The sequence below is a fragment of the Microcebus murinus genome, chromosome 18 (genome assembly GCF_040939455.1).
Source record: "Microcebus murinus isolate Inina chromosome 18, M.murinus_Inina_mat1.0, whole genome shotgun sequence".
Classification (NCBI taxonomy): domain Eukaryota; kingdom Metazoa; phylum Chordata; class Mammalia; order Primates; family Cheirogaleidae; genus Microcebus; species Microcebus murinus.
The window spans coordinates 3,075,936-3,148,024 of NC_134121.1; the positions used below are offsets into that span (position 1 = coordinate 3,075,936).

The 72,089-nt window shown below is 43.9% G+C and overlaps 1 protein-coding gene and 1 pseudogene across 2 annotated transcripts; one reads left to right on the forward strand and one right to left on the reverse strand.

Annotated features, from left to right (window-relative positions):
* Positions 1 to 1,330: 1,330 nt before the first annotated feature.
* Positions 1,331 to 59,923, reverse strand: USP22 (ubiquitin specific peptidase 22). Of its 2 annotated transcripts, XM_075994017.1 has the most exons (13): positions 59,557 to 59,923; positions 38,525 to 38,657; positions 25,254 to 25,367; positions 20,544 to 20,645; positions 19,701 to 19,870; positions 16,276 to 16,423; positions 13,715 to 13,820; positions 11,679 to 11,837; positions 8,424 to 8,550; positions 7,477 to 7,568; positions 5,816 to 5,878; positions 5,061 to 5,210; positions 1,331 to 4,495 (listed from the first exon to the last, which is right to left on the reverse strand). In XM_075994017.1, exons 1-13 carry the CDS (start codon positions 59,692 to 59,694, stop codon positions 4,453 to 4,455), a joined length of 1,545 nt encoding a protein of 514 aa, XP_075850132.1. In that variant the 5' UTR covers positions 59,695 to 59,923; the 3' UTR covers positions 1,331 to 4,452. The 2 variants fall into 2 exon arrangements, with proteins under 2 accessions (XP_075850132.1, XP_020136841.1); XM_020281252.2 differs by lacking the exon at positions 38,525 to 38,657 and having other exon boundaries at positions 59,557 to 59,655.
* LOC142861847 (serine/arginine-rich splicing factor 4-like) lies at positions 20,887 to 22,974 on the forward strand (annotated as a pseudogene).
* Positions 59,924 to 72,089: the final 12,166 nt, after the last annotated feature.

A 72,089-nucleotide genomic window follows, 5' to 3' on the forward strand; every position in this document is an offset into this window, starting at 1 on the left:
GTAAAGTATCACTCTGGCCCAGCCACTTTTGTGGACAAGGGTTTGCCAGCCCTGCCTGTCAGCACCGCCCTGCACCCTCAGGCCGGCCACGTAGCACTGCTTCTCAGCATGGCACATGATGCTCAGCAAAACTTGTAATGGTGGGCCTGTGTCCCTGGATCAAAGCGAGCTTACAGAAGACTCAGTTATGGGAAGTGGTGAAGCTGCCTTACGAGATGAATTTTAGGCTTTTGAATAGAAGCCACTAAATGGTGCTGACTCCCCCACAGCCAGAAGGTATGGGTCTGAGAATCAGGTGTGAAATTTTCTTATTACTGTCCTGGAAAATTTGAACTTTGCTGGTTAGAAGTGTTTGGCCCCAAACGGGGGGAATCTTCTCCCAGGGACACACAACACAGCCTCGGAGGGTTCTACTGAATTTGAAAAGACTGCTGCACAATGTAGACAAGGACTAAGTCTGGACCCCAGGTTGTCTCTGGTGCCTCCTGGTGTTTCCACATGAAGGAAAAAGCTTGCCACAAATGTTTCCAACAAAGGCATCCAAAAAAGGGAGAGGCGGCTCACACCTGTAATCCCAGCACTTTGGGAGGCCAAGGAGTGCTTGGGATCAGGAGTTCAAGACCAGCTTGGGCAACATAGTGCCCTACAAAAAAAAATAGAAAAATTAGCCAGGTGTGGTGCCGCTCACTTGTAGTCCCAGCTACTCAAGAGGCTGAGGCAGGAGGCTCACTTGAGGCCAGGAGTTCAAGTGAGCTATGATGATGCCACAGCCCTCTAAGCCTGGGCGATAGAGTGAGATGCGTCTTTTAAAACTCCAATGCTTCAGAAGAAGGTCTAGGCCAATAAGTCAAGGAATCCTGACCAGCTGAGGGCAAGGGAAGTGTGTAGGCGCAGGGGTGGGGCGGACAGCTATAGCCTCATGACCAGTCGCAGAACCATGGACTCCAATAGCTGTGTGTTTTCTGCTTCCTGTATGTATTTCTGTACATTTACTCATTTCTCATCATACAGGGAGCTTGCTACAAACACACAGTCCTATGTCATAGCCCAGGCCTTCTAATCTATATGCATTTAAAGCCCCTGAGATGACTTCTGTCCTGAATCCTGGATGTCACCCTCCCACCCACAGGAGGAGGGAAGGTCCACCACCACCACCAATTATAGAAAAGGAGGATGCGAGAGTCCACGGACTTCCAAAGACCCAAAGAACTCTCTGGGACCTGACTTGGTGAGGCTAGGCCCCCATCAAGGCAAGCTCTGCCCTGGCTGGTGTTCCCCGCCAACGACCCTCTCTTTGGCTGCGTGTGTTAGTAAGGGGAGAACCAGTCAGTTTTCCGAATAAAATGTACCTTTATTATGACGTAGGAAAGACTACAAGCCATTGGGGGAAGAGGAGAACGAGTCAAACAGCTCCCCAAATGAGGGGCAAAAGGAAGGTGTAAACATCTTGGGAATAAAATCTCCAACCACAGCACAATCATTGGAATTTTTTTCTTACAATTTTTTGTTTTCAAAGTCATAGTAAACGCAAACAGTCACTTGAATTGTCAAAAGGACAGCAATTTTACACAATTAAAAGCAAACACACCAAGCTGAAATACAACACACTCGGGTATACACACTGCAGGGTGCTACCGCAAGAAGGGGTCCAGGGTCTGTCTGTTCCAGTGACCGGGGGGAGCCCAGGCCGCAGAGGGCCCAGGCGGAGAGGCCGCCCAGCTCCCGGCACGCCGCAGGGCTCACAGCTCTCGCTGCAGGAGTGTCTGAAGGGGGAAGCCTATCTATCTTACTGAGAGGCACTCAGATGACAGCTAGCATCTCCAAAGTACTGCTTGTTTTTAACACACTCACGCAGCAAGCCCCTAAGTGGTAAGATGCACTTTCTGACAATCAACACCTACACAGGGTGGTCACTGAGACCGGAAAAACCGTTTTCCTGAATTTTATAGCTGGGTTGGGGAGCTAAAGATGATTCCGGAACCCATCATGTAAATATCTTGTTCCTAACAAAGTAAATTCACATGAGAATATCAAACGCAGGACCTAATGCCGAGGGTGAGGCAGCGGGCAGTGTGGGAGGCCACTGCTGCCCCAGGGTGAGATTTTTGGCAGCACTGGAGAATCCTCAGCAGCAGGTGCTGAGGGTCATGCTTGCAACACCAGTGCTGCAGTGCATAGGGGAGTTTGGATACGAACGTTTAAAATAATGCCTTTTAAAAAACGAAGTGAAAAAAAAAAAAAAAAGAAAAAAAAATAAATAAAAAAATAAAATAAAATAAAATAAAAAACGAAGTGGCTCCATCTCCCTTCCCAGTTCTAACATTCTTGGAGTAGTCAGCACCCTGAACACAGCAAGAGGAAGGGGGTTAACGGGGCACGTGTGGAAGCGTGGCCAGAGGAACCACAGGTCACCTGCCAGAAAGGCCTGAAGCCCACGTGCCAGCATAGCCGGGGCGCTCAAGGGGCTGTAGGACAGGCAGCGTCCTGTAGGACCACCTGTCAACTCTCCTTCCCATGACATTTGTTCCTGATAAAAACACACCCCTCTCCCCAGAGGAGACCTGCACAGCAGTCACACACAGAGCATGGTCACGTAGGGCCACTTCCAAAACTCTGGGCCCACCCACATTTCTTTCATAATGCTTATTTTAAAACATGCTTCAACTTGTATTCTCTAAGTGCAGAAATAGAACAAAACGGATTGGGCAAGTGCTTAAAAACCATATCCCCGAGGCTTTTGCTACATGATGGTTCCGCAGTGTGTGGCGGCCGTTTCATGCTGAGCACTGAGGAACCACTCTGCTCCCGCTGTCTCTGCCCCTCCCAGCCCCACTAGCTAATGAGCTAGAGCTGGTCCCCACCTGCTTTTGTGTGGCCTGTGAGCTAAGAATAATTTTCATTAAAAATGGCTTAAAAAATCAAAATTTCTTGACACATGGAAATTGTATGTAACTCAGATTTCCATGCCCATAAATAAAGCTTTATTAGAACAAGCCACACTTATTTGTTTAGGTGTTATCTATGACAGAGACCATATGGCCCCCAGGGCCTACAATGCTTACCACCTGGCTCTTTATGAAAAACACCTGCTAACCCCTAGGACAGATGACCCCGCTCTCTCTGGGACTGAAGATCCCATAGTTCAGATGCAGACAGGGATCCCAGGACAAGCAAGCTTGAGAGATGGCTGCTTCACAAACTATTAAAAAAAATTTCCTTCCCCACGTTCCTAGGCTGTAATTTCTCAGAAATGGACAATCTAAGTTTGAGTTTGGATAGATACATGCAAAATATCGTACGAGGAACAATGCATATTGTTCTACTTCCTCAGCTCTGCCGAAAAGCTCGATCACAAAGTCATTTTTTTCGTGCCACACCTGAAACTGCACCAAAGGCAAAGCGAGGCACAGCAGCAACACGGCACATCCCCACCGGAGCCACGGCAGCTCTGTGTCCGTGTGCTCACCGCCGAGCAGCAACAGGTGGATGGGACAGAAGATCACAAAGGAAAAGACCAGGGTTGGAAGCAGTAACACCACTGGTCGATGCTGCATTTACCCACAGACTCAGATGACAGAGCTGTCAGCCACGGCCTGATTCTCCCACTGCGACTCTGCTGCTGACCAAACACACAGAAGCTGGGGCGTGGGGTGGGGGCAACAAACACCACCAGTTAAAAGCAAGAGCCACTCTTGAGAACAAAGGGGGAACTATCTAAATTTCAGTCTAAACTCAATTAATTCATTCAGTTTACTATTATTACATTTATGAAATTCACCATTGTGGAAAAAGGGAGAAAAGGGGTGGGGATAAGAAAATGCCTATTTCTAAAAAACTTAGAGATGCTTCCACATGCAGTTTGATGCTAAGTTATCTGCAAAACAGATGCGCCTGGAAACCCAACTTAGCGTCTTCTACAAGCGCTGGGGGCTGCTTCACAGTTGCTGAGAAAACGGAGGCTAAGAGTACCGTGCTTGACATCCTTGATGCTAAACTCACGGAGAGAAAGGTGTCTGCAAAGCTTTGCCCTGCACACTAGCCTAGTCTCTTCGACTTACTGTTTAATGGACCCATAATTTTAAGACAAGCAGATGCCTTTCCAAACTGCGAGCTGGGGAATGACTGGAGGCATCAGGAAGCGCCAGGTAGAGGGTGCTCGGCGCCAAGGCTCCCGACTCCCCCAACATCATGAGGGGCACGGGAGATTCCTGGTGACAGGGCTACTCTGCTGCTTCCTGCCCAGAGCACACCCTCATCTGGTCTCTGTGCAGTTCCTGGAGCCCCACCACCACCCATGCTTGTTGGTCCCGACCCTGAGAGGGTCCCAGGGCAGAGGGGCCCACAGGGCATGTCTGTGTGGGAGGTGGTGTCTCAAAGTCGGAGAGGCTGGGGTCACATCGTTAGGCTTGTCAACTCGTCACCTTCACTTTTTCCAATGAGCTGCGGATAAGGCTACTCATACTCCAGGAACTGTTTGTGATAGAACAGCAAGTACCTGCCAGGCAGAGAGAGGAAAATGCTCACACTCTTGATTCAAGAGATGTCAAAACCAAAGCCACTGCCCTAAACCACCCTCTGCACATGTGCCAGAGCCTGATTTCTTGGTTGATGGTTTTGGTTTTTCAATCCCCAAGGGGGAAAGAGCACTTCATTAACTGGTGGCACTGCTCCCGCCACGAGGCCACCGACCTCCCACAGCACAACAGAGCTAAGACTGTCAGGACCACCGCAACAGGGTGCAGCCCAAATCCACCTGCTGCCCTCAAGGCTGCCTTTTAACACACACATTCTTCTATGTAAAACCTCTCAAGGGGGCTTTCCTGTTGCTCAGAATATAAAGCCCAAACCCCTCAAAGAGCCCATGGCAGCAGGTCCCCTTGGTCCCTGGAGGGCACATTCTCTCCCCTCTCACGACCCACTGAGGCCGACATTCTACCTAGAACAAGCCCTTGTTACTTGGGCAACAAACGGAAGGCGGACACCCCTGAATGGCTCAGATATATAGACAGGAAGCAGAGCTGTCTAAGCAGGGTTCTTCTCCCACCCGCCCCCAGACACACCCTTCGCTGTCCAGCACATCCTTAATGCTGGCCTTGGTGATAATGGCATCATCACACTTGAACCACTGGTCTTTGTGCTGCCGGATGAAGCTGGTGTAATGGCCACTCTCCAATGTCCCTTGATGGTTAACGACGGCAAACAAGGAATATCTAGCATGGGAGGGAAGGAACAGGAGAGAGAGCAGCTGACCGTCAGAAACCAGGTAGTCCAGGCAGGGAAGGGGAGGCCCGGCCTGAGCATCGCACCCTAGCAGCTATGGCTGACGCACAGAAGGATACAGAGGGGAAAGAGAACCTGGCCGCCCCTGCTTGCTCTCGCCCACTCCAGCTGCTACCTGAGACCACACCTAGTGGAAGCAGGCAGAGGTAGACACACCAGGATGCACCAGCCTTTGTTCTTCCCGTAACACCAACAGAAGGAAGAACAGTGAAAGGAAAAGAGGTCCCACTGTGTGCAGTGAAGGCAGACATTGAACTCTCCAAATGGAACTTCCCTCCAGCCAGAGCCCAGGGGAGGGGATAGGGCTCCTCCAACAGTGGGGAACGTTTGTAACAATGAGGTGTACAAAGTCCCTCCCCAACAGAGGACAGAAGGCCAGATACTAAGTAGGTCAGCGGCCACAGGAACACGAGCCCTGCCAGTACCACTCCTAAGCATGTGATTCCCAAGAGCCGCTGGTGCCCTACGAGGCAGGGATGCCTGCTCACCTGGTGCGTGACCAGAGGTGCCAGGACACACACCACGGGACACTTACTTGTTGTCGTTACTGAGACTGTCCGTGGGCTGCTGGTACTGTCCGTTCATCCTGCTCTCTTTGCTGTAACGAACAAGGGCGGATGCAGCATCACTGATTAAGTAACATCGTCAGGCAGAGACACAGGGCTCCGGAGACACCAACCACACCAGATGCTGTGCTAAGGTGCATTTCATGTGCTTTCTTGTTCTCCCAACAACTCCATTTGGGGCAGAAGTGATCCCCGTGTTACCTGAGAACACCGGGGCTGGTCTGTGAGGTGAACTGCCTAAGGCACACCTGGGCCCCAAGGCCACCTGACACTACTATGCCCCCTCTGGGGGTGAGGGGGTGGGGAACAGACCCCCAGGCCATCCACTGCCCGAGAATGGGCTTCGTGGTGGAAGCTGGATCTGGGACAAAGACGAGTTTAGTCTGTAACACACCAGATGGGAAGGTGCGCTCTTGTTAAATCCACTCAACAGCCTAGACAGCTGCTTCCTTGAAGGATAAGACTGCTGCTTGTCACTTCACAACTAGCATGTCTCCTGGTGAGACAGGGAAGAGGCAGCACTGGAAACAGGAAAATCCACACTTTATTTATCTCATTTATGTAAGGGTGGCTACCGACAGCAGAAAACACCAAGATCTCTTAAGACCCTGACATTAGCAATCGTACCACCACCTGCATGGACACGTGAAATCATGATCAGACCAGCTCACTTCCCTGGCCACAAGGTTACAGGCTGTCAGCACAGAGCCATAACCCTGGTGGTCTTGTTTTATCTGAGATGGTCACTTGTGTGCCCCAGGGGCAGGACCACAAGGAAAGACACCAGGAAGATGCCAATAATAAAGGCAATTTGCTTTAGATGATGCTGTGTGTTGAGCTGTGTCTTCTAAAAAATAACACCCACGTCTCAGCTCTTGGAGCCTAAGATAGGACCTTACATTGTGGGAAGGTCTTTGCAGATGTGGGAAGCTAAGGATGTCTAGAAGAGATCATCCTGATGACCTGAGTGGGCCGTAAGTCCAGCAACCAGGGTTTCTAGGCGGGAGCAGCAGTGGGAGATAGGACACAGACTGGCAGGAGGAGCCCAAGAGCCCGGAGGCAGCCAGGAACCGAACCTTCCCCGGACGCTTCAGAAGAGGCCCTGTCTGCACCTCAGTTTCAGATTTCTGGCCTCTAACACAGAGAGAAAATTCATTTCTGTCGTTTCAAGCTGCTGACTTTGTGGCTTTTTGTTACAGCAGCCATAGCACGCTAACATGTATTTCATGCATCTATAATAAGCATCATGGTTTTTTTGGAGGATTACATTTTAAGTGGTCTATGATATAAGGATTTGAAACCAAGGAAAATGAAATCTACAACTGCAAAATGAACATTTATTTGTATTTCAAAATCTGTTCTGTCAAATAAAGTGCTGCCTTCTCACTGGGATCCCACCTTGACCAATTCCCAAGTTTGAAAGTTGATAGAGAATTATTAGAGAAATATTCAAAGCAAAACATGTATCTGAGGAAAACCACTTCATTAAAATATGTTTTGTATTTATCAGGATAAATTATTAAGCTTGTGGTAGATAAGGTCTGTATCAACGTCAGCAATCACCCTGTCACGGCCCCGACAGGACCACAGCAATCCCTGCCCAGATGCAGCTAGACAAACCCTCTCCTACCTGGAGGCCATGAAGGGGGTCATGTCCAGTTCCAGGGGAAAGGACACGTACGTGGTGATCTTCCGCCTCAGCTTGGCTGAGTGTTCAAATCGCTACAAAAACAGGAGTTGGGGAAAGAGGAGGAAAGGAGACAAGTGTCAGTCAGCTCCCAGGCTTTAGTGGCTTCCTCCAATGACACTTCTCTGTGCCTTGCACTGTATGTTTTTTAATGTCTTTTGGCTGCATACAGAGCTCACAGATTCAATAACACAACGTTGATCCATACAAACTCCAACATATAGGGTTCAGGTCAAGCCCTGAAATGATGGGATCATTCAGGGGTGACACCAGGGGTCCTACAAAGTCATCTCTCTCAGCAAACATAGCGAAGTGCAGAAAGCAAACGTCCATAACCAGTGGCAGCAAAAATGAACATGTCCTTCCTTTCACCAGACAAAACACACTCCTTTGACTAGATCACGGGCACCAAGTCCAGCCAGTGAGCTTAGAATTGTTGTTTTACATTTTTAAAAGGTTGTAAAATAAAACGAAGAAGAATATGTGGCCTAGGAGGCCTAAAATATTTACTATCTACTATCTGGTCCTTTATGGAAGAAGCCTGCTGACTCGTTAACTAGATCTTAGTGCTAAGTGTCTCTGTAATAAAGAAAGAGTTTTAAACTTGGGCCAGGCGGAGATAGAAAATCTGGGTAGAAGTAATAAAGTCTTAACTACGCGCCCCCCATAGAGTAACTCACATCCTACGTTTTCACTGTGAGGCAACTGAGTTCTGTTTGCCGCAGCACAGGCAAGAAAGTCATCACACTTACAGCCCCGTCTCTCCTCAGCGTTCTTTGCTCACTTGCTGCAATTACAAAACGTATTCTGTCTACCAAACCTACAGGCTGTATATCGTACTGTGGAGTGAATCCAGTCTGCCACCAGCGCTGGCTTGCTGGAAAACTTACTTTGAGATGGAAACAAGCCACAATGGGCAGTTTCTTCATGGTGAGTTGCTTGGTGGACTCTTGGTAGCTGTGGCAGCCGCTGCACTTGATCTTGGCACTGCTTCCCAAGTGCTCTGGTCTGGTGAATCTATGAGGCACATTTAAGAAAGATGGGAAGGGCCAGGCACGGTGGCTCACGCCTGTAATCCTAGCACTCTGGGAGGCCGAGGCGGGCGGATTGCTCGAGGTCAGGAGTTCGAAACCAGCCTGAGCAAGAGCAAGACCCTGTCTCTACTATAAATAGAAAGAAATTAATTGGCCAACTAATATATATAGAAAAAAATTAGCCGGGCATGGTGGCTCATGCCTGTAGTCCCAGCTACTTGGGAGGCTGAGGCAGGAGGATCGCTTGAGCCAGGAGTTTGAGGTTGCTGTGAGCTAGGCTGACGCCATGGCACTCACTCTAGCCTGGGCAACAAAGTGAGACTCTGTCTCAAAAAAAAAAAAAAAAAAAGAAAGATGGGAGATGCAAGAGACAGGAATGAGAGAAGAGAGGTATTTTATCACTTTCAATGGATCGATTTCTCTACTAAAACATATGCATACAGTTAAGGATGTTTATAATTTCACAAGGCAAGAAAGAAATTATTTTTTCCAAAACATTTATTTTAAATATTTTGTTTAGGGCCGGGCGTGGTGGCTCACGCCTGTAATCCTAGCATTCTGGGAGGCCGAGGCAGGCAGATCGCTTGAGGTCAGGAGTTCAAAACCTGCAAGAGTAAGACCTGTCTCTACTAAAAAAAAATAGAAAGAAATTAATTGGCTAACTAAAACATATATAGAGAAAATTAGCTGGGCATGGTGGCGCATGCCTGTAGTCCCAGCTGCTCGGGAGGCTGAGGCAGGAGAATCGCTATAACCCAGAAGTTTGAGGTTGCTGTGAGCGAGGCTGACGCCAGAAAAGTGGAAATTTATATTCACACAAAAACTATAAACAAATGTTTATATAGCGGCTTTATCAGTTAACAGCCAAAGACCTGGAAACAACCCAGATGTCCTCCAGCGGTGAAGGGTTAAACTGTGGTGCAGCCACAAATACTGGTCAGCAACAAAAAGGCACAAACTAGTGACCTGCACAACAGCCTGGGTGAATCTCCAGAGAATATCATGCGTGAAAAAAGCTGACCCCAAAAGGCTACACACCGTACAATGCCACGTACATAACCTTGAAAGGTCAGATTTGTAGAAATGGTGCAGGAGGGGATGGCGGGAGGGCAGGAGGTGCAGCTGTATGGGACGCTGTGGCGATGGAGAGGCCGGGCACTTCCTGCACGGACATCAGCATCCTGGCTGTGGTGCCCACCAGTGCTGAGGGCTATCATCAGGGACACTGGGTAAAGGGTGCACGGGATCTGTGTGATTTCTTACAACTGCAGGGGAACTACAATTATCCCAACATAAAAAGCTTAACTTGATTTCATTCTTCTGGTGACCTGAAGCCAGCCAAGCAGATACACACCTTGGAAGCCCTGGGAGCCACGCCCCTGCCTCCAGGAGCACGCGCCAAGGCCCTGGCTGCGCTGGCCTGAGCCCAAGGAGTTCAAATCCTTGGCCATCCCCTTACTAACCAAAGCTGGGTCCTGCTCCTGGGGCCCCAATGATGTTCACTGGGAACTACCTTCCAGTCCCTTCAGGCCACTAGGGCAGCCTGGGCCACCCTAACATGGTCAGCATATCTCCTTGGCCCAGGCGCAGAGCCTCTGGACCCTGACCGGACCCAACCCAACACCCCACAGAGCCACAGGCACCCCTAGGAGAGGCAAGGTCAACACCGCCTAGATGAGCCCTGCCTAAACCCGCCCCACAGCCTCCCTTCCCTACCGCCGCCGGCATCCCTCGCCACAAGTCTGATGGAAGAGGCAGTCCCAGCTACTGCACCAGCCATTCCCGGCCCAAGGTCCCAAGTCATCCTGGCCACAGATGTGAGGCTTTATATAAGCTCACGAACGCCATGACTTGTGTGCCAACCACCCTTGGTTCCCAGAAGGCACAAGCTTTGCACCCCTTCTTCCCATGATACTGTTTTCCCGACACTCTGCCTTTATTCAGTTGTAACCTGCGAGGCTCTCGCCAAGGAGGCATTTTCCTCTTTTGTTGGCCCTCCCAATAAAATGGTACACAAAGGTGGGGGGAAAGTCTTCCTTAAAGAACTGAGATGTCTGGGGAAATTAATTTTCTAACGGTGAGGAGAAAGGCTCCCCTCCTTATGTGACAGAAGGGCTGTGTTAAAAGCATTTCTGGCCTAGGCATGGTAGCTCACACCTGTAATCCCAGCACTCTGGGAGGCTGAGGTAGGAGGATTGCTTGAGATCAGGAGTTGGAGACCAGCCTGAGCAAGAGGGAGACCCCATCTCTACTAAAAATAGAAAGAAATTAGCCGGATAACTAAAAATATATAGAAAAAAATTAGCCGGGCGTGGTGGCGCATGCCCGTAGTCCCAGCTACTCGGGAGGCTGAGGCAGCAGGATTGCTTGAGCCCAGGAGTTGGAGGTTGCTGTGAGCTAGGCTGACGCCACAGCACTCTAGCCTGGGCAACAGAGTTAGAATCTTGTCTCAAAAAGAGAAAGAGAAAGAGGGGGAGGAAGAGGGAGGGGGGAGGGAGAGGGAGGGAGGGGGAAGGGGAGGAGAGAAGAGAGAGGAGAGAGAGAGGAGAAGAGAAGAGCTATAGAATACCAGATTCAATTAAAGTTTAGAATGTCTTCCTGATCTCTTCACAATTACATGCTACAGCTATTCGAATGTATTTTCCAACAAACACTCCCTATATATTATCACCTATCTGAACTAATGAAATGGTAAATGGACAAATTAAAAAATGACTGCAAGTACAGAAGACCACATGTATGTTTCTAATCACTTGCAGAAAAGGCCATGTACCATGGGGTGGGGCAGCTCCTCTTAGTTCACACTTTGGTGTAGGTTATTAACCACAAAAGGTGCAGGAGCTCCAAGTCTTGCTCTTTGGCTCTCAGTTCATGTACACTGGAATGTGGAACAGTAGCTGGTGATTCAAATATCTATACCATGCAAAGCTGGTATCTACTCTTCTTGGAGAGGGAAAAAACCCGGCAAAGTAGCCCGAGCAACTGCAGGCTAATGTCCTGTCTGTTTTCAAGGCTCTGTCGTGGGCATGTGAAAAAAAATCCCCATTTGGTCCTGATCACCCCTGCTTCTGAACAGCCTTCCCATGAGGAAGACTCTGGTGGGCTTCTCACCTTCGCAGGCAATCCGTGAGCGTGGTGGTTCCTGACACGTGGCTCTCTCCATTCACCACGCTGCCCTCACTCCCAGGGCTCAGGGGCCAGAACGGGGTGGAAGAGCCAGGCAGATCTAAACTGATGTCCCAGAAGGGGTCTATTGTGGTGGAGACTCCACTAGAAGCAAAGGGAAACAGAAGCACATGAGGACTGCTGTCCACTGCGGCTCCTGGGGCAGCGCCATGTGGAGGATGCCCCATCCCCTTCCTCACTTCACCCTTTTACATGAGCATCAGCTCAGGTTGGACACAGAGTAGAGTGCTCACATCTAGTGTGTTCTGAACTCCCAAGGTGTCCCCAGGAAGGGATGTATGAACCCCTAAGGTCAGGGCTGATCCTAAAGCAATGATTTTCCAAACCCAGAAGACCATCACAATCATTTAGGGATATCCTTAAGATTAAAAATTCACAGGCCCCAGTCCAAAGGCTCGGAATCCACGGATCTCTCTCAGCTGCACCTGGGAACCTCCTACCCTGGGTGGTAAGGGAGACCTCCAAGCACACTTCCTGGAGAGTGTGCACTAGAGCCAGGCCTGGCAGCCCCAGCTGGGGCACTTGATGCTGCATTTAACAAGACCAATTCCTTCCTACAGAATTATTTCACAACATAAAAAAAGAAAACTCAGATTGGAAAAAGTAGTATAGATATTTAAACAGGATTTAAAACTGAGACAATCTCCTGCTAATAGAATTCAGTAGTTAAGGGTTTGTGAGGAGATCGGAACTGCTCAGAGCAAACTCTGAGCCCAACCAAACTGATTAGAACCAAGGCACCACGTAATCTATTATCCGTACAGAAAGCTTCGCCTTGACACAGGCAGCTCTGCCCTTTCCAATAACCAATTGGCCTTACGTAGACTACAAATGGCAATCTATTATGGGTTCTGAAGTAATTTTAGTGGATTGTGACCACATTTAAAAAAAATCGATCTATACTTACCCTTGCCACTGATCAGAAAAAGAAAAAATTTAAGTTAAATATAAGTTAATTAAAGAAAAAAGAAATAAAAAATATTTAAAAAGAAAAAAAAAAATCGATCTGCAATAAAAAATAGAGCCAGGTCCAACAGCCTGTAGTCCCAGCTACTCAGAAGGCAGAAGCAGGAGATCACTTGAGCCCAGGAGTTCAAGGTTACAGTGAGCTCTGACGATGCCACTGCACGCCAGCCTGGGTGACATAGTGAGACCCCTTTTCTTTTTTGTTTCTCCCACCTCAGACCCCGTGAGACCCCATTTCTAAAAGTAACCAGCAGCGTGCACTGAGTTTGAGTAAGAGGGTTCCTCTAACCTAACAAGGGATTCTCTTTCTGGCTCTAGAAGCTTGGAGCACTATGCAGAGGCCACACCTGGAAAAAATTAGGGCCACTGCATTAGACAAAATGGAAAAAGAAACCATAAATTATTTAAAACTAATACACTTAGGAACGCACGTCAAAAATCTGCCATTTGTGATCTAGCCCTTCATGAAATGGGCCTGTTGTATTTGGTTCCTGGCGTCAAGGTCTATAAGGGAAGCAGAGAAATGGGGGTGGGGGGCAGCTCCCAAAAACACATTGCATGGTGTGGACAACAAGGACCTCAACACTGAGGGTGCACATCAGAAATGACCCACACTTGAGGGTGCCCATGGAGGCACCAGCCTCTCCAAGAGGACGAGGCCCACCTGCCAAGACCTTCACACTCAGAGCGTCTAATCATCATTTCTCTGATATCTTTTCAATTAGAGCTATTCTGTCTCAACAAATGACAGTGGTGTGGCTGTCTAACAAAACCACTTCTGCCTCTTGGCTGGCTGCTGCTGTAGACAGGCCACTGTAAGAGCCAAAGAGCCTAGTGACCTATCATCAAGATGGCCTGGTAGGGGTGGCGTCCACCATGCTCTGGGCCCAAGAATCTACTTTAAAGCCCGTTCAGAGCAGATGGCTATGCTGGTGAAAATGTGCTGTGGTGCTGGCACAGCTGGGGCCAGTGCTGATGCTGCAGAGCACACTTACTGGCAGACTTGGCACGTGACATCTGACTGCAGCCCCCCCGTGAAGATCTGGTCAATGATGCAGTTGCAGTGGTTGGGGTTGTTCGCCTTCTTCCCATTATCATCACCTGAAGACAGACCACACTCCATGATTAGCATCTGTATGCCATAAAGATGGCAAGGTCTGAAGAGAAAGATACATCTGCCCAGCAGGGGCCCAAGGAAGCCAGGAGTGCTGACACTCTGGTATTCATCATTTCAACAGACTTGGCAGAGGATCCCATCATTATTTTAATGTGATAAGAAATCGGACCTGTTGGATTTCTAACTCTTCTTTTTCTCATTCCTTAAGAACAGTGCCTTACCTTCTTTCTATCCTGACAACAAAGTACATCTAATGTCTAATAACTGGGCAGAGTTATTGATTCCCTTTTTCATATACAGAAACACTGAATAAATATGTTTCTAGTGAGACAGCCAAACTTATTGTGGGCCAAATATTCCCTTCTCCCTTCCTTGACTAGGTAAAACGGTGCCCTTAGATCAGAAAATGTCACATTATGATGCTCTCGGGCTTTTCCCCACCAGCTCATGCACTCTCACCCCAGGTAAGCAGCTTGTCATCCGGGCAGGTGTACCTAGAGAAGTGCCATTTCCACTCACTACTCAACACATGTTTTATTCATTTATGTGTATGTAGATAAATAAAAAGTGTATGCAGCAAAATACAACACATACAACTTCATTCAACTAGACAATGGGGATAGTGTGTGGCCATGTTATACGTTATACTCTATCAAACTGAATTATTACAGAAGAATAAAGAATGGCCTTTGAGTTTCTGATAGCAGAAAGTTTAACATTACAGAGAAAATGCTGCCCAGAAGGATCTCAAATTCATGGGACAGAGTGTTAGGCTACAGAAAAACATAACACACACAAGAAATATACAAAATACAAACACACAGGAAACAGTGGTGGCGGCCCCCATGCCTTAAACAACTGCACTTCCCCATGTGCACTGTGGCAGGGCTACCTCACTACAGGGTTCTGATCACCACTTTACATTTGTTTCCAGACATTTCAATGGGAATTATGTCAGAAGTAGATCACAACAGTTTCATCATTTTGTGCTTACATGAACATTTTAACAGAAATTCATTTTCAAACAACTGATTTTTAGATCAGATTTCTGCTGGTTGCAGAAGGCTCTTAATTATTCTCACCGGGTACTTGGAATAATAATTCAATAATCTTCCACAATTGTTCCTTTCTGTTGTATGTTACAAATCATATTAGGAAACCACATTTTACCTAAGCTATTGAGCAACTTTGATTCCTAGGACAATTAAAAGGATCAAACATACATTTTCAGCAGAAAAAATTTAAGTGCCAAAAACCAGAACCCAACTCCATGACAGTGCATTAAAACCAGACATCTCACCTCAAAGTGCACATTTCTGAGCTGGACCCCAGACCTCACTGGGCGACTGTGGGTGCCAAGCGGCAGCTCAGCTGAGAGACTGACATGGGGAAAGCCAGCTCTTCAACAGAGTGACCCGGGAAACAGGATTTTGTTTTTCAAAAGACACCAATTAAAGAGAAAATTAGCTGGTAGGATATTGCCTACAACTAGCTGTGCCAGCCCAGAGGCCACAAGTGACCCACGGGCAGCCAGGTCCCTAGTCAGCTGAGCACAGTAGTCCTCAGTGCAGCACCTGAACCAGCAGCATCAGTATCACCTCTGGGCCCAAGGAATCAGAAAACCTGAACGACATGTTTCAAGGAGCCTACGGGTGACCAGCCCATACTCGTTTGAGAATCGACACCAGCTGGTACCTGTGCTAACAGAGTCTAAGCCATTGGTCCTCCACACTGGGACCCGAGAGTGAGGAGGGCAGAGGGGTCGAGCTTGGTGCCAGTGGTTCAGTCCTCATCTCCCACCTCCAGTCCCCAAACCATCAAAACTCACATATATCTGAGCACCCTCGGGGGCCAGGCTACGACACTATGTTATGAGAGAAGCCAAGTTCCAATAAGATCCCAAAAGAGGCTTTAAAACAAAAGGCTCTTTATTGGAATCAGAAAAGGATGTGGCCCCGTGTCAGGGAGTGCTAGCAAGCACACGGGCAGTGCTGTTCCCGGACACTCTGGCCACTGCACAGCAGCAATCAGTCCTTCTGGAAACCCCGCAGGGGAGGGGGACAGTTTTGCCAGCTAAGCTGTGTTTGGGGATTACTCAGAGGCCTTAGGCCTGATAACCCAGATGAATCCCAAAACCACCCCAAGCAGGCAGAGACCCCAAACCACGCTGGGCGTTCTGAAATTTCACTGTTCACCATGATGGGTCAGAGAGAACAGACCGCTAGGCTGCAGAAGCGATTTCCTCATCTCTTAAACTGTGAAGAGAACCTCTCTGAGGTAATTAGGGTGTCTTCTTATTGGACAAAAAAGGACTCTGAAGCCTATAACATAATCAAATGTCAGCCACGCTGCTTTGCACAAGTGCGCACTTGCTCTGCTCCCTCTCGTCAAGGAAACCCCTATCCTGACCCTGGGAGAGGCACAGGAAGTGTGGCCAACCTTTGCAGTGCCGATGTAAGACATCCAGGGCTGCAATGAGGAACTCGTGGGCGTCCTGCTGCTCGTAGCCCGCCAGGTGCCGCGCGTGGGTCCATACCAGGTGCAGCAACTTATATGGGATGTGAGGGGACCGGTGGCCAGAGTAAAACTGCTCCAACAAGGAAAAGGGATAAACTGGTCAGGAATAAACATGGACTCTGAACACAGAACACACAGCAAAAAAACACTGAATAGCTGCCTACAATTGGTAAGGCTAGTTTGACAAAAATGGCTCAATTTTACTTTAAAAAAACTGTATTTTTATTTGGACTCACTGGACTCTTTGAGTGTGCATATGAGTTTCTCTCTTCCCGTCTAGTTTTCTACAGATAAGCCTAAATGTTGAATTACGACTTGCAATGTGAGATTAAATGCATATAAAAATGATTCATTTTGCCCAATACTAGTTTACTCAAAGCACCAAACCACCTCAGGCCGGTGTCCATCAGTGCTTCCACACAGGGAATCACACATTACTGTGATTACAGAAAATTCAAGAGCATCAGCCAGACTCTCCCGCTCCTCCAGCTCTGAGGCTAACTGGGGGCCTGCCAGCCAGTTCTTCCCACTGGATGCTCGGGACACTAGACCCAGTGTCATAGCTTATATTCTATGGCTTCCTAACTAGGTAAAACTCCACAGAGGGTTCTTGCCTGCTCAGATACAGAAGCATGAACATGTACAACCATTTGACATTCACATTTCAGATTTTACCTTCTGAGCTAAAATTAACTTTGCTTAGAACAGACACATAGTATACCTTTCTTATGAACAGATCTCTAATTTTAAATGACAAATTCTGAAAGTGCTCATGGAAACAAAATGACATGGTAACATATTATTAATAGATAATAATGAAATTAACTTCTTTCAAGTTCTTTCAAGTTCCAAAAGGCTTACTCTCAAAACACTCACCTACTTGATATTAACTGCCAGTTGTTTACAAAGAATTGTCACGAGGTGGGCAAGGAAGAACACATCAAATTCCTCATGAGGCTTAAGGTTTACACTTGTGCAATGACAACAGGTGAGAGCAGAGAATAGCTATGAGGAAAAGAGATGCTAACAAGTTATCTGGTAAAGAAAAGAATTAGAGCCACTGTCCACAGGTAACAGAAAATGAAACTGCTCATCCTTACAGAAAGGGAAGGAATGAGAAGAGGCTTAGCATACCCTGGACGCTGTGACTCAGGAGCCAAGGCCCAGCCACAGTGGAACTCCTCTGTGAAAGTGTTTTGTTAGACTGATACAGAATCTCTTTAAGGTGCAAAAATGCAAAGTCTTCATTACATTAACTATAAAACAAATACCTAGCAATAGATTATGTGGTAGAAATCTAACAAAAAGGCCAAATCTCTAAACAAACTGCACAACCCACCTCTCCACCTGTGCACTGAGAGCCCTCCAAGGACCCACACTGCAGAGCCATGGTCCTCACAGCACGGTCCCTGGACCAGCTGCAGACGCTACCCTAAACCTACACACAACTAAGAAGAGAGATTTCAAACACATGATGCAAGAACTACTAGAATTGAACAGAGTAATAGGCAAACCTAGTTTCAGCTGGCAATTTCAAAACTCTTCCTTCAGCAGCACAAGTACACAGAAAGGATCTATGGGCAGGGACACTGAAGACCCTTTATCATTATGTAATGTTCCTTCTCATCCCTGCTGACATGCTTTGTCTAAACAGGAATGTAACACTGTTCATCATATGAAAAAATTCAATGCATTTTACATTAACAAAATAAAGGTCACATGACCATCTCAATAGCTGTAGAAAAAACATTGGAAAAAGGCAACACATCCAGTCATGATACTCTCAGCAAACAAGGATTAGAAGCAAATTCCTCAGCCCACTAAAGCGCGTTTAAGATAGATGCATGGTGAAATCGTGCTTGATCGAGAACAAGGCAAAGACGTCTTATCTTGCTACTCCTAGTCAGCATGACCCTGGAGGGCCTACTCAGCAAGGTAAAGCAAGGAAAAGAAATAAAAGGCATACAGATTGCAAAGAAAGGAGTAAAGCCTTCTTCAGTCAGATTTATGACACGATCACCTACCCCGATGAATCTGGGGATGGGGGCATTACTAGAACTAAAAAGTGAGTTAGCGAGGTCACAGAACAAAAGTCAATATGCAAAAACTAACTCTATTTCTAGGTACTAGCAATGAAAAATGCAAAACTGAACCTAAAAACAGTACCATTTCAATAGCATTAAAACCATGAAATACATACAAGATTAAGATACTGAAAATCACAAAACACAGATAAGAGAAATTAAAAACCGAAATAAATGAATGAAGAGAGATACTGGAGAGAAATGCTAATTTCCACACAAAAGCCTGTAATGGCATATAAATATTTATGGTAGTTTTATGCATCAAAAAACTGCATAAACAACTCAAATACCTCTGAACTGGGCAATGACAACTAAACACAGTCTGCCCATACAATGTGACTACCCATCAATGAAAAGCACACACTGCTGACACGTGGGTGAATCTCCAGTGCAAAATCTACCATGGTAATTGGCTTTGCAGGGCAGATGGTCTCCCCCTAGCTGCTCAACTCCGCATCTGTGGCTCCACAGCAGCCACTGACTACGTGTGAGTGGGCGGGCCTGGCTTCATTCCAGGCAAAGGCTGCTGAGACAAACAGAAGGGTGTTTTCGGGTTCCTGTGCAAGGTACCTGAAGAGCATCTGGGTCCTCTCAGTAACCTATAGGTTAGGTACCAGCACCATTTTTTAGTTGGGGTGACTGAGTGGCTCTGGGTCTGATAACTTCATCTGAGGTTGCCAAGCAGTGGATGCTGAGGCACTGGCCCAGGTGAGCCTTGACCCTAAGCTCCACTGTGTCCTGCCCCCCGGCTGGGGGCATGCCGAGTGCACACGACGACCAGATCAAGGGAATAGAGTGAGTGCAGGGCAGAGTGCAGCAGAGGCTTAGATGAAGCACACGGAGAAAGGGCTGGCAGCAGAGAGGACCCACTTTTCTTGAGAATGATGCAGGAAAGTGGCACGTGTACCTCTACACGCCTTCCCAAACCAGGATGGCACACAATGGAGGAAGGGGGAATTGCCACAGTCTTTACAGAGACAGATGCCAGCTGCCACTGGACTCCTCACCATGCCCTTCGGGGGCTCCTCCTCCTCGAGTCAGTGGCCCGCCTCTGAGAATTGCACCAACAGTCGCTTATCTAATAAGCCCTTTTGGGAAACTGTGTCCTTTTCTGTAATAAATGCACTTATTAAATATTTACTCATTGCATAAATTTCTAAATTTGCCTTCCTGTGTATTACTGTCAACCTTATTTTACTTTTTTCAAAAGGGCAAAACAAAGTAGTTACAGAAACAGTCCGCTGCAGAAGTCACAGCACTCACCTCCTGAAAGAGGGAGGACATCTCACAGACCAGACAGGAGCTGGGGCTCTGCATTTCACAGCGGTGCCTGTCCGACAGGAAGAAGTCCCGGAGGAGCGGTGTGTGGGTCAGAGCTTGGACGATGCAGTTCATGAAGCACGTGTTCCCCAGGTTGATTAGCCCTCGCAGACCTGGACAGAGGCCACGGGAGAGCGCGAGTTATGACACCTGTGCAGTTATGACCTGCACGTACTGCTGAATCCCAGTAGCTTCCTTTACATCTCCAAGTGCAGCCATTTTCTCTTATTCATTCATTCAAGAACAAGAAAAAGGTAGTATTTCTCTAATTTTTATACCACTTTTAAATGAACTGTATTGAGGAATGCCCACCACCACACCCTACCTACTTTTGCCATTATATGTTTTGACAGAATTACCCAAATACATTTTCTATGACAGGAGGCCAGATTAGAATGGAGCTTCTCTAACTGAAAAAGCTTTGAAAAAATGTTCTAAAAGGCATTTCCTCAATTATCAGAAAATTCAGCACACACTCACACATAACTTCTCTCCCTAAAGATGACTATACCCAGCTTCAACCTGCCCAGATGAAATGTAAATAAAGACACACACAGAATCTGAAGCCATGGGGCAGGGACCATTCCCACTAGCCACTGCTCCCCAAGTCTCCCACAGGGCCCCACAGAGAACAGGTGTCACAACCTGGCTGTGGAGCAAACTGATGAGTGACAGTCACACACCATGGAGTTACGAAACCCATAACTTTACATTCACTTTTAAACTCCGAGGAAGAAGCCTAAGAGTGAAAACAGAGCAGGCTCTGTGCACATGGCCCTGACTCACCTATGGTGCAATTAGAGGTGATCTTCCTCCTCTTTGGGTTGTGCTTCAGCAGTTCAAGCTCCCGTTTGGTTGGTTCCCAAGTTGAGAACTTCTCTCCAACGCCTAAGCAGATAAAGGACAGTGCCAGGTGCTGTTAGCTAAACTGTCACCAAGTGTGTTTATAAATAAACATGGTCATGTATCATCTATCAGGCTGTATTTCAAAGAGAGTTATCCCTAACATTTGGGCTTTCTAAAACTCTACTGTGCTGAGATGGGCTAAACAGAACACTTGAAGGGATTTTTCTTGGAGTGTGTGCTGAGAAACACCTCCAATCAAAGATACCCCAACAATGAAGCCAAGATGGTTGTTTTTCAGATGCCCTTCAGTGCCAGAGACTACAGAACCGGCACCAACAAGAACTACTTAGCAACTGAGAATGAGTCAAACTATCAGAGAGAAAACGTGCTTTTGAGCAAAATAAAATAGATCTAACTGTTGAACAATCATATGCCATAAAATATTCACACCAAGAATGGTAAAAATGCTAATAAGCATCACATATCCTAACACATACCCTATTCACTGAGAAGTACTTGTTCCATGCTACCTAAAATTTCTGACTAATAGAGATATACCCACACTTAGTTGCAATGTTATTAAAATTTGAGGGGTGAAAAATAGGAAATACAAATCAAAAAGATTACTCTCCACAAAAGATTTGTTAAAACCAAATAATGCTTATGACTGAGTTCACCTATTTCTATTCTTCCATTCTCAAAAAATTAGAATGCTTTTAATCAGACCAATCAAGGCAAGAATAATGTACAACACCTGCCAGGTGTCATGCAAAACATGCTCCCTTTGCAAACAATAACTGTTCTGCTACTTGGGAGATAAGATGCTCACCCATCAACTGGGACAAACGATACCCATCACAGGCACTGTAAACAACTATGGGCATTTGTTGGAACTAAAAACTAAAAAAAGAAGAAAAAATTGGGAAACCAAGAGGAAAGAAATGATAAAGAACAAGGTCATATAATGTTTGCATATCTCTGATTCTATGTAGCCAATAAAGAGCGAATGTGGGTGTCCATCCCACCACCTGCTCATTGTTGCCACCACCATGTAGGGGAGTCGGGGCCAGGGCCAGTCACCACCGTAGTTGCCTGAAGGCTGTGGGTATACACTGGCCCCCCAAGCTACCAGGCCTGCAAGTGCGGTATGTGTAAGGCTGGTGGCGGGCCCCCTCCCTTCCCTGGATCAAAAAGAGAAGACTCATGAGACCAGACCCGCCAAGGACAAAGCTGTCAGGCCCTGCTGAGAGGATCCACACCCAGATGTCCACCTAGATAAGAATGTTTTGGCTCCTGGATTCCACAAACACCTCCAGCCCCTCCTAAAATCCCCAGCTCTTCCCGCCAAAAGTCCCTAGCCAGGCCCAAAGGATATAAAAGGCCTCAGCCCCTTCAAACTGCGGCGACTTCCGGGGCCCCGCTCTTGGGGCCCCAGAACCTCGTCCACGAGTGTATAATAAAGCCACGTGGTTTGGCCCCCCACTCTTTCTCTTTCTGTGTCTCTTTTCTTTTCGCCACCGCCGAAAAACCTTACAGTATGGAGCGCTTCCTTAGGGCTAGGGGAAGATCCCCGAAGTGGATCAGAAGAATGGATATGGCTTTGTGGAGTCTGATGATCTGTGTGATGCAGATGCTGTTTATGAACTGAACGGCAAAGACCTCTGTGGTGAGCGAGTAATTGTTGAGCATGCCTGCGGCCCACATGAGATGGCAGTTACAGTTCTGGAGGCAATGGATATGGTTATAGAAGAAGTGACCGAGATAAATATAGCCCTCCTACCTGTACAGAGTACAGACTTATTGCGGAGAATGTGTCAAGTCAGTGCAGCTATCAAGACCTAAAGGATTATATGCATCAGATAGGAGAAGTGACTTATGCAGCTCCTCATAAGGGACGAAAAAACGAAGGGGTGACTGAATTTGTATCTTATTCTGATATGAAAAGAGCTTTGGAAAAGTTAGATGGAACTGAAGTCAATGGCAGAAAAATCAGATTAGTTAAAGACAAGTCAGGTTCCTGACCACGCCAGTCCTAATCCAGGAGCCAGAGCCATTCAAGGTCTCACTCTCAAAGCAGACATTTCTGTAAGAGCAAAGCTAAAGTGGCAGCAGCAAAAGCAGTCATTCTAAGAGTAGATCCCTATCCAGGCTGGGCTCCTACTCCCAAAGCAAGAGCCGCAGCCGTAGCCAGAGCTGGAGTCAAAGCAAGAAAAAGAAAAGCAGGCGCCCAGCAAGGACAAGAGCCACAGATGCAGCGCAGGCAAAAGCCACAGCAAAAGCAAAGCCCAAGCTGAAGAGAAGATCCAGAGCAATGACAGTGCTGGGACATCCAAGAGCCAGAGGCCCAGCAGGCATAAAAGTAAAAGGATGAGTCAGAGCAGGAGTCAGCAGAGGACAGTGGAGGAGAAGCAAGGGAGTGTGAGCGGGAGCTGGAGCCAGAAGGGCCTCCTCAAGAGTCGCAGCCACAACTACAGCAGAGGGGCAGCAGGAGCCACAGAAAGAGCAAGGGCAGGATGAGAAGCAGGGAAGAGAGCTGGAGCAAGAGTGAGAGGAACAGAAGCTGAGGCAGTGATTAAGACAGCAAGGCAGGCAGCAGCAAGAAAAAGGAGGAAGACACTGACTACTCCCAGTCCCAATCACAGTCCCGCACAGAGTCAAAGGAGCAGGCACTTGCCAAATCCTAGTCTGGCTGGAGGGAAGGCTGGAGGAGAATGAGGATGCTGGTACAATCAGGAGTCCCAGTCTAGGTCAAGACCAAATTCCAAATCGAAACCAAACCTTCCATCAGAATCACGCTCCAAGATCAAAGTCAGCTTCAAAAACCCGATCTTGGTCCAAGTCTCAATCTAGGTCTGTTTTCAGATCACCTTCCTGGTCTAGAACTAGGTTCCACTCAAGGTTCTAACTGGCTATGACCACAGCTGGAACTACTCAAGAATCTTTTTTGTACATGTCTGGTAGTCAAAGCACAAGTGACTGAAGTAGAACATGACACTGCCATACATTTTTAACTCTCCTAATGGTGTGTCTATAATTGTCGAATCTAAGTGCTTCCTCTCAGTAAAGCATTCCTGCTTGACTGAAAAAAATTTTCTCTTTGAAAACCTCCCTTTACATGAGTAGAATATCCGAAACGTCTTGGGTTTCAGGCCTGGCCTTTCTTTCCTGCAGGAGCTCAGTGCCTGGACGGTGCCAAGGCTGGAAGGATGACATAGGTAGGTATGGTCACTCAACCATATTTGCTCTTGAATCGATGATGCCCTGTGATGTATGTCATTTAGTGAAAGTCTAAGTCTTAAGTTTCCTGCCACTTTGGTTTCTTATTTTTAGACTTAACAAAGTTGTGAATAGCATGGTTGAGGAAAACTGATACCTGTAGTAACCCATAGGAAATAAACTGTTCCACATTCTAGTATTGTGATTATATTGTTTTATATTTAAAAAGAAAAGAATTTTTTAAATTCTATTTTTCCCCATCTTGCAAAGTATAGTGACCCTGTTTCCATTAAATATGAATAAAGACTATTTTTGCTTAGGGAAAAAAAAGTGAATGTGGGGCAAGGAACTGACAGTAAGTGAGAAACCCACACTAGTAACACAGCAGCAGGGGCACCCCACAACAGAACAAGAGTCCAAACCGTCCAGGATGGTTAAGTGATACACTATTCTGTTTTCTATTTGGCAATTTCTATCTGTTGACACAGATTTAACATCACCCAAACATTCCGGAGTTTTTTTTTTTTGTTTTTTTTTTTGAGACAGAGTCTCGCTTTGTTGTCCAGGCTAGAGTGAGTGCCGTGGCGTCAGCCTAGCTCACAGCAACCTCAAACTCCTGGGCTCGAGTGATCCTTCTGCCTCAGCCTCCCGAGTAGCTGGGACTACAGGCATGCGCCACTATGCCCGGCTAATTTTTTTTTTATATATATATCAGTTGGCCAATTAATTTCTTTCTATTTATAGTAGAGACGGGGTCTCGCTCTTGCTCAGGCTGGTTTTGAACTCCTGACCTTGAGCAATCCGCCCGCCTCGGCCTCCCAAGAGCTAGGATTACAGGCGTGAGCCACAGCGCCCGGCCCATTCCGGAGTTTTAAAAGAGATTCTACAACAATTCAATCAGCAAAATGGTCTACCCTTCTGTAAGGAAGCAGGTGTGTTTATGTATTTATAGTTATTACTAATACTACTATGGAGAGAGAGCTTTCCAGATACTGCAAAGCTGAGGGCAAACTACTCTTTGGAGATTTCTGGACAATGAATGGCCTGGCCACCAGATGAGATACAACACAACTTTGTTTGCTTCAGCTCCACGTCTGCAAATAGGCCTTGGAAGACCTAAGTGCTGCTGTATGTTCTTCTTTCTCAATCCCACAGCAGACCTAGGAGAGGGAAGTGCCCGAGGAAACAGTCCCAGGGCACAGGGAAGCTGAGCAAAAGGCAGAGCCAGCCCCTCCCCTGCCACACCTATTACTTCAGTTGACTCCACCATGGGCCTAGGGGCAGGAGCAAGCAGGTGGGGTCTCTTCCCACCAAATCACCACCTTCCACTCCCACACACTCCCTAGGTGCTTCTCTTTCTGAGGTCTGCCCTTAACAGGCATGAGAGAACTGCAGGTTGAGAGATCAGGCAGGTAAACTTGGGCAGAACCACACCTTGCAGTTTCCAAGCTTTCCGCTGCTCCTCTTTGGCGATTATTTCCATGTCTTTGTCATAGATGTAGTCTTGACACAAAAAGCAGTATATGCCTCCATACATCAGATCGATGGCTGAAAAGAGAACGGAAGGAAGAAATATAAAGCTTAATTAGAAACTATAAGAGAATGCCTTAAGACAGAGTTAAACACTAAAGTGAAGGTTTTTAGACATCAACTGCTGGCAGCATCTCCTTAACTCTGACGCAGTCCAGTGGGGTTTCATAGCTGAGGCTGAGCAGGTGTACTGTGTCTGGAAGCTCCTGCCAAGGGCTGAGGAATCTGAGACAGAGAGAGAGAGAGGCAGCACACATACCAAAGGAGTTAATATTGAGTACAGGGACCTCTGCTTTCTTCTCCGAATGTGTAATATTTAAAACAGTAGTAAAAATTCATAGAATATTTTAAATTCATAAATATTTCTGACCAACTGGCATAGAGTAACCACTAAGCTTCACTACATCTAGGATTCCTGATACTAATATCATCCCACCAGAGTCAGAGCTTCAAGTGTATCCATCCATCCCCTCCCCCTCACCTGCCTGACACCTGATGAATGTTATATAAGTGCACTTAAGTGTTGATCAGTTAAAACCAATTTAATGATTGAGTATATGTGGTGTTTGTTTTTCCATTCTTGTGATATTTCACTTAGTAGAATGACCTTGACTTCGTGACCCAGAGCTGTCTGCTGCCCACATCTGGGCGGGTCTTATGTACTTTCTCAACTACATCATCCAGAAAATAAAAGATAGGACTACTACCAGGGCTCTTAATTACTTTATTATAAAAATAAATAAGATAATGTCTTTTGAATGCCTGGAAGAAAGGTCCTCTCTCAATTCAACAATTAAAAAAAACTGGGGTGCGCAGTAGCAGGCTGCAATTCACTGTGCACCGTCAGATGTCTGGGAGGCAAGGCAGTGAAGGGCACAGACCTAGATGACTGGCATGACTCCTAGCACTGCCACGCAACAGTGATGCACCGTGATCAATCACTCCACTTCTCCAGCCTCAGTTTGGTAAAATGTTGACAGTGACAGCACCAACGCCCCATAGGCTTGTGTGACGATTAAATTAGTACATAATTCAAGTGCGTCTCCTGATAAACAGTAATGTCTTTTAAAAAAATCATGATTTTAACTATATTTTATGTCTTAAGTCACTATGACTTATATTAATATTGTGGTAGATCTTTAAAGTCCTCTAAAGCTGATCTACCGTGTTTCCCGGAAAATAAGACAGGGTCTTATATTTATTTTTCCTCAAGAAGACACCCTAGGGCTTATTTTCAGGGGATGTGTTATTTTCCCCTCAAAGCCTCCGCTTGCAGCACACACAAGATGGCTGGGACATGACAGGGGAGCCAACCTTGTTGGTGGGGCTGTCCGCACCTTTTCTGGTCACCTCTGGGATAGTAGCTGTCATGATGGGGCAGATGAGAAGGGCTGCTCATCTTCCTTACCGCTACCCGACGAAATGCATGGGTTGTGCAGATATGCTGCATAGCCACGCCCATCACTAGGTCTTATTTTCGGAGTAGGGCTTAGAAATCCTCCTAGGGCTTATTTTAAGGGTAGGTCTTATTTTCGGGGAAACATGGTACTAAAACTCAAAATAGCAATTTTAGAATCCCATGGGTATACTCTGCTCCTCTCAAAAAACTGACAAATTCCAACAATTTTAAAGTCATCATCAGAGCTTTTAAGGAGAGCTCAGCCTGCCTTTACATATTCCCTAGCAGTATGATTCCTAGCATGTAGATATCAGAGAAAAATCTTGACAGAGACAAGCTTACAATAAGGACAATGAGAGTTTTCAATAAAGCAGAAGCATTCAATGGCAAATGTGCCAAGTATAGCCGACAACAAAAACACTACCCTGGGGAAGATGCAGAATCATCGCAGTGTGTTTAAGCCCTCGTAGACCAAGCTCTTCTTCAAGGCACTTTCACACAGCAACACTCCCACAGTGTATAAAACCAGCTGAGGTCAACAAGATGCCAGGACATTCAAAGGGGGTAAGGACAGTCTCTTTAACAAACAGCTGGGACATCTGGATATCCACACACAAAAGGATGAAGCAGGCTGGGCACGCTGGCTCAGGCCTGTCCTCCATCCCAGCTGCCCCAGCTGATGAGATAGGAGCTGGGAGGATCACCTGAGCCTGCAGTGAGCTGCAGTGATAATGCCACTGCACCCTATCCTGGGCAACAGAGCAGGAACCCATCTCCCTCCCCGCAAGAAAAAACGACGAAGCTGGATCCTTACCTCAACATCACATACAAAAATGAATTCAGAATGGATCACAGATCTAAATATGGGAGCCAAAAGTATAAAAACTTAGAAAAAAACACAGGGATAATTCTTTATGACCTTAGATTTGGCAACAGGTTCAACACCAAAAGCATGAGCAACAAAAGAAAAAATAAAAACTGGACTTGAATTAAAAACATCTGATTCTGCACATCAAAGGACATTATCAAGAAAATGAACCTCCAGAACAGGAGAAACATTTGCAAATCACCTACTGGATAAGGGTCAACCATGCAGAATACATACATGTGTGTATATACAATAAGGAACAAAAAAAACAAGCAACCCACTTAAAAAATGGGCAAGACTTGAACTGATACTTCTCCAAACATACACAAATGGCCCAACAAAGCAGATGAAAAAATGTTCACTATTACTGGTCATTAAAAAAATGAAAATCAAAGCCACAATGAGTTACCACTTCACACCCACTAGGATGACTATTAAAAAAAGAAAAAAAAGTTAAATGTTGGCAAAGATGTAGAGAAACTAGAACCTTCATACACTGCTGGTAGGAATTAAAATGATGCAGCTGCAGAGGAAAAGATGCTTTCACAAAAGTTAAACTCTTAATTACCATATGATCCAGCCATTTTATTTCCAGGTATATAGCCAAGAGAAATGAGAACTTGTCTACCCAGAATTACATACAATGTTCACAGCAGCACTATTGCTAAGAGCAAAAAGATGGAAACAACCCAAATGTCCATCAACAGATGAATGGATAAAGAATGTAGTGTAGCCACACAATGAAGTATTATTGAGATACATAAAGGAATGAAAAACTAATACAGGCCGTGCGTGGTGGCTCACGCCTGTAATCCTAGCTCTCTGGGAGGCCAAGGCGGGTGGATCATTTGAGATCAGGAGTTTGAAACCAATCTGAGCAAGAGCGAGACCCCGTCTCTACTATAAATAGAAAGAAATTAATTGGCCAACTAATATATATAGAAAAACTTAGCCAGGCATGGTGGCACATGCCTGTAGTCCCAGCTACTCGGGAGGCTGAGGCAGAAGGACCGCTTGAGCCCAGGAGTTTGAGGTTGCTGTGAGCTAGGCTGACGCCACGGCACTCACTCTAGCCTGGGCAACAAAGCGAGACTCTGTCTCAAAAAAAAGAAAAACTAATACATACTACACATTCAGAAACACATGAAGAGAAAGCAGCCAGACACCAAGGATAACATATCGTATGATTCCATTTATACGAAATATCCAGGACAGGCAAATGCACAGTCAAGAAGCAGATCAGAGACAGGGGAGGGAAGAACGCGCAGTGATCAGTTAACGGACATAGGTGTTCATCTGAGGTGTGAAAAAGTGTTGAGAGGTGGTTAGTGCACAACACTCTAAATGTACTAAATGCCACTGGATGTATGCTTTAAAATGGTTAATTGGAATATGAATTTTACTTCAATATAAAATTTTAAAATCCAAATCAACACCTATAATCAAGACAGTTTCCCTGGAAAATTACTTCATAGTCAAAAATATCTGTTGTAAGGACAAAGCCTTGACTGTGCCAAGAAAAATGGCTAAAGTATAGGAATCTACCTAAAATGAGAACAAAACATTATCCAAAGGATGCTGAGACAGCCCTTGTGTGGCAGGGACTCTCCTACTGGTAGAGGGATGGTGTCTGCTTCTGATTTACACATTAGCTTACATGGGACTCCCCAAGCCACCCAGTGGCAGAGGCACCATGCATCCCACCTGAGGATGGGGGCAGACACAGCCCTCAACTCAGAAGGGGCTGACACCCCCACCCCCATGCTCACACTCCTTTCTTGGGTAACTGAAACAACACTTCTAAGATGACAGACAAAGCTAAAGGCATCACTTTTAGTCCTTGTGTGGCTCATACAGGCAAAATCCCAGTACCTTGGTGACTCAACATAAAACAAAAACCTGCATGAAAATAAAAAGTCTGAAATCAAACAGCTCCAGGACTCTGCTCTATACTGCACAGGCCTCAGTTATTATCTACAACTCTAACATTCAGTGTAGCATGCCTACCACTCCGATGTGGTACACCAGCAAACCCAACTAACTGACCAAGTAAGAATAAGTTGCTGGTTTTTTCTGTTTGTTTGTTTGTTTTTTGAGACAGAGTCTTGCTCTGTCACCCCAGGTACAGTGGTGTCATCATAACTCACTGAGAACTCAAATTTCTGGGCTCAAGCGATCCTCCTGCCTCAGCCTTCTGAGTACCTGGGACTACCGGCACATACCACCACTGTGCCCAGCTAATTTTTCTATTTTTAGTAGAGACTTGCTCGGGCTGGTCCCGAACTCCTGAGCTCAAGCAGTCCTCCTGCCTCAGCCTCCTAAAGTGCTAAGATTGCAGGTGTGAGCCACGGCGCCTAGCCAAGTTCTTTTTCCTGAAGCGTGACTTTTACCACATTCCATTATGGCAGTTTTTTTTGCAGGGCAGGTTGGAACTGAGGAAGTGAAGCCTTTAGTCAGCCGCTTCTCATCCCATGCCATCTTCTTCTCACCTTCCACAAGGTCTCTAACACAGACCCGACTGCTACTAACATTCTGTTTCTAAGAGTAGCACCTACAATATTCAGGCAGGACTCACACCTTAGGCCCCTCATGCTGCTCCAGCTAAAAACCTCATGCCCAGGGGAGTAAACTCTCTAACAGTCCACTTCTGCTCCCACTTTATTGTACTATTGGATATTCCTTATGATGCTGAAAAACTTAGCCACAAGGAAACCAATATTCCTTGTTCCCAATGCAACATCAGGACGCTCAACTGAACCGCCTTTGAACATTCTGCAACCTCCCGCCCCACAGGAAGACAGCCAATTATTCACAGCCTGTGAACTTGCTCTGGGATGATGGCAGAGGCAGAGAGGAATCTGTACTCAGCACATCCGGAAGGCCCAGACAAACCTGTGAGGTAAGAGAATTGCAGCTTCTCATTTTTATTTTTCTCACATATTAGTTTTACATGTTTTTTTTTTCTTTTGGGAGACAGGGTCTCACTCTGTTGCCTGGGCTAGAGTGCCATGGCATCATGATAGCCCACTGCAGCCTCAAATTCCTGGGCTCAAGCTATCCTCCCACCTCAGCCTCCCAAAGTGTGTGAGCCAGGACACCAGGCCAGTTTTACACATTTAAGCTTTCCTTCCCTGCCCCCTTCCCCTCAATGCACCTGACACCAGTGCTTTCCCAATGGCCCCATGCCTTCCTCCTCAAGAGCAGCATCCAAGCCCATTAATACACACTCAGGCAGGACTCTGTGACCTGCTCTAGAGTGGCAGTCAGCCTCCACATTAATATGGTTGGGTGGTGGGGGAGAGAATAGGGAATATGGAAGCTGAGATCATATATTGCTAAAGAAAGAGTACAGGCATTGTGCTCTAACAAGCCTGGACCCAAATCTTGGCTCTGCCATCTCTTGGCTACATGGTCTATACAAGATACCTCTCTCACACCTGTCAAAAGCTGTTGCACAGAGTATCTATTCACCACACACCAGCACCAAGCATGACAGCCCACCTCAGCCTCAGTGGCCCACCTGTACACAGGTACAACACTGCCAACCCTACAACAATGCAGTTCATGAAGCAGCTGCAGTGCCACTCTCAAGCTCCCCAAGCATGGCTCACCGGACAATCTGAATTCACTGATATATAAGAGAATAAGCATGTTATCCAACTGTCTTTTAATATCTCCATATATTTTTATCATATTATACTGTAAGAATAATCTTCTTTGGGCAATTAACACTCACTTTCAGCTTACTAAAAAGTCCTGTTGGGTTAAAAACCTCAATCTCAAATCTCTTTCACAACTTTCATCCCCCCAGGCCTGCAGGATCCACAGTCACATGACTTATAACTTTTTAAAAAGACCATTTTATTGAGTCATTCCACACAATTCACCCATTTAAACAATTCGATGACTTTTGGATATGTTGTTTTTATTGTGGTAAAATATACACAACATAAAATGTGCCATTTTAAACCCTTTTTAAGTATGCGATTCGGTGGCATTAATTATATTCACAGTGTCATGCAATCATTACTATTATCTATTTTTTAAACTTGTTCATTACCGCAAACAAAAATTTTGTGACCATTAAGCATTAACTCTTCATGTCCAACACCAGCCCCTGGTAATTTCTAACTTACTTTTTGTCTATGAATTAGCCCATTCTCACATAAGTAGAACCACATAGTATCAGTCATTTTACGTCTGGCTTATTTCACTCAATGTAATGTCTTCCTTCAAGGTTCATCTGTGTTGTACCATCTGTCACATCTTCATTTCTATTTATGGCCAAATAACATGCCATGGGACGTATATATCATATTTTGTTTGTCTATTCATCTACTGATGTTCACTTGGGTTATTTCCACCTTTTGGCTATTGTGAATAATGCTCAATGACTGCTGGTGTACAGATACCCATTTGAATTGCTGCTTTCAATATGTTTGGGTATATTACTAGAAATGGAACTGCTAGATCATATGGTAAATTTTATGTTTAACGTTTCTGTCCTAAGAGACAGGGTCTTGCTATATTGCCCAGGCTGGTCTTGAACTCCTGGACTCAAGTGATCCTCAACACCTCAGCCTCCCAAATAGTTAGGACTACAGGCATGTGCCACCAATGTTTTACTTTTTAATAAACTGCCAAACTGTTTTCCACAGTGGCTACACTATTGAAGTCATAAAAGAATCTTTTCTGAACACAATGGAATGAAACTAGAAATCAGTAATGGAAGATAAATGGAAATTTTACAATATGTGGAATTGAACAAAAACACTAATGAGTCAAAAGAAACCACCGGGCCGGGCGTGGTGGCTCACGCCTGTAATCCTAGCACTTTGGGAGGCCGAGGCGGGCGGATTGCTCAAGGTCAGGAGTTCGAAACCAGCCTGAGCGAGACCCCGTCTCTACCAAAAATAGAAATAAATTAATTGACCAACTAAAAAAAATATATATATATATACAAAAAAAAAATTAGCCGGGCATGGTGGCGCATGCCTGTAGTCCCAGCTACTCGGGAGGCTGAGGCAGTAGGATCGCTGAGCCGCAGAGACTGAGGTTGCTGTGAGCCAGGCTGACGCCACGGCACTCACTCTAGCCTGGGCAACAAAGTGAGACTCTGTCTCAAAAAAAAAAAAAGAAACCACCGGGAAATCAGAAAATGTCTTAAGACAAATGAAAACACATTACACCAAAACTTATGGGATACAATGAAAGCAGTGCTAAAAGGGAAATTTATAGCTGAAATGCCTACATTATAAGGAAGATCAAAAATCAAAAATCTAACATACATCTCAAGGACCTGGGGGAAAAAAAGAGCAAATTAAACCAAGTTAGCAGAAAGAATGAAATAATAAAGATTATGAGAGTGGAGATAAATAAAAGAGAGAAAAGAAAAACAACACAACAAAAATGAATGAAACCAAAAGTTTCTTCTTTGAAAAGATCGATAAAATTGACAAACCTTTAGCTAGACTGACAAACAACAAGAAGGAAGATGCAGGCCAGGCGCGGTGGCTCAAGCCTGTAATCCTAGCACTCTGGGAGGCGGGCGGATTGCTCGAGGTCAGGAGTTCGAAACCAGCCTGAGCAAGAGCAAGACCCCGTCTCTACTATAAATAGAAAGAAATTAATTGGCCAACTAATATATATATATAAAAAAAAATATTAGCCGGGCATGGTGGTGCATGCCTGTAGTCCCAGCTACGCGGGAGGCTGAGGCAGAAGGATTGCTTGAGCCCAGGAGTTTGAGGTTGTTGTGAGCTAGGCTGACGCCACGGCACTCACTCTAGCCTGGGCAACAAGCGAGACTCTGTCTCAAAAAAAAAAAAAGAGGGAAGATGCAAATGACTAAAATTAGAAATGAAAAGTGAGGACATTACTACCGATCTCACCAAAATAAAAAGGATTTTAGGAGAACACTGTGAACAACTATATGACAATAAATTAGATGAAACGGATAAATTCCTGAAAACACACAATATACTAAAACTGACTCATTAAGAAATAAAAAATCTGAATAGACCTGTAACTAGCAAAGGAGACTGAATCACTAATCAAAAACCTCCCAACAAATAAAAACCCAGAACCAGATAGCTTCACCAAACATTTAAAGAACACCAATGCTTCTCAAACTCTTCCAAAAAATGGAAGAGGAGGGAAAACTTCCTAACTTACAGCATTCTCCTGATACCAAAGCCAGACAAAAAACCTGCACACTAACATCCCTTATGAACATTGACTCAAAAGACCTTAACAAAATACTAGCGAACTCTTGCTGGCTCCCTCTTACCCTTTGCCTTGCGTGGAATTATGCAGCAAAGTCCTCATCAAATGGGGCCACTCAATCCTGAACATCCCAGCCTCTAGAGCCATGAGTCAAGTAAATTTCTTATCTTTATAAAAAAAAAAACAAAAACAAAAAAAACACACAAAAAACTAGTGAAGCAAATTCAGCAGCATATTAGAAGGATTACATACCATGGCCAAATGGTATTTATTCCTGGAATGCAAGGATAGTTGAACATAAAATCAATCGATCCATGTAGTACAACACATAAACAGAACAAAGGAAAAAACACCACGTGATCATTGCACTTGATGCAGAAAAAGCATCTGACAAAACTCAAACACCCTTTTCATGACAAAAACACTGAATAAACTAGGAATAGAGGGGAACTTTTTCAACATGATAAAGGATGTCTATGAAAAAACCTACAGCTAATATCAAACTAAATGCTAAAAGGCTGGAAGCTTTTCCCGTAAGATCAGGAACAAGACAAGGACATCCACTTTCACCACTTCTGTTCGACACAGCACTACAATGTCTAGCCAAAGCAATTAGGCAAGAAATGGAAATAAAAGGTAGCCACACTAGAAAGAAAGACTATCTTTGTTCACAGATGACATGATCTTATATTGGCTGAGTAGCCCTTATCTGAGATGCCTGGGACCACAAGTGTTTTAGATTTCAGATTTTAGAATATCTGTATATATACAATGAGATCTTAGGGATGAAACCCAAGCCCAAACATGATATTCATTTGTTTCATATACACCTTATACACAAAGTCTGAAAGTAATTTTATACAATATTTTAAATAACTGTGTGCATAAACTTTGTGTTAAGCACTTATGTGTAGAATTTTCCACTTGTGGTATCATGTCAGTGCTCAAAAAGTTTTGGATTTTGGAGCATTTTAGATTTTGGATTTTAGGATTAGGGATGCCCAGTATATTAATACATAGAGAAAAACCCTGAAGATTCTACTTCCTATCCCCCAACAAAAACCTGTTCAAGCTAATAAAAGAACTCAGCTTCGGGATACAAAAACCAACACACTTGAGAGATGAATGAGGGAAACCAAAAAACAAACCAAAAAACCCCAACACACGAAGAGCAGTTTTCTATACACTAGCAATAAACAATCTGAAAAGGAAATTCAGAAAACAATTCCATCTATAATAGCACCAAAAAGAATAAAACACTCAGGAATAAATTTGACCAAGGAGGTGAAAGACTTGAACACTAAAAATCACAAACTATTGCTAAAAGAAATTAAATAAGATCTAAATAAATGGAAAGACATCCTGTGCTCATGGACTAGAAGACTTCATGTTGTTAACTAAAATGACAATAATACCCAAAAGGATCTACTGATTTAATGCAATCCCTATCAAAATATCAGAAATGTTTCTTGCAGAAACAGAGAAATCCATCTGAAATCTATACAGATTTTCAAGGGACCCCACACAGCCAAACAATCTTGAAACAGAACAAAGTTGGAGGACACACACTTCCTGATTGCATAGTACAAAACTACAATAATCAAAATGGTGTGGTACTATAATGGCATAAGGACAGACATATAGACCAACAGAATAGAGACCCCAGAAATAAAGTCTCACATATATGGTCAAATGATTTTTCAACAAGGGTGACAAGACTTTCCTGGGGAAAGAACAATCTTCAACAAACAGTCCTGGAAAAACTGATAGCCACATGCAAAAGAATGAAGCTAGATGCCTACCTAACACCATACACAAATCTTAACTCAAAATGGATGTAAGACCTAAACTTAAAAGCCAAAACCATAAAACAGAAGAAAGTTAAGGGGGAAATCTTCATGACATTGGATCTGACAATGATTTCTTGGCCCTGACACGAAAAGCACAGAAAACAAAACAAAGTGTAAGCCAGGTTTTTAAGCTTTATTTTATCGAATTTCCAATACAAAGGACTGAGAGCTCTTCTTCCTCACATAAATGTTGACATTGAAAATTTACTGAAAATATAGGTTTCAGAACCAAATTTATTTTGTCCCACAAAATGAAGACTAAAGTGGTTTTTTTTTTTTTTTTTTTTTTTTTTTTGAAACAGAGTCTCACGTTGTTGCCCAGGCTAGAGTGAGTGCCGTGGCGTCAGCCTGGCTCACAGCAACCTCAATCTCCGGGGCTCAGCGATCCTCCTGCCTCAGCCTCCCGAGTAGCTGGGACTACAGGCATGCGCCACCATGCCCGGCTAATTTTTTTGTATATATATTTTTAGTTGGTCAATTAATTTATTTCTATTTTTGGTAGAGACGGGGTCTCGATCAGGCTGGTTTCGAACTCCTGACCTTGAGCAATCCGCCCGCCTCAGCCTCCCAAAGTGCTAGGATTACAGGCGTGAGCCACCACGCCCGGCTAAAGTGGTTTTAAAGTCAAAGGGAAACTCATTCCTCAATACAAATACAAGACTGCATGAGAATGGCCCCTAAAAGAGAAAGCACAGAAACAAAGACATGGGTATAGCTGTGTATTCTATTTATCTATTATGTCACAAAGGAAACATAAAACTCATTTCTAGCTTTAACAGATACAAATGGAACATTTAATAAATTCATGGTCTGGAAATAACATAGGGAACAGTTGGATCTTTCTCCCATTTCATGGTGTTGTTTCTTAAAGAAAACCTTATACAAACATTCATTCTAACAAAAAAGGCAATTTATCTATCAGGCTGCTAAAATGAATTAACACCACAGTTTTATGTTTCCTTTGATTTTTATAGATGATGCTGGGTAATAAGATTCTTCAGACAATTTTCTTAAATACAAATATATGTCCAGGCCAGGTGCGGTGGCTCACAGCTGTAATCCCAGCTTCTTGGGAGGCTGAGGCAGGAGGATAGCTTGAGCCCAGCTTTGAGGCTGCAGTGAGTTATGACTGTACCACTGTATTCTAGCAACAACAATAACAAAAAAACCCCACCAAATATATTTCCAATTTTCCATAACCCTTTTAACCACACTGAAGCACAGCCCAGGTGTAACAGTAGCCTAAACTGGTCTGAGAATCAGATATGGTAGGAATACTCATTTATGTTATTAACAGCAAATGTCTACATTAGTAGATGCCACAGAATTCCACCATATCCACACTGTCCACAGTGTCTTCTCCCCCCAGTTACTCAGTGTTAAGAAGTCATCACTCACTATGGCCCCCCTCTCCCCTTGGGTTAGGCAGCCTGCGGACTGAAGCTGACAGAGAGCAGTTTGCCGCCAGCCTTCCTTCCAAAAAGGTTGGTGAGCTCATAGTTATAACCTGAGTTGCCAGTTCCAAGTAGCCTTTTTGCAAACAGTTGCTATTAGTTATTGGTTGCACATGTGTTATGTCTACTGGAGATGACCCAGTTGCTCTAAAATACTCACAAAATCTGAGGTAAATTACAAAACAAAGCGAAGAACACATTTTGTTTTGTAAATTTTCATGCTTTCTTTAATATGAGCTATCACCATGTTAACTAGAAATTAAAAAAATGTTTCCTTTACAACAATTGTAGCTGTTGTAAAACAACATATTATGTGTCCATAATAAAACACCTGGATCATAAACATATAAGATGGAGATCTATTTTGCCTTAAACCATCTCACTTCTTTAACAAAAAGATCAGACACACTGCTTATGTTAGTCTCAGTTAAAACTATGGGATTTATCCTTTACTGTGTGTACTGCTTATAGACAGCTTTAAGGGACACAGATTAAGGTAGTGACTTTACAAACTTGCATAATATTGTTTTCAATTAGGACTTTTTAGGCTAATGTTTTCCAGAGAACATCAGATTACAGAACTTTAGAGGAAAAGGGCCTAAAAATATCTTTAACTGGAACTGCTAGGCTCACATGAATTACTTCCTAAAACAGGTCTCTGGTTTGGACCCTTTGAAAGTGATTTTCTGAAGGAACTCCTAATAACTTCACAAACATTCAAATGAAAATGCTATTTTACAGGATGAAAAGAAAGACAGACTTAATGACCACAATCAGGAAATAAAAGCAAGAGAAAAACTTAAGTTTTATGAAACTTCCAGAATGTAGGCTGAGTTTGAATTTTTAAGCCTATGAAAGGTAAATTTATCTAAATACCATATAAAGTGTTAAGCTAGCCTTTACATGAACCTATATCATTAGAAACAATGAAAACCCATTTCTGAAAGCAATAAACATCACCTGTGTACACCCAACTCCATGTTGACTTCAATAACCCTAATACTGCATTAAGATCTTTCTTTGCAACATTTTGCCTAATCTAATTCCTAACTATGTGTTTCAAAGGGAAAGACAAGGGTCTAATAATTCATTAGCAGAGACAGCACTGAAGATGTCTTATCAATTTTTCAAAGAAAGTTAGCTGGGCATCAACAGTGAACCGCTGTCATTTACTATTAAAGGTCACATCAAATGTTAAGGCAAACTGGGTACATGATCCTTTTGAGCTCAGTTTCTCTTTCATAAACTTTCACAAGAAGGGCACAAATTGTTTTAGATAAAAGAAAAGTAGATTTTTGGAAGAGAGAAACTGTAAATCAAAATTCAAAGGACAGAAAGTTGGGGGCAATGACTATTCCCATTTCACAAGGGTGCCTTACCCAGGTTGTGCCGTTTTGACTTTGCATGCTCCTGAATATGTTTCTTTGTAAAACAGCCAAAGAAGACACAGTAGAGGCAAGAATGAAGCCTGTTCAGGTGGACACCGCAGACATGGCAGACGCAGGACTTTGCCTGAAACGCAGAGAAGGGGAGAATAAGCAGTGCATGGCATGACAGGAGTTCTCAAGCAAAGGGATCCACAGTCGGTACAGCAACAGGAGGAAAGGACAGGGAATTTCATCTCAAAGTCTTATGACTCTGAAAGATCACCTTGTTAATACTCCCAATTCCCCCAAAATGGACTTACTTCATTTAGCTCAAAACTAGCTCCACATAGGAAAACTCAGTCCACAACCTCAGCCACTGAAACCTGTCAAGTACTGGAATATTTCCCACATTCTCCTCCAGAGGTCCGATAGGGCACTTCCCAAGCCCAGTGCCCATCCCCACTGCAGCCTGGCAACTCACATCCAGGCACCCTTAACCCGGAGATCATTTTAGGTTTGATAACCAAGACTACAGCAAATTTAGAAGAAAAAAGAAAAAGGGAGGGGGACTTAAAGCAAATATACAAGAACAAGAAAAAGGAACTGTTTATTACCAAGAAATAGACGAAGGCAACCTAAAATTTTGGTCATAGCAATTCTGAGTGCAATGCAAGCAATTCTTACATGCTCTAATCACCCAGAAAGGCCACTGACTTATAATACTAAGAGGACACATTAATAGGGTGAACCAACCTAAGGAATCCCCACTGGGCAATTTGGGCACAATTTGAGCATAAAAATGAACAACAACAAGAATAAATAATCTATACTGAATAAAAAGAAAATCCGTAAGTCCATAACAAATTAATACTACACACACACATCTTAGAAGTCTTCTTCACAGGAGAATTCCATCTCACAAATGTCCTAAGAAAGTCAAAAATATACACCCTTCATTTTATAATCATCATAGTAATAACTGATTCAGGCAAGAATCATCAGTGTATGCTAAAATCATTGGGTAAAAAAATATTGGGTCATTCACAATAGCCAAAATAGTGGAAACAGCCCAACTATTCATTAATGGATGAGTGGACAAACTGTGGCAAATACACAATGGAATATTATTCCATCATAAAAAAGAATGAAAGTACTGACACACACTATATCAATGAACCTTGAAATATAAGTAAAAGAAGCCAGACACAAAAGACCATATATCCTGTGAGTCTATTTATATGAAATCCTCAGAATAGGTACATCCACTGACATGGATCTGAGGATGCCAGTGACTTGGAGATGTAGAACGGGGAACAGATGAGAATGTTCTAAAACCCGATAGAGATGTAGCAGTAGCGCCTGCACAGCACTGGGGACATACCACACATTGCAGAACTATTCACTTTAAAACGGCTAGTTTTATGTTATATGAATTTCACCTCAATAAAAAAGTAAGTTATACATGGGGATAGGTTCCAGGGCCCCTGCAGATACCAGAATCTGAGGATGTTCAAGTTCCTGAGACAAAATGCTGTAGTATTTGCACACAACCTGTGCACACCCTCCCGTATGGTTTAAGGCATCTCTAGGGTACTTATAATATCTAATACAAGGTACATGCTGTATAATAGTTGCACTGCATTCTTGAGGGAATTATGACAAGGAAAGAATCTTTATGTACTGTCCGTCTGTATGTGTGTCTGGAAGTACAACTGTCCTTTTTTATCCCCCTTCCCCACCAAGTATTTTCAATCTGTACTTGGTTGGACCCACAGATGAGGAGACCAACTGCATACACATGTATGTTTGTGTGTACTGATGCACTAGATATTTACAGTTTCAAAGTATCACCTCTGAGACTACATTTGTCAGTTAAAAGGGGGAAGGTTATCTTTACAGAGAACTCTGGCTGACTCCACCTTAACCAAACTTATCCCCCAATGGGACAGGTAAGTAAAGAGGACACAGTGGCACCTATGGAGCGTCCACCAGCAAGGCTCACCTTGAATCTGCCCATGAGGAACACTAAGGCAAGTCAAAACTGAAGGAACTTCTGCAAAGTGACTGACCTGAACTCTTCAAAAATATCACTGTAATGAAAGACAAAAGCTGAACAGAATCTAAAAAGACTCATGAAAATAAACACAATATATGACCCTGGACTGAATCCCATATGCACATTTTTTTAAGCCATAAAGGTCATTTTTAGGACAATTGGGGTATTTAAATATGGGTAAAATATTACATGATATTATTGTTTCAAAATTAAACTTTTTCTGTTAACTGTATTGTGGTTACGTAGGAGAACGTCCCTGCTGTTAGGGGTCTATATCCAGCTCTCAGATGATTTCCTCCAAAAAAGTATATTGGGACATAAAACAAATTAGCAAAAATCTAGCAACTGATTAATCTAGATAAATGCATATTATATTCATTTTAGTATTCTTGCTATTTGTTGTTAAGTTTCTTAGTTTCAAAAGTAAATTAAGGGAAAACAACTATTAAGCTGATATATTACCCCATAGCCCAACCATTCTACCCCTAGGTTTACACGTAACAAAAGACACCTAAAAGAATGTTTATAGCAATATCGTTTGTAATAGCACGACACTGAAAATAAACAAAAATATGAAAAGAATAAACCATGGCATAGTTACTCAACATTATACTACAATGACAAAGATCCTCCAGTATACTCAGCAGTGTGGCTGAACCTCACATATCTAACAGCAAGCAAAGGCCAGGCACAAACAAGTACACACTGTGCACAGGTTCTCATACGAAAAGCACAAGAACAGGCAGAGCTTACTGATGGCTATGCAAGTCTGAAAAGCGGAAACCCTCAGGGGTAGAAGGTAGGGCCAGGAAGAGGCACCCAGGGACTTCTGGAGTGCTGGGTGCCATCCACTCTCCTCTCTGTGACTTGAGTTACATTTGCTTTATAAAGAGTCATCAAGGTATATGCTTTAAGAGTAGTAAGACCCATAATTCAAAATAAACACACAGTAATCTATATGCATATACTGAGATATAAACAAAATGCTATGAAAATTAAATGGAGAACCACCATATCTAATTAAGGAGAACTGGGGGAAATCAGAAAAGTTTGTATATGAGAGGCAGAATTTGAGCAGAGAGCTCAAAAATAATATGGAATTCTATGGAATCAATGTTTCTTTCTTATAAGGCAGGGGTCCTCAACCTATGGTGAATTACATAATTATTTCATTATATATTACAATGTAATAGTAATAGAAATAAAGTACACAATAAATGTAATGCACTTGAATCATCCTAAACCATCCCCACTCCCCACCAGTCCGTTTTCATGTCTTCCATGAAAACAGCCCCTGGTGCCAAAAAGGCTGGGGACCGGGGAATCAAGATGGCAGACGAGAAACACCGCCAGACACAGTGTCTCTGCAGAAAAGACAGATTCTAGCAGAAATTAGAAGAAAGAAGAAGACAAGCATACAGCGGACAAGGGTCAGAAGGAGGGGTACCTGAGACCACGGGAGACCCCACGGGAGGAGGTTGTGGAGGAGAACTGGAAGCTGAGACCGTCGGAGCAGCCGAGAGACCAGCGGGAAGGGTAGATGAATCGGTCAACTTTCCCCTCCCCTGCATTTTGGACTGCTGGTGGGCTCCCCAGCGGGTGGAGAGACCTGCAGACACCAGCCCAGACACAGCCACTGCCAGTGAGCGGTAAGCTAATAGCAGACGCAGCACCAGGCTCCCAAATCCCTCAGGGCACCTCCGTGTGCACAGACTAAGCCGCGCAGCAGGCACCATATTGCCTCCTCCCCTCTGCCGACCCTACCCGTGGCTGCCCAGAGAAACAATATAGCCACCAGCCGGAGGCATGTCCAGGGAACGGGACCTTACCTTTTGGGGCCCTACAGCTGACTAAGGGGAACTCGGACTGTGAGCTCTCTACCCGCCAGCCCTCCCAGGTGCTGCTGGCACGGTGATCCCAGGAGAACGGGGCAGACCCTGAGGCTGAGAGACATAGACCCAGCGTGGGCTCCCAGTGGGTGAACTGGGACTGGCACTCCTCTCCCTGGTGGGGATACAGTTTGAACTCTGGGACCCAGAGGTCAGACCTGCAGACCAGATCCCGTGCACCGAGGTCTCGCATTGCCCGGGGCACAGAAGGGATATATGTGAACAGCCTACTAAGGTGTGTGTGCCTTCAGGGGCATATTAGTGTCCTAGAGGGCAACCCTCCTACAAAAGGGGGGCCGTGAGCCCAGCCCAGGTGGCGTTCCTGCACAGGGAACCTCCCCACCGGCATCACAGTCAGGGGAGGCCTGGTGGCATGTGGTCTGGCCTGCTGGCAGAGGCCCAGGAGTAGCGGAGTTGGGGAGGGTGGAAAGAGACGAGGCCCCACCCCCACACACAGATTTTCTGATTGATCGGGCCATTGCAGCCCCTCCCTGACAGCTTTTCTCAGAAGCGAGAACAGAACTTTGACCCCTGCTAACCGCATTGGTGGTGCCTGAGGGCAGGCTTACCCAGCCAAACTCCGCCCAGACTCTCTCCTGGGCCGGCTCTCACTGAGGACACACCTGGAAGTCCCAGGGCCCCACCGACCACCTGAGGCACTAGAGTGCCTCTCTGGAAGAACAAGAGCTGGTTACAGGACACAAAAACAGTAGCATAGGTTGTTCCTCCAAGCAAGCGCCACCTACTGACAGGGAGGACATCCAGCACACCCTTTTCACAGCACCTACAGACTCATTATACAGGGAATGGTGGAATCTCACCCACAGACACCACCTATCAGCTCAGAAACCAAACAAGGCGTGAGAATACCCAAACGAAAACCTAAAGGAAAGAAACAACAACTGATCGACATGGGAAGAAATCAGCAAAGGAACTCTAGAAATATGAAGAACCAAATGGAAAACACATCCCCAAAGAGGAGCACCAGCCCCTTAGAAACAGACATCAACCAAAATCAGGCAACCAAAATGACAAAAGAGGAATTTCAAATGTGGACCATAAGAAAATTCAACAATCTGCAAGAACAACTCAATAACCAACACAAAGAAACCACAAAAAGCCTCCAGGACCTGGAATAAAAGTTCACTAAAGAAATCGACACAATGAGAAAAGTTTAACAGAACTCCTGAAAATGAAGAATCAATTCAGGGAACTACCAAATTCAGTGGAAAGTCTCAAGAACAGGGTAGATCAAACAGAAGAAAGAATCTTAGAGATTGAAGATAACACCCTCCAATTAAATAAATCAGTCACAGAGATAGAGCAGAGAAACAAGAGAAAAGAGCAAAGCCTACAAGAGATGTGGGATTATATGAAGAAACCTAATGTAAGAGTCATATGATTACAAAAAGGGGAAGAGGACAACACTCAAGGGTTGGACAAGCTATTTGAAGATATAATAGAGGAAAATTTCCCAGGCCTTGCTCAAAATCTCAATATACAAGTTCAAGAAGCTCAGAGAACCCCTGGGAGATTCAATGAAAACAGGAAGACGTCACGACATGCTGTCATCAGACTGACCAAAGTCTCAACTAAAGAGGCCCTTCTAAGAGCTGGAAGACGAAATAAGCCAGTAACATACAAGGGAAAGCCAATTCGAATAACACCAGACTTCTCTAATGAGACTTTACAAGCAAGGAGAGACTGGGGCCCCATTCTCACTCTTCTGAAACAAAACAATGCCCAGCCTAGAATCTTATTCCCTGCAAAACTAAGCTTCGTATATGAAGGAGAAATAAAGACATTCTCAGATAAGCAAAGTCTCAGAGAATTCACCAAGACAAGACTAGCCCTACAAGAAGTGCTCAAAACAGTGCACAGAACAGCATAATAAAAACTCACGAATATAAAAACAACCAAAACCCAAAGATTAAAGGCCAGATATCATAATGGCTCAAGAGAGAAATCAAAGCAACAACATCCAACCCAACAGAATGAACAGTAATCTACCTTACCTATCAGTTCTCTAAATAAATATGAATGATCTAGAAGCAGACTGTGACAGAAAGAAAAAATAAAAAATAAAATAAAATAAAAATAAATAAATAAATATGAATGGCTTAAACTCTCCACTCAAGAGACATAGGCTGGCTGAATGGATAAGAAAATACAGGCCAAGTATATGCTGTCTTCAGGAAACACATCTAACCTGCAAGGATGCATATACACTAAAAGTAAAAGGGTAGAGATCAGTATTCTAAGCAAGTGAAAGCCAAAAGAAGGCTGGCGTGGCAGTTCTAATTTCAGACGACTTAGTTTTTAAACCAACAAAAGTAGTGAAAGACAAAGATGGTCATTATATAATGGTGAAGGGCACAGTTCAACAAGAAGAGATAACAATTTTAAATATATATGCACCCAACTTAGGTGCACCCAGATTCATAAAGCAAACCCTACTGGATCTAAGCAAACTGATTAATAGCAACTCCATAATCACCGGAGATTTCAACACCCCACTGACAGCACAAGGCAGATCCTCCAAACAGAAAATTAATAAAGAAATAATGGACTTAAAACTCTAGAACAACTGGGTCTGACTGACATTTACAGGACATTCTATCCACAATCCACTGAATATACGTTCTTCTCATCAGCTCACGGGACATTCTCTAAGACTGACCATATCCTAGGACACAAAGTAACCTCAAGAAATTTAAAAAAATAGAAATCATGCCATGTATCTTCTCAGATAACAGTGGAATAAAAGTAGAAATTAACCCTAACAGAAAATCACATTTCTACATAAAAACGTGGAAATTAAACAACCTTCTACTAAATGATTATTTCATAAATGAAGAAATCAAGATGGAAATAAAAAAATTCTATGAACAAATTGACAATGGAGAGACAAGTTATCAAATCCTCTGGGACACAGCTAAAGCAGTTCTGAGAGGAAAGTTTATCTCCATAAATGCCTATAACCCAAAGTCAAAAAGATCACAAATAGACAATCTAATGAAACGACTCAAAGAGCTTGAAAAAGAAGAACAGCCCAACCCCAAACCCAGCAGAAGGAGTGAAACCAACAAGATCAAATCAGAACTAAACGAAATTGAAAACAGAGAAGCTATTCAGGAGATTAATAAAACAAAAAGTTGGTTCTTTGAAAAAATAAAAAAAATTACAGGTCATTGGCTAAGCTAACGAAAACAGAAAAGAGAAATCTCTAATAAGCTCCATCAGGAACAATAAAGGAGATATCACAGCTGATCCCAAAGAGATACAAGATATAATTTATGAATACTACGAAAACCTTTATGCACACAAACTGGAAAATGTGGAGGAAATGGACAAATTTCTAGAAACACACAGCCTCCCTAGGCTCAACCAGGAAGAAATAGATTCCCTGAACAGACCAATCTCAAGAGCTGAAATAGAAACAGCAATTAAAAATTTTCCTAAAAAGAAAAGTCCCAGTCCAGATGGTTTCACACCTAAATTTTACCACACTTACAAAGAAGAACTAGTACCTATCTTGCAGAAACTATTCCACAACATCGAGAAGAACGGAAACCTCCCTGACACCTTTAATGAAGTGAATATTACTGATACCAAAACCAGGAAAGGATGCAACAAAAAAAGAAAACTACAGACCAATATCCCTAATGAATATAGATGCAAAAATTTTCAACAAAATCTTAGCTAACCGAATCCAGACCCTTATCAAAAAAATAATCCATCACGACCAAGTGGGCTTCATCCCAGGGATGCAGAGATGGTTCAACATACGTAAATCTATAAATGCAATTTACCACATAAACAGAAGCAAAAACAAAGACCACATGATTCTTTCAATAGATGCAGAAAAAGCTTTTGACAAAATTCAACACCCTTTCATGATATAAACACTTAATAATATAGGCATAGAAGGAACATACCTAAAACTGATACAAGCCATATATGACAGGCCCATAGCCAACATCATACTGAATGGGGAAAAATTGAAATCATTCCCACTTTGAACAGGAACCAGACAAGGCTGCCCACTATATCCACTTCTATTATATATAGTGCTGGAAGTCCTGGCTACAGCAATCAGACAGGAAAGTGAAATTAAAGGTATCCAAATAGGGGCAGAAGAGATCAAACTTTCACTCTTTGCTGATGATATGATATTATATTTAGAAAATCCTAAAGATTCAACCAAGAAACTCCTGGAACTGATAAATGAATTTAGTAAAGTCTCAGGATACAAAATCAATACACAGATATCAGAGGCATTCATATATGCCAACAACAATCTAATTGAGAACCAAATCAAAGACTCAATTCCCTTCACAATAGCAACAAAGAAATTAAAGTACCTAGGAATATACTTAACCAAGGAGGTAAAAGACCTCTACAGGGAGAACTATGAAACACTGAGAAAGGAAATAGCAGAGGATGTAAACAGATGGAAATCCATACCATGCTCGTGGATCGGCAGACTCAACATCATTAAAATGTCTATACTACCCAAACTGATCTACAGATCAGTTACAGATCATCTACAGATAATGCACAATACCTATTAAAATCCCATCAGCATTCTTCACAAATATAGAAAAAATAATTTTATGCTTTATGGAACCAAAGAAGACCCTGAATATCAAAAGCAATTCTAGGCAACAAAAACAAAATGGCCAGATATCAAACTATACTACAAAGCTATAGTAATTAAATCAATCTGGTATTGGCACAAAAATAGGAATATTGACCAGTGGAAAAGATCTGAGAATCCTAATATAAAACCTTCCTCATATAGCCATCTAATCTTTGACAAAGCAGACAAAAACATACGCTGGGGAAAAGAATCCCTTTTCAATAAATGGTGCTGGGAAAACTGGATAGGCACTTGTAGAAGGCTAAAGCAGGATCCACACCTTTCACCTCTCACAAAAATCAATTCACCAAAGATATACAATGTAACCAAAATGTCAAAAAAAATCAAAACAAAACTTTTTATCTGGTGGTGGGCAGGCAGTAGGGGGGAGGAGGAAAGGGGTGTATGCTTCCATAACGTGTGTGATGCACACCAACGGGGGATTGGACACATTGGGGGGACGGAGGGGGGGGCAGGGGCAATATTTGTAACCCTAACAATATTTGTACCTCCTTATGATGAAATAAAAAAAAAAAAATCAACTCACGCTGGATAACAGACTTAAACCTAAGGTATGAAACTATTAGAATTCTAGAGGAAAATGTTGGCAACACTCTCCTAGACATCGTCCTAGGCAAAGAGTTTATGAAGAAGTCCCCAAAGGCAATCATAGCAGCAACAAAAATAAATGGGACATGATCAAACTAAAAAGCTTCTGCACAGCCAAAGAAATAGTCATGAAAGTAAACAGAAACCTACAGAATGGGAGAAAAATTTTGCATCCTATGCATCTGATAAGCGGCTGATAACTAGAATATACTTAGAACTCACAGAAATCAGCAAGAAAAAATCAAATAACCCTATTAAAAGTGGGCAAAGGACTCGAACAGAAACTTTTCTAAAGACAGATGAATGGCCAACAAACATATGAAAAAATGGTCAACATCTTAATTATCAGGGAAATGCAAATCAAAACCACAATGAGATATCACTTAACCCCAGTGAGAATGCCCTTTATAAAAAAAATCTCCAAATAAATGCTGGCGTGGATGCGGAGAGAAAGGAACACTCCTACACTGCTGGTGGGACTACAAACTAGTTCAATCTCTGTGGAAAGCAATATGGAGATACCTTAAAGCGATACAAGTGAATCTACCATTTGATCCAGCAATCCCATTACTGGGCATCTACCCAAAAGATCCAATGACACTCTACAAAAAAGACACCTGCACTCGAATGTTTATAGCAGCACAATTCATAATTGCAAGGCTGTGTAAACAGCCCAAGTGCCCATCAATCCAAGAATGGACTAATAAAATGTGGTATATGTATACCATGGAGTACTATTCAGCTCTAAGAAACAACAGTGATATAGCACATCTTATATTTTCCTGGTTAGAGCTGGAACCCATACTACTAAGTGAAGTATCCCAAGAATGGAAAAACAAGAACCAAATATACTCACCAGCAAACTGGTATTAAATGAGCAGCACCTAAGTGGACACATAGGTACTACAGTAATAGGGTATTGGGCAGGTAGGAGGGGTAAGGGGGGCAGGTCATGCTGGAAACTCAGACTTGCGGGGGGAGGGGAGGAAGGGCATTTATTGAAACCTTAAAATTTGTACCCCCATAATATGCCAAAAAAATTAAATAAATAAAAGAATCAACCTAAAAAAGAAAAAGGCTGGGGACCACTGTTATAAGGGGTATAATCTCAATTCATATAGAATAAAAAGAATCCCTAAGAGAAGGAAAGAAAAAAAGTACTAAGGACCCGAGTTATTCCTCTTTGGGTGACTGTCACACCTGCAGATGTGGACAATGAGATACAGGACGGAGGATGTTCACTGTAGGTGGTCTACCACTCACCAGGAAAGACACATTTCCCTGTGCGGAGGGACCCAACACAGCTAAGAGACAGCTTCTCTCTCTAATATTAATCAAGCAGCCAACCAACAAGGCAAATGGTGCTAAATATAGAAAAAAGAAATCTTTGTTTGGGATATTCATAAAATCTCAACTTTTATGTCTTTCGTACAGTCACGCACCACATACAATGTCTTGGTTGATGGTGGGCCACATACAAAATGGTGGGCCCATAAGATTGTAATGTCTTATTTGTATATACCTTGTCTATGTTTAGATATATTCTGATACACAAATACTTACCATAGGGTTATAATTGCCTACAGTACTCAGTACAGTAACATGCAGCATAGGTTTTTTGCCTAGGAGCAATAGGCCACACCATATAACCTAGGTGTGCAGTACAGGCTCTCCCATCTAGGTTCATCTCCACTCTATAAGGTTCACACAATGAGAAAACTGCCTAACAACGAATTTCTCAAAGCATATGCTCATTGTTAAGTAACACAAGACTGCATTATTATTCCTCTAATCAGCATTGTCCAACAGAATGTTCTATGATGTTGGAATGTTCTACATATTAATAGTAGCCACTAGCCACATGTGGCCACCAAGCTCTTGAAATGTGGCCAATATTACTTAAGAAACTGAATTTTTAATTTTATTTCATTTTAATGGATTTAAATAACACACATGGCTAGTATTGTACAGCATGATTCTAAATCCCAAATGGGACATTATTAAATTACAGAAAGAGTTCTTTGCACAATGTCTCCTGAGTTCATTGACCATAGAAGATAAAGCCATCTATGGAAACTCAAATGGCTCTGACAAATAGATATAAGACATATAACATCATTTGTAGGTCTGAAACCCAAAGGGATGATGTTTAAACAAAGGCAAGTGATTAATCCCCAGAACCTATCAATGTTACCTTATTTGGAAAAAGCTAAACTTTGGGTCTTGAGAAGATAACATTTGATTTTGTAGACAGGCCCTAAATGCCATGACAAGTGTCCCAGTGAGAAAGAGACACAAAGCCACATGAAGACAGAGATAGAGTGATAGGGCTGAGTTTTCTAGCTTCTGGAAAAGGCCAAGAACAGTGTCTCTCCTAGAGCCTCTGGAGATAGTGCCCTGCCGACACTTGATTTTGGATTTCAGGCCTGAGAATTTAAGAGAGTTTCTGTTGTTCTAAGCCACTCAGTTTGTGGTAATCTGTTACAGCAGCCACAGGACACTAATACTGGATTCATGTTCACTATTACTGTAACTCTCTTCTACCCACACTGTAAAGTTGGAAGATTAACTATTAACTCCCTAGACATCCCTGCAGCTTGTGCTCCGCCCATGATTTAGGGCACATTGCAGACTACAGTGTTCATCTGACTCAGGGAAGGTTGCTGGTGTGGCCCCCACAAAGGTGGCATTGTTTCTGGAGGCCAGGGCCACGGGAGCTGCTTCCCAATGTGGTGGCTTCCACAGAGGTAGTGAGGCCCCTCGGTCAGCAGTGGTGTTAGGTAAGTTTACTGGTCCTATAACTTCCTGTCAAAGGAATAGCACAGCAAACTTCCTGGCCCACAGAGGCAGGAGGATTCTGTGGGCTGGCAGGCTTTCCCGGAAACTCAGCCTAAAACCTACTACTCCCATAGCCCTTGCAATAATTTTTGTTATTAAATCCCTTTCTCCTATAAATTAATTCAAGTAGATTGAGTACCCAGCCAACAAATTATGAAACACGACAAGGATTTGTGACAAGAACAGAAAAAAGGGATCAATGATTTAAATAGATGTTGATTTTGCACAGTGCAAGAAACATACAGTCCATTAATTCAGTCCTAATTGTTTTTCTGAGGACGGTGACCTGGAGCCCAAAAAGCCTTGAACAAGTGGACTCCCAGTTTTTACACTAATATTCCTCTTGGCATCTACTTTCTCACACCCCCTCCTGCCCCAAGAAGGTGGACAGACCATGGAGTCAAACACGCATGGGCTCATACCAGTGGGGTGACTCACTGAGTCCAGGTTAAAGAAATGTACAAACATGAAACAGTGCCTTAAGAGCTAATGCACATTTCACACACTGCCCACAGCTTCCAACTATTACACCACCCGTCTACTAAAACCTGATGATTTTAAGCTAAGTTTAATCTTATGCATTCTCTTCAATTACTTTTTCAAGGTCTCAAAATACTTTCCTACCACAAGTGCGATGTAAGTGAAGGTTCAAGTATAAATATTCTATTTTCTTTTTTTTTTTTGCATTTTGAAAATTTATTTTTAAATGTACATACAGTAAAATTCACTCTGGTAAACATTCTATTTTCTACATGAAAAACTGTGCCACTAAAAAGCTAAAGACTTGACTGAAATTAGACAATCTTCTCAAATAAATTCCCCAAACTAACAAGGCTTAGAGCACCAGACTTCAGACCTTTGACTCTCAAGGATAAAACAGATCTTAAAGACCAGGCAGGCCAGGCACGGTGGCTCACACCTGTAATCCTAGCACTCTGGGAGGCCGAGGCGGGCAGATCGTTCAAAGTCAGGAGTTTGAAACCAGCCTGAACAAGAGCAAGACCCAGTCTCTACTAAAAATAGAAAGAAATTAATTGGTCAACTAAAAAAATATAGAAAGAGAAAAAATTAGCCAGGCATGGTGGCGCATGCCTGTAATCCCAGCTACTCAGGAGGCTGAGGCAGAAGGATTGCTTGAGCCTAGGAGTTGGAGGTTGCTCTCAGCTAGGCTGACGCCACGGCACTCTAGCCTGGGCAACAGAGCCAGACTCTTGTCTCAAAAAAAAACAAAACAAAACAAAATAAAAATAAAGACCAGGCAGGTGATTCACACCTATAATCCCAGTGCACTGGGAGGGTAAGGCGGAGGACATCTTGAGACCAGGAGTTCAAGACCCTCGGCAACACAGTGAGACCCCCCGCCCAGCTATACAAAAAAATAAACAAATCAGCTGGGTATGGTGGTGCATGCCTGTAGTCCCAGGTACTCAGGAGGCTGAGGTGAAGGATCGCCTGAACCCAGGCATTGGGGGCTGCAGTGAGCTATGATCACTCCACTGCACTCTGGCCTGCACAAAAGAGCAAGACCCCATCTCTTAATTTTAAAAAAAGAAGAAAAAGACCTTAGGCTCTAGTGACACCAGCACCTTTAGTCTACAGCACCCTGATTCAGCAGAAGCGTGAACTCAGACTGACCTCATTTCAAGGCCCAGATCCGCCACATATTAGCAGTGTCCCTGAAGAGGTTAGGAGCCTTACCTGCCACACCATTCTAAAAAGTATATCATGAGGGCCATAACCAAAATGAAATAATGTATAAAATGTGCTCTATAAAATGTAAAATGCTAGACAAATGTAAAGTACCACAGTAAGTCTCCCCTTACCTGCCATCAACCACAGTCTAAAATCATGAAATGGAAAATGCCAGAAATAATTCACAAATTTTAAATTGCATACCAGTCTGAAGAGCACAAAAACAAACACCATCCCACTCTGTCTCATGAATCCTCCCTGTCCAGCATCTCCATGCTGTCTATGCTACCTGCCCACTAGTCACTTAGTAGCTGCAACTGTCTTGGTATCACAGTGCATGTGTTCAACTTAACTTTTGACTTATTAACCGCCCCAAAACACAAGAGTAGTGATGTTGGCAATGCACGTATGCCAAAGAGAAGCCCAAAAGTACTTCCATTAAGTGAAAAGGTGAAAGCTCTCCACTTAGGAAAAAAAAAATCAAATGCTGAGGTTGCTAATACCTACAGTAAGAACTAATCTTCTATCCACGAAACTGTGATGAAGGAAGAAGTTCATGCATAGTATACATGTGGGTTTCAGTACTATCTGAGGCTTTCAGGCATTCATGGAGGCCTTGGAACATAGCCCCCAAGGATGGTGGGGCAGGGGAGCTACTGTATTACCATAAATGGGAAACAAAGGAAGCCCAAGAGATGCTGGGTTGCACTCCTGGGCAGAAGACAGCTGAGACAAAATGCCCTGTTACTGACTGATTCAGGCTATTCTTCCTTCAAATTTGAGCTCACCTCCCAACTGTCAATTACACATGTTCAGAAGCAACCAGATAATTCGAACCTCATTTTAATCTGTTGTGCCTACTTCACTCCTGGAGTCTTTTACCAAAGCTGCTAACAAGTAATAATAAAACTTACTTTTAGTTTCTGTTCTTCAGCACTCTGCTATAGGTGCTGGCCAACATAAAATAAGAGCATGAAAAAGACTTGAATATCTGTAAGGCAGGTCATTTTAGTCCCTCAAAACTGAGTTTACTTACTTCCTATCTAAGATTGCCTCCTTGACAATGATGTGATCAAATCTGTGTACTAAAGACAGGAAAGTCTTAAGAGAAGATGCAGCTCTACTTAAAATCTTGCCAAAGGAATCAAGCTCAAGTGTGAATCCACTACCAATTTGCAGGAAGCACAGAAGACAAAAAAAATTTTTTTTTTAATCTGCACCATGAGTATGCAGTCAGCAAAATTCACACCATGGAAAAGCCAGTAAGTCAAAAGGCCCAAGTTTTTCAACAGATAAAGTGAAAGGAAAAAAAAAAAACTGTACTAGAAAGGATGAAGAGAGAAGCTGCAGATTAAAGAGACTTAAAAGATATATCAGTAGTACAACCACATGATGGAATACTACTCAATGATAAAAAGGGATGAACTATCAATCCACACAATGCATACTGCTAAATAAAGGAAGCCAGTCTGAAAAGGCTACAGACTATATGAACTCAATTATATATCATTCTGGAAAAGGAAAAATCACAGAAATGGAGAACAGATCAGCGGTTGTTAGAGGTTGGGGAGGATTTCTGAGACAGAGTTTCACAATGTTGCCCAGGCTGTAATCACACTCCCCGGTTCAAGAGATCCTCCCACCAAAGCCTTCCTAAGTAGCTGTTACTACAGGCTAGAAGAGACTTTCTATAGGCAGTACAACTATTCTGTATAGTACCATAGTGGTGGATGCATCTGTCAAAATCCATTGAACTTTAGAGCACAAAGATCAAACCTTAATGTATGCAAAATCTTAAATAACTGAAGAGGCTGTCAGAAAATGCCAGACTGTACAGATTTTAAGGTTTCAATTAAAAAAAAAAAAAAAAAAAAAAAAGAAAAGAAAAGAAAAGAAAATGCCAGACTGGAATGCAAGCTATGGCAGAAGAATCTGATTGTATTACAGATATAGGATACAACCCCACTGAAAGGGAGGTTGGGGAGGGAAGGTACCTATCTAAGTAACTTGGAAATCAGGGGAGAATGTAAAACTAAAGGCAAAAGGAACTGTACTGTAGGAGATCAAGTTGTTTCTCAAAGTGGGGAGGGGGTGTATAGGGTAACAATTCTGAAACTCTAAACGTGTATACCAAAACTGAGCAGACAGGTACATGGAATATGGGTAGTAGGTGCCAAGTTTCTCTCTGCCAGACAGAGAAGTTACAGAGAAGCAGGAGGGAAGGCTACAATCCATGTAGTAATACATGAGAGTTGGAGGCATCAATATACACTCATACACAGCTTAATACGGATGCAGATGAATCCTGAAATAATTACAATATGTATACACATGCATCCGCATACACATCTACTTCTCATCTCTGTCCTGAGAGGGCCAAGAAGCCACAATATCCCAGCAAGAAAGGGCACACCAGTGCCCAGATCTTGGTTTCTAATTACATCTCCATAAAAGGAACCAGAGATCCTGGGGGAAATGGTAGTGTTTGAGGCTGGGGAAAAACACACACAAGATGAGCCCAGAACATCTCACAGTTCCAGAAAGTAAAGAAGTGCTCAAAAACAATGTGGATATGTCAAATGGACACAGGAGTCAAGTGAACAAGCTCCCAGTAGCTAAAGCTGGAACAATCTGAGCAACAATATAAGTAACATAGTACTGGATAATAACCCAAAGTATAAAATAAATATCCACAAGTCCCCATCCTGATATAAATAACTGAATAAGTACATAAATGCCTGAGACTGGGCAAATCTTCCATATAGAAAAAAATCAAAATAATTTATGTAGTTACTCTGCCCTCAAGGAGGAGGAACAGTATACCTGTGTAGAGTGACTTCCTTCTAAAACAGATAGTATGTAAAAGAGGGGGAAGGAGTAACTCTACAGTAGAGAAACCTGACAAATATGACCACAGCCATGTGGTCAAGCTCACCAACAGTGGCAGGACATCTTGATGGGTTCACCCTTGATATTATGAAAAAGATACTGAGATGAGGAGAGCACCTTACTTTATGGTCTTCTTCCCCTAAACCCATAACCACAGTTGACCATAAGAAAAACACCAGACAAACAAAAACTGAGGGACATTCTACAAAATACCTGATCAGGACTCCTCAAAACTGTCATGGTCATCAAAAACAAGGGCAGTCTTAGAAACTGTCACAGTCTGGAGAAGCCTAACAGGACATGACGATTCAATGTAATGTGGCATCCTGGGACAGAACAAGGACATTAGGTAGAAACCAACATCTGAATAAAATATGTAGTTAATAATGCATCAGATGTATCGGTTATTAAATGTGACAAATGTACCACAGTAATGTAGGATGTTAACTGGGAAGGGGGGGGTGTGACACACAAACTCTGTATTACCTTTGTTCCTTGTAACTTTTCTGTAAACCTAAAATTATTCTGACAAAGATGCACTGTATCAATATAGGTATCCTGGGGGTAATATTACACTTCAGTTCTGCAAGATGTTACCCACCGGGAACTGGGGAAAAGATACACAATGTCACTGTATTATTTCTTACACCAGCAAGTCAATCTACAAGGTCTCAAGGTAAAAACTTTAATTTAAAAAAAAGTGTACATGTGAGGCCTTTTACTTAGAATGGCCTGTACCCCATTTATTATGAATATTATGATTTGAAAGACCTACTTCACCAATAAATTAATTCCTCAAAGAAACAAAGTGTGAAAAGTCTACTTTAAAAAAAATCAGGAAAATAAGCTGAACTAATATAAATATAAAAATAAAAACAATGATAGCACTCTCAGCAGTGCACTCACCGCCACCCCAGCACCTGGCTGAGACAGCGAAGACTAATTCAGTCATCAGTAGAACCTAATGGCCTTCAGTCTGCCAGACCATGTGTTTGGTTTTTTTTTGAGACAGAGTCTCACTTTGTCGCGCAGGCTAGAGTGAGTGCCATGGCATCAGCCTAGCTCACAGCAACCTCAAACTCCTGGGCTCAAGCAATCTTTCTGCCTTAGCCTCCCGAGTAGCTGGGACTACAGGTATGCACCACCATGCCTGGCTAGTTTTTTCTATATATATTAGTTGGCCAATTAATTTCTTTCTATTTATAGTAGACACAGGGTCTTGCTCTTACACAGGCTGGGCTGGTCTCAAACTCCTGACCTTGAGCGATCCGCCTGCCTCAGCCTCCCAGAGAGCTAGGATTACAGGCGTGAGCCACCGCGCCCGGCCAGACCACATGTTCTGTAAGTCACTCCAGGTACAGTGTTTTGTTTTTTTAACCACTTCAGTACAGCGCTCACAGGCCGTGAAACCTTGCCCACAGCCGGCACTCACAGTCTGAAGGATACTTTGTGCTGTGCATTGACGATGGATCCGTTTTGCGCTTGTGTGATGATGAAAGCTTTAAAGCACTGAAAGCTTGTTTTACTTAACAGGCAGCTTTCCTTGTAACGTAAATCAGAATAGGTAACATATACATAATATATTTTCATTATGTTATTTTTAAATGTTCACAATTTTATTTTGATAAATGAAAAATTAGAAAAGTCTTATCACGCTGTTGGCTAAAGTCGATGCTTGGCTGTGCGCCTTCATATCACGGTCGGCTAAAGTCGGCATGCGCATTCATCTGTGACTGTCGACGCTCGGCTGTGCACGTTCATACGACGCAGGTACCGAAGTGGTTAAACCAGTAACAGCAGAACTGTTATTCCCTTAAGTGGTAAGAAATTTGTCCTATTTAACACTCACCAAAAATGCAAAGGAGAGAGAATCCACTGTGGTAGTACTGAGTCCTAAATCATCGGAACCTTTTTTATTTAGTAGCGGCAGGGTCTTGCCCTTGCTCAGGCTAGTTTCCTGAGCTCAGCAATCCTCTAGCCTCAGCCTCCCAGGAGTGCTAGGATTACAGGCATAAGCCTAACCCTAAATTGGGCAGAAAGTTATCAAACCTGATCCTGTTTTTCCTCACTCTTTGTCTATGAAAAGAAAAACAAAAATTTGGATACAATAACCATAACCCACCTTTCCATAGATAACAAAACTTGCAACTTTTATTCATCAAGGGATTCATTTCTATAGTAAAACTGTACCTGAGATGTCAAACTCAGGTACAAAGGCATCTTTGCTTGTTTACAAAGATTATAATTTAAGTTGAAGTATATTTAATTGAAGTACATTTATGGGTAAAGTTCTTATCATTAAAACCAAAAATGTCCTAAGCCTACAGATCTGAGAATCCTATGCAAACTGTCCAACAGTTAATACCAGAGTTAAACTATTTCTCAAACCAATTCTTCCTTATCTGGGCCACTACAGAGTGCTAGAAATGCAGTTACACAAGACATAAAGTGATACAAGAAAATGAATCCCCCAGATCAGAGAAAAATAGATGATGGAGATTATGGGTATAGTGCTGGTATATTGCCAATCAGCACTGCAATAACTGACATCTGCATTTTGAAAGCAGCATTCATCACTGCCTGTTCTTACTAGTGAATAATATAGGTGCGGTTTAACAGCTTTCAAACTAAGCAACTGAAATTTAAAATTACAAAATTAACCTTAGCCATACATAGCAAAAAAGTTAATTACTTCCTTTATGAAACAAGCAAAGTAAATAATGATTTAAACTTGACTCCTTCAGCTTTGTTAAACATTACCAGGGAAGGCAAGAAAAAAGGGAGAGGGAGGAGAAAGGAAGGACGGGGAAGAAAGGGAAGAGGATTCCCTACTTAATCCAATGCAGAAATAGGAATGCAGTGGCTCACGCATATGCCTAGCACTTTGGAAGTTTGAAGCAGAACTGCTTGAGGCCAAGAGTTCAAAACCAGCCTCAACAAGAGCAAGATCACCACTGCCTCTACAAAAAGGAGAAAAATTAGTGGGGGTGGGGGGTTAGGGGCGGGAGAGTGCAGCCTGCAGTCTCAGCTACTCCAATCTCAAAAAAAGAGGATGGGAGGGAGGGAAGGAAGGAAGGAAGAAATGAATCTTACACACACCTCAGGTCTTAATCCAGAAACTAAAAACACAGAACAGCAACAATATCATCACTTGTAGAACACCGGTTTCAACCAAGCAATTTTTTAAGGGTACAGTTCCATTAGTAAGAATTTCACTGACCCTAATAGAAGGGTTTCTTCCTTTCTGATTTTCGTTCATCCTAAGAGGCAATGTTTCCCAGCACAGTTACTAAAAAATTTTTTTAAAAATTAATGCTTAACATTCCCTACAATCTCAGATTTGTTGATTTTCCCACTAAAAATACTCAAGGTGGAAAACTGCTAACAACTCCTAATCTCAGACTGTACCTGCAAAATTAAGTTGTAAAAACAAAGTTTATTCAGGTAAGAGGAAATGTTATGTTCAGATTTCCACATCATTAATAAGCCTAACTGCTTGGATGAACGTGATTCCTGGTTAAAGGCTCTTACTGCAGAAGGAAGAAGTCCCACCTTCCCATCAACCCAGCCTCTCCTTTCAAACCCACTCCTCCGGAGCTGCAGCATAAATCCTCGGCGATCGTGGCCACGAGCCTCTCCCAGACGCAGCTCTCCACCGCAGCGGTGCTCACCCCTTCTCCAGCGCTGCTCGCTCCACGTCTCAACTGGGGCAGGCGAGCCGCCCTACCCTACAGCTGTCCCTGCAAACCTCCAGGGCTGCGGCAACACCCTGAGGCCCTCCAGTCCCAGCGCGTCCGACCCGGCCAGAAAAGATGGACACCCGCGGGTCCTGGGTGCTCGACACCGCGGCGCGGGCTCACCGCCGCAGACCGCCACCCAGAACCCGACAGTGGTCCTCCTTTTACTTATTTTTTTTCTCAGCGCCCCCATCCCCACGCCCGCGAAGCCTGCAAGCCCTGGGGATTCATCTCGGGGGACCTGAGCTGGAAAGCCAGACACCTTCCTCCGCAGTCCCACGTTCACCATGCAGCCCTGCGGGACGAAACCGCCCCCGCCCACGCAGGCACTCGACCCACCCCACAAACCCCGCCCCTGCTCCGTCCCACCCCCGCACCCCAAGCCGGGGACCCGAGGAGAGGGAGAAACGGAAAAAAGGAGGGGGAAAAGAGGAAACGGAGAAAAAGAAGGGGGAAGGGAAGAGAAGGGAGAAGAGAGTGGGGGAAGGGAAGAGTGGAAGCGGAAGAAAGGGGACGGGGGGGGCAGGGAGGAGACAGAAGGGCCCTCCCCTTCTTCTGCAGCAGAGCGCAGCCCAGGTGGCGGCAGCTGAAGGCTCACAAGCCCTCCCTTCCCCCACTCCCAGCGCCCAAGCGGAGCCGTGCGACGCCGTGGGTGGGGGGCCGGCCCGGCGGGGTCTCGCGGGGAGCCGCACCTTGCGCTTGCGGGCCTCCGCCGTGCCGCTCCACACGAAGCACTGGTAGATGGCCCGCAGGTTCTGCTTCCAGTTGTCCACCTTGAAGCTGCTCAGGTGAGCGCAGCCCGGCGGCGCCACCGCCAGCTCGGCGTCCATGGCCTCGCCCTCGGGCTCGGACCGCGACACCGTGGTGGGCAGAGCCCGGCCGCGCGCCGGGGGCGAGGGGGGCGAGGACGACGCCAGCTCGGCGCGGGGCTGCTGGTCGGCGCGCCCGGCCGACCGAGGGACAGGCCCCGGGAACAAAGCAGACGCCCGGACAAAGACCGGCTGCGCGAACGCCAAGGGGAGGCGGCGGCGGCCAGCCAGGCACCGCCCCCGCGCTGCGCTCACGGCTCGCTGAGGGCGGCGCGGGCGGAATTACGTCACCCCGCCAGCCCCTCCCCACACAGGCGCCAGGCCCCGCCCCCGTCCCCTCGAGGCACCCGCGCTCCGGGAGGCCCGCCCTTGCGCTTACGCCATTGGTCGCCTGCCACCCTGTGGCGTCCCCGGCGTTTTCATAGGCTGACGGTACAGTCCGTCTGGTTCAGAGCCGCCTCCCGGGACGGTGGCTGCGAGACATTCCCGGTCTCCCACTGGGAGCCGGGGGCGTGTTGCGGATGGGTGACGCGGGACGTCCGTCAGGGCACTGAACCGGTTTGCACTGGCCTGAGCGCTGCCGCAAAGAGGCGGGGCGACGCGCTGAGGTGGGAGGCCCGGCGTCCAGCCAGAGTCTGCGCTTTCGCGCGCGAGCCTCCTTCCTGGGCCAGTGGCGTTGGCCACGGGAGTGCCCTCGTCTGGGGCTTTCTGTGGGGTCTCCCGTCGTCGTAGCCTCTGTTGGCTCTGCAGTGCCACAGCCGGGGTTGGCGCTGCCGTCTACCTGCTCGACGCAGGCTGGGGTCCCTCCCAGTGAACCCGTGGCCCGGGGAGGGTCTAGCCCAGCGCTACGCAACTGAAATAGGATAAGAGCCTCATACCTAACTTTGAATTTCCTGTTAGCTACATGTTTTAAGTGGGGAAAAAAGCAAGTGAAATTAAATTTAGTAATATATCGTAAGCCAACAAAGCCAAAATATTATCATTTAAACATGTACGCAATATTGTAAAGTTGTTACTGAAATAGTTATTACAGTAAGTCTTCGAAATCTGGTATTTACACTTAAAGCACATCCTATTCGTACTAGCCAATTTAAATAACTAGCACTACTATATTAGGTAGCACAGGTCTATAATCAGTATATAAACGACTGAAACAGGACAAATTGTGAAAAGGTCTTTAAAGACAAGTGCAAACAATGTCTCGGAACAGCAAAGGCCTGAAGGATCAATCTGGGGGAACTTCCTGGAGGAGGTATGATGCCCACCTGTACTCATCCCACTGCTAACTGCTTTGCTGCCTGCTCCACAGGTTGGAGGAAATGGCAGTTGCTGTCCAGAGCTGTCACAAGGTAAAAAAATAAATGTAGCAATCTCAGGGCACTTAATGCTACAGGGTTGAAGGGGCTGAGGACTGGAATAAAGCACACGTGTTTAGGACAAATTGATAAACAGACTTCTGTCTCAGGGCACTGATGTTTGCAGTCCGCTCTACTTAAAATGTTTTCCACGTGCCCTTTTATTCCATGGTTCATACTCCCTGGTTGGCCAGCACCTCTTTTTCAGTGAGGTCACCCAGTGCCACCCTCCTGAAATTGCATCCCCCCAAAATTCTCCTTTCCCCTTCTCAGCTTTATTTTTTTCCAAAGAATATATCGCTATCTGATGTAGCATATATGTACCTGTTTGTTTTTTTGTTATATATTCCATCAATAGCATGAAAAACTCCATGAGAGTAATGATATTTGTGTGTTTTATTCACTAGTGCATCTCCCAGTTTTAGTATGAGCTACATGCAGGTACTGAAAATACTGAAGCTGGCTTGATGGTGCCCTCTTGTCCCTGCTCCTTGGGAGGCTGAGATGGGAAGAGAAGACCAGGAGTTTGGAGCTGTAGTAAGGTATGATCATTCTTGTCAGTAGCCACTGCATTCCAGCCTGGGCAACATAGTGAGACCCTATCTCTACAAAACCTGCTGAGTTATAATAATTGATTAAGCCCAGATACATGTTTATAGGAGAATCTAAGAAGACCATTCCCAGAATAAAACACTGGATAAGGCAACCTATGTCTGTGTTAGAGAAAGGAATATCAGCTTACAAAGAAGTGAAATAATAAGACAGGAATTCCAAATAATATGTGATTCATCTCTACAACTATTACTATAGGAAGTGTTGTCATACTATTGGACTTAAGATTTGGCTTCAAGAATGTGCACTTAGCATGCAGGCCCTAATATTTATCAATAGCATTTTTTATCAATATGGTCATCTAACCACAGAAGAATTTCTCTGTTCTGTACTTTAATTAAATCATGATTTTAAATGCCCCATAATTAGAACAGCCTTACTCGTCAAAAAAAATTAAAACTGTGGAACATGCCCTTGAGAAGCAATCCCCAAAAGATGTATGGCACTATTTTCTAATGGGAAGAAAACTGGAAGCAACCTAACTGACCACACCTAGGGAGATGGTTGAATAAACAGTGGAATAGCCATTCTAGGGAATGCTGTACAGCTATTTAAAAGAATAAAATAGGCCGGGTGCGGTGGCTCATGCCTGTAATCCTAGCACTCTGGGAGGCCAAGGTGGGCACATTGCTCGAGGTCAGGAGTTTGAAACCAGCCTGAGCAAGAGCGAGACCCCATCTCTACTATAAATAGAAAGAAATTAATTGGCCAACTAATAGTATAGAATAAAATTAGCCAGGCATGGTGGTGCATGCCTGTAGTCCTTAGCTACTCGGGAGGCTGAGGCAGGAGGATCGCTTGAGCCCAGGAGTTTGAGATTGCTGTGAGCTAGGCTGATGCCACCGTACTCACTCTAGCCTAGGCAACAAAGCGAGACTCTGTCTCAAAAAAAAAATAAAAGAATGAAATAGATCAATAAGCACTAATGTGAAAAGTCTATAAAACATAAGTGAATAAAACAAATTTGCAGAAAATTGCAGAAAGTATGCTAACATTTATGGAAAATAGCACTGTGTATTAGTATACATTAAAGGCCTGGAAGAAACCAAAAAACCCTCCAATAACAGTTAACTTCTGGTGAGGAAGAAATAAGCTTGACTTAATCTGTAATGTTTGCATTTATTTATTTATTTTGGCAATGAGAACAATACATTATTTTGTATTTAAACATCACTAAAACTTAAAAAGAAATGACAAAATGTCATGGTACAAGGGGGTGTAAAGAAACTAAGGCCCAGAGAAAGAGAACATGTTTCAGTTCACACATTCACCCTGTTCTACAACATCTGGAAAACAGGGGTCCAAAAGTTCAATTTATTCATTTTTTCATGTGTCCAAAAATCAAGTCAGATTGCTAAATTACAATCCTGGTTCCCCCACCATCTGTATAACCTTAGACAGATTGCCTGGCTTTCTTAGCCTATTTACTTATCTGTTAAAATTGGGGCAATATCAGCTCTCTGCTTACATTAAAATGTCATGACAAGGAATAAATGAAATAAATCATGTAAAGCTCTTAGTAGGTGTCTGTTATACTAAGGGCTCAGGAATCACTAGTAATTATTGATGTAGTAGTTGCTGGGAACTGAGATAATTGAAACAATTTCCTGTTTCAAGAATCCCACAATATAGTGGGATTCACAGCAATGTTGCCTGTAACATTATCAAGCAGTTATAGTAATATGAAATTGCAGTGATAAAGAAAAGTCCAAGTAATATCAAAACACTCCAGGACACCTGTAACCCTAAACCCATGACTGCCTAAACAGTCATGGTAGAGGGGATCTGGAAATGTTTTTTATGCCTTACTTAAGGGTAGGCAGAAGTCAGTTTTTAAAAATAAGTGACCTGGTGAGGGTTTTGCCTCAAAAGGCATTTCCTACCATCCATGGGACTAATACTGCCTAAAATGTTATTCTTTGTGTTTATGTGTTACTTTTTTCAAAGTTGTTTATGCCAACCTGCCCCTTCTAAAAAATTTTTTATTTCAAATTTAAGACACCCAGGAATTATGTTTCCAAGATGGCTGAATAATAATCCTAGACCAATCCTACCACATATAACAACTATGAACTTTGGATATAATACACAAACATCTGAAGGTATTGGAGAATGAACCAAGCAGGCATACCTGGGAGAGAGTAGACACTTGGAAGGAGGGGCCTTCCCAGTGGGAATAACCTGTCTTTTGTGGCTTTTATAGACCAAGATAGGCCACACTTGGTCTGGATAGGAACTCTAGATAGGAACACAAACTCAGATAGAAAACCCACAATATTTCTTGATTGAAGAAGCAGAGTACAGAAAAACAAAGGCTACTGAGAAGTGAGGAGAAAATCAGAGAGGGGATGCCTCAGAATCTATGTATATACTATGTCCAAGTATCTGGCTGAGCACTGAACTGCTCATGTGTAGGGCAAATTCCAAGCAGCCAAACTAAAACAAAAAGAAATGAGCAGAGCTTTAAGCTACCGTCCAATAAACCATTAAGGACTGAGTTAATTTCCTACTAAAATAAAAATATCAACTGTCTTTGGAGATACATAACAAAAGCCATACTTTCAAAATATAACGCTAATAGTGGCCAGGATACAATCCAAAATTATTTGACATATGAAGAAAGAGGAAAATGCGCCCCTTTTCAAGAGATAAGACAGTCAAAAGTGACCAATCTTGTATCAGATGTTGAAATTATTATAGTACATGAGGATTTCAAAGCAGCAATGGTAACTATGCTCAGTGAGGTAAAGGAAAATATGTTTGAAATGAATGAAAAGATAGGGCACAGCAGTGAAACAGAAACTATATAAAAGAACCAAATCTAAGTCTTGGAACTAAAATATCAGTATCTACAATAAAAATGTCACCAAGTGGACTTAGGGCAGAATGTTAATGACATAGGAAAGAGTCAGTAAACTTGAAGATAAATTAATTGAAATTATCCAATCAGAAGACCAGAGGAAAAAATATTTTTAAAAAGATGAACAAGGCCGGGCGCAGTGGCTCACGCCTGTAATCCTAGCACTCTGGGAGGCCGAGGTGGGAGGATTGCTCAAGGTCAGGAGTGCAAAACCAGCCTGAGCAAGAGCGAGACCCCATCTCTACTATAAATAGAAAGAAATTAATTGGCCAACTAAAAATATATAGAAAAAATTAGCCGGGCATGGTGGTGCATGCCTGTAGTCCCAGCTACTCGGGAGGCTGAGGCAGAAGGATTGCTCAAGCCCAGGAGTTTGTGGTTGCTGTGAGCTAGGCTGACGCCATGGCACTCACTGTAGCCTGGGCAACAAAGCGAGACTCTGTCTCAAAAAAAATAAAAAATAAATTAAAAAAAAGATGAACAGAGCCTCAAAGATCTATGTCAAAGGGCCTAAGGTGTGTGTAATTCAAGTCACATAAAGAGAAGTGAGGTAATATGAGAGAGAAAAAAATATTTAAAGAAATAGCAGAAATTTTCCCAAGTTTGGTGAAAGATACAAACGTACAGATTAAAAACTGCCATTGAATCCCAAGTAGAATGCATGTAAAGACAATGTGCTTAGGCACAGTATAGTTTAATCAGTAAGAAAAAAATAGTAAAAAGCAAATTTGGACAGCAGCCAGTGAAAAACAAGGCATTATATTCAGGGAACAATGAGTTTTTTCTCTTATCCAAAAGGTAAGAAAACAGTAGAGGCCAGGTGACAGTGTAACAATATCTCAAAAGTGCTGAAAGACAAAAATTGTCAGCCCATATTTCTTTATGCAGTGAAAATATCCTTCAATAACAAGGTAAAATAAATTTTATAAAAAAGAAATTTAAGAGAATTTTTCTCCAACAAATCTGCACTACAAGGAATGAGAAGGAAATCCTATGGGCCAAAGGGAAAAGGTACCAGGTAGAGACTTGGATATTCAGAAAAAAATGAAGAGCATCAGAAATGGCAATTATCAGGATAAATATAAATGTCTTTTTTTCTCTTAGTCTGTGTAAAAGTACATATGACTATTTAAAGCAAAGTTCATAACGTCTGGAGGGGTTTATAGACATTAATACCTATGACAACTATTACACAAATGACAGGAAGGAAGAGTAAAGGGACTTATAAGTTTTTAAGGTTTCCATGTTTTACATGAAGTGATATGATATTAAATTTACATAGATTACGAAAAGATAAGGGTTGATATAATCCCTTGAACAGCCACTAGAAATAATACAAAGAAATGTTAATATAATTAAAAAGTCAATAGATAAATTAGAATACAATTACAATAATATTCAAATAATCCTTAGCCTGAAACTATGTACATCTATTATATAACATTAAAAAATTTATCAAGAGTTATATGCCATAAAATTTAAAAAATATTTAAAAATTCAAATAATCCAAATAAGACAGGAAAGGAAGAAAAGAGGAATAAAATCAAAGGGAACAAACAAAAGTCAAATAATAAAAAGCACACCTAACTACAGATATATCAATAATTTCATTAGATATCACTAGACTAGAAGACTTCCACTTCCATCCATGTTGGAGTACAAGGGACAGCTTTCGCCTCCTGCCATAAACAACAGTGAAAATCAGACAAAAATATAAGAAACAATGGTTTCTAAACATTGAAAAACAGGACGTGCAGAACAGTGATCCCTGATAGAAAGGAAGCAAACAAGAAGAGTCCTGTGACCCCCTTGGCTCACTGCTTAAAAAGAGTTTGCAAGCCACTGCACAAGGACAGGGAACCTAGGGCACCTGGGACTTCCCAGCCTTAGCACTGATATTCCTGGTGCCGCGAATAGCCTCAGTCCTTGTTAAACTGGGGAGGTTGGCCATGCTGCCAGACAGACACCAACACTCTCCATGAGCTGAGCATGTAGGGAGTTAATGGTGAATGAAATTCACAGGAGTTGCCCCAAAAGTGGCAGCAGGAACATTCTCGAAAGGGAGTGCCCCAAACTGTCTCGACATAGGGCTGGTTGGGGTTTCAAAGAAAGAAGCAGTGAACTCCAATGTGACCAGTACAAAGTATTCACTGGGGAGCTTGCACACAGAGCACACAGCAGTCCTCAAGATGCCCAGCAAAAGTAAAGAACATTCCACCCAGGTATGTCCACAAACAGGGCTCCAGTTATGGAGTTTATATGGGAGTTTAAGGTATTTGGCTCAGGGGAGGGGGCTAGTTGTTTCATGTTTAGCAACATGTTTGGTTTTTCAGTGTTATGGCAACAACCTAACTAAGTTTGTAAGTGCCTGGGAATATTTAAGGCCCAGCTTGGGTTCAAGCCCTGAAGGGGGAACATGCAGCCCACTAGGTATCAGAGCTGTCAAGGCACTTCATGTTTCCTGGTCAGGACATGAAAGTAGGGGGAATTGGGGACCCTATACGTGTGTGTGTGTGTGTGTGTGTGTGTGTGTGTGTGTGTGTGTGTGTGTACTTCCACTCATCCTCCATCCTCCCCAATTCTATTTTTTTTTGTAGAGCCTGGTTCTCCCTGTGGAGAAGAACCAGCCCCTATTTAGTTTTTATTGTGAATATTTTCTAACCTAAAGGAAAGTAATAAAAACAGTCCAGTGATTACCCATACACACTTCATCTATTAATAGATTCTCCAGTTATTTGTACACTTTTTAACCCAGTTTTCTTACCACATTTACTTTCTCTCTCTACATATTTTTAATTTAAATTTTGTGTTTGAGTTACTTGGAGACATACTTCATCATGTATCTCTTAAGAACTAGTTCCTTTTCCCATATAACTACAGTACAATGATCCCAGACTGGAAATGTAACATTAATACTATACATTCTGTTATATACGTTGCCTTACATACAATCCATTTCATAATCTATATTCAGATTCCCCCAATCATACCAGGGTGTCTCCTATAATTGTTATTAGTTTTCACCAAAATCCAACCTAGGATCTCACATTGCATTTGGTTCATGCCAGATATGACCGCCTTGTAAAATTTCTTTACTTGGTATGTATGGGGCCCTCCCTTCCCTGTAATTCCAAAGTGATTCGTGGAGGGGATTTGGGGTATTTTCAGTTGTATAAAGCTTGTCATTTTGATATGTTAAAGAACTGGGGTCAAAGAGTCCCAGACTGTTCAGTGAGCTGTTCCTCTTTGCTTCTTGCAATGCAGTTCTTTCCAGCAATAAAGTCTTGTTTTAAAATTGTGTGCCTGTGTTTCTTTTTCCCACAAGAGGAGTTGCTGACAGAGGTGAGGGAGCTGATGAGTCACACAGTTAGAAGGGAGATTTCCAGGCCCTGTGGGGGGTGCTCGGGAGATGCATGTTTCCTGCAGTTGCCCAGGAATTGGTGGGTTAGGGCACTGAGAGACAGCCCCTAAGCCACACGCCCTCCGAATAGATTCAAGATGTGACCCCCAAACCACCTTTCTCCTAAATTAGACATTGCTTAGATATGATATAATACTTATTTCTTGAATATCTCTCATCACATAAATTATCTTGAATTTTATAATGACATGCAGGAGAATGCTCTGTCAAATAGTCTCTGTCTCCTTCTCTTTTCCATTGGTATCAGATCTGCAGTTGCAAATAATGAAACACACTCTCGCTTAAGCAGAAAAGCAGACCACCAAAGCTCCAGGAGGCCAGAGAGTGGGAAGCTCTCTAGTTACCTCCACAGAAGATGGGCCCAGGAAACGTGTTTGCACTGGCCTCTGCGGCCTCTCCCAGACGCGGCCCGGGGGATCCTCCCATGTCATACCCTTGAGGAAAGGGAGTCTGGAGAGGTGAACTTGTGGCCTTTCCATCCTGAAGGTCAGAGACCCTTAATATGAAACATTGCCCGCACAAAGGGCAGCTGTTCACGAGGTGCTGGGAGACCATGCAGTGTGACAGAGGTCCACTCCACACCCAGCTGGGATCACAGCAGGAAATAGAAACTCAATGTTTCCTTTAATGTTGGTGTGAGAGTATAATTTTCAAATTGTTAAAGACATAATTCTCATAAAAATGGGTAATGAGCACATGTTAAAGTTGTGTTTAACTCATTAATGAACCCTCAGGAGGACCTAGACAGAGCAATGAATAATATGGAAAAATGGGAATTCTAGTCAGTGGGGCATGCTGAGATAATATTTACTCATCGGATGGAAAATGTGAACATTCTACAGCAGTGGTTTTCACATTGAGGTGTACAACAGCAGAATTTTAGGATGCTGGGCTCAGAGGTTTCTGGGCTGCACTCCCAAAGTTTGTGATTTTGCATGTCCAGAGTGGGGCCTGAGAAGCTATATGGCCCAACTGCTGCTCACACTGCCAGTCCAGGGCCACACTTTGAGAGTCAAGCTCTTGACAGAAATGCAACCATGAGCTTTGGGTGATCTTTTCTGCTTATGACAGAGGTAAGCCATCACACCTTATTGGTTGCCTGTTCATTAGCCCTTACGTTTAGAGAGTTGTAAAATGTCTGAGTCCAAATCAAGAGTAAATGGTAGGTTGAGCAGAGCTACATCCATCATGTCTAGCATGACATTAAAAGTCATTTTACCTTATTTTCAAACTTTGGATAATTTTTCTTAACAGTGATGCTGATTATACAAATGTCTTAATAGAATGGTTTATTTTGCATTGAATCCTCCAAATTGCCAAAGTAGAGATTGTTGTATGTCATTTTGGATATTTTTGATTAAGAAGAGAAAAAATGGAGAAGAAAAATGCTATATGAAAAGAAAATGCTATTATGAAAATAGAAAAATGCTATTATGAAAGGAAAAATGCTATCATCCATGTGTGCGACCCTCTGTAGGTTTCAAAGGGCTCTTATACATATGATCTCATGTGACCCTTGTCATAATCCTGTGAGGTATGTGCTTTCATCCCATTTTAAGACACAGGTAAACTGAGCCTCAGGAATCTCAAACCACCTTCCCCAGATGTCACAGTGGACATCAGTGTCAGAGAGTGTCATTCCCACAGAATGCAGCGAGACCACATACTGAAGTCAGTGAAACATGGCTGTGGCCCTAGTCAACATCTCAGCCTCACTCATCCTTGTGATTTTGTTAGTAATTCATTTTTACTTAATGAGAGAGCCTTGCATAAGCCTTGCACTTAATGAAAAGTCCTGACACACTGGGACCCCTTAAAATAGCTTGGTTATTAAAATTCTCTGTATAAAAGAAAGCACAGGAGACAGTCTTTGATAAAACAGCTAGAACACATCCTTGTATTTAGCAAACAACAAACAAAACAAAACAAAGCAAAAAACCTCCTACATATCCTAAGAGTGGGCAAAATAAGGCATCCTGCATCAGAATTACATCCTGCATCAGAAATTATAACCACCTACTTGGAACTTAACGAATGTTTAATCTCCTTGTTAAGAAACTCCTTTTGGCAACTGGGTTCTACCTCTCACCAGCCTTCCCGGGACTACAGAAAGCAAAGCCCCACCCCAGCTGGTGTCCAGGCCCCTGCAGTGGAGGCCCCTGTGCCCTGCCACGCGCTGGCGGGGCTACCCCAGTGGCCACTCTGTCAGCAGTCCAAGCATGCGGGCACCTGGCAACGGTGCCACTGCCAAGGGGCACGGGGGATGGGAGGAGTGACAGAGGCTCTTCCTCCACAAAGCCACTCTCCCCTTCTTGTTCTTTTCTCCCTTTGTGTTCCCATCTCCACGTCAAGGTATTCTGACTCTCCCTGCAGGGAGAAGGCTGGTGAGGTGTGCTCTCCGGGAGGCAAGGGCTGGCTCAGCTGCGGGCTGGCCTGTGTCCTCCTCCATGAGGGAGGCTACCACCAAAGAGGAGGTTCCCACCTGCTTCTGAGAAGGCACGTGTGCGTGTTTGTGCACATGGGTGCACATGCATGGCTGTGTGTGCGTGCATGTGCCCGTTGGTGCACGTGTGTGCCTGGATATGCTGGGGAGCTGCTGAGTCTTTGCAGGGGAGAGAGGAGGGGACATTTTGTCTGACCACCGCTCTCTACCCAGGTCAGGAGACACAGCTGACCCCAGGATGGAGGCCAGAGCACTTGGCTCTCACTTCTGTCTCAGCATGTGCCTTTCAGTTCACAGATTTTTCCTGTCCAGATGGTAAAGGACTCTGTTTTCCATTTGTCCTCTGTTGCACCCTCTCCTCTGTGCCCAGACAGCACTCCAGCAGATCCGCGAGCTGGCAGAGCCGTGAGCAGAGCCAGCCAAGGCCAGGGGCGAGCGGAGCGCGGGAGGCCCTCGCTGCAGGGCCCGTCCTCCCGCCAGCGAATCCCAAGGCTGCCTCCAAGTGGGTCCAGCACCTTTGCTGCCACCGTTCTGGGCCGAGCTGCCTTTACTTCTTACCTGGATGATTGCCACAACTGCAGGGGTCTCCTTCCCTGTCTCTGCTCTGCTCTGCAGCCAGAGGGACCCAGTCCTCTACTTGCTCAGAGGCCTGAAATGGCGCCCACCTCACTCACTCAAAGCAAAGTCCTAAATAAAACCCAAAGTCCGTCAGCAGATGAACAGACCAGCAAAATATGGTGCGTCCAGAAAAGAGAATGTCATTCAGCCATCAGAGGAATGAAGCGCTGACAGTGCTGCAGCGTGGTGAACCTGGGAGACGTGAGGCTGAGTGGAAGAAGCCAGACACCGACTCCTTGCCCACCCTCGCCCGCGGGCCCGGCCGCGCCGCTGTCCCCGCCGCCGCCCCACGCCCTCGGAGCCCTTGGAGTTGTTCCGTGGCGAGACTGAGACACCAGCATTCTTTTACAAAGCTCCTTCAATTATTTGAATGTGCCCCGGGGGTTGCAAAGCGCCCATTCCTGCCTTTGGTAGACGCGGAACAGCATTTGTTAAGCGAACAAACGGGCTTGGGGCCCTCGGCTCACCACGCACGGGGCCCGGCCCCACCGGCGCCCCCGCGCCCCCCACTCGGGACGGTCTGGCCGCCCAGGCGACGGAGGCGGGCGGGGCCTCCTGCGTACCAGACCTGGGTTGCGTGTTCCGCCCACTCTCTCATTGAATACGCGTAGTGACAGGGCAGATGTCAGTGTTTTGAGGAAGGAGCTCGGTGGTCAGGAGGGGTAGGGGCAGAGCAAAAGTTCTCACCCAGTTCCTGGACCTCCAGAGCCCTCCAGAGGGGCAGGCTGAATAATGGTCCCCAAATGGTGGGCGTCCTAAGCCCCAGGATCTTGAGATGGGAGATGACCCTGGGTTATCCAGGGGGGTTGGAGTATCTGTTAGTGGTCGCAGGAGATGTGTGGCAAGGCAATGGCCACCCCAGCTCAGAGGTGAGGAGCCCGTTCTACTCCCGAGCCCAGCCCACGGCCTGGAGAGGTGACTTCTGACCTCCAGATGTAGTCTCCAGATTCACGTTTAAGCCATGGGGTCTGGGGCAGCTGACGGCAGCCTGGGGGCACTGACACAGTCTCCTTCCAGCCCAGCCAGGTGAGGACTCAGGTGAGACCTCTCCAGAGACAAGCTGCCAGAGGGAAGGATGCTGCACAGCTCATAAACTCTTCCTTGTTG

Coding starts and splice junctions, on each gene's coding strand:
- USP22 (XM_075994017.1), bottom strand. CDS start 59,694: ATGGACGCCGAGCTGGCGGTGGCGCCGCCGGGCTGCGCTCACCTGAGC. Junction 11,838..13,714: donor GTCACGTGCCAAGTCTGCCA/GTAAGTGTGCTC, acceptor CTTTGCTTCTAG/TGGAGTCTCCACCACAATAG. Junction 5,879..7,476: donor ACCCCCTTCATGGCCTCCAG/GTAGGAGAGGGT, acceptor TGTTCGTTACAG/CAAAGAGAGCAGGATGAACG.